The sequence below is a fragment of the Nicotiana sylvestris genome, chromosome 2 (genome assembly GCF_000393655.2).
Source record: "Nicotiana sylvestris chromosome 2, ASM39365v2, whole genome shotgun sequence".
NCBI lineage: Eukaryota > Viridiplantae > Streptophyta > Magnoliopsida > Solanales > Solanaceae > Nicotiana > Nicotiana sylvestris.
The window spans coordinates 75,894,805-75,966,893 of record NC_091058.1 but is presented as its reverse complement, the minus strand read 5'-3'; the positions used below and the strand labels follow the sequence as shown (position 1 = coordinate 75,966,893).

Here is a 72,089-nt window from a genome sequence, read left to right as displayed (position 1 = left end):
CTTGGAAAACTTATCACTCACCCTGAATGTCCCTGACATCAACCAACAAAACACAAATAACCCAACGCCTCCCCAAAGCACACCAAATCAGCATCCATAAAACCCTCCGGCACTGCATCAATATGTAACCCCACCCCAAAATCTCAATCCCTACCAATACCAACTCCGCCACAACATCACCATCAACCAATTCTGTACCCACCAACTGCCACTTATCACACTTCCCAGAACATACCACAACCCATTACTGATCCTCAAAACTCAACCAATGACCACCATTACACCTAGGCACCCAGCACTCACCAAAACAACCATATATACGTAGAAACTGTACCTCACTCTATCCAACCAACCTCCTACACACCAGAATCCGCTGAGAAGGACCTGTTCATTAAAAACATGGTTGAGGAACTCAAGAAGTTGACTAGTCGAGTTCAGGGTGTCGAAGGCGACAAAGGAATAAAAGGTTTGAACTATGAAGACTCATGCATACAACCAGATGTAGAACTGCCAGAGGGTTACAAACCTCCCAAGTTTGAGATGTTTGATGGTACAGGTGATCCCAAGGTTCATTTGAGGACTTATTGTGACAAGCTTGTTGGGTTCAGAAAGGATGAGAGGATCCGAATGAAATTCTTTATGAGAAGTCTTACGGGAGATGCTTTGTCTTGGTACATCAGCTAGGATCCTAAAAAATGGTCCAACTGGGTGAGTATGTCGTCTGATTTCATGGACCGATTCAGATTCAACACAGAAAATGCACAAGATGTTTTGTACATTCAGAACCGTAAGAAGAAGGCCACTGAAACCTTTCGTGAGTACGCTACTCGTTGGAGCTCAGAAGCAGCCAAAGTCAGGCCATCTTTGGACGAGGAACAAATGAACAAGTTCTTCGTCAGAGCACATGATCCACAATATTATGAAAGGTTGATGGTTATTAAAAATCATAAATTCTTTGATATGATCAAACTCGAAGAAAGAATGGAAGAATGAATCAAGAGCGGGATGGTGACAAACTTTGAGGTATTACAGGCCACAAACAAGGCATTACAATCAGGCGGCATATCGAAGAAAAGAGATGTTGGGGCAGTAATGGTGGCTCAAGACCCAAAATCTTCACTTACATATTAAACACCTTTACCCACATATCAAACACCTCCACCCACGTATCAAACACCTCCTCCCACAAATCAAGCACCGTCACCCACATATCAACCTTCATCTCCTAGATACTCCCAACCAGTCACTACATATCATACCTATAATTCCCAACCATCTCATTTCCAGTCACCTCCAACTCGCCAAAATTATCCAAGACCACGACCAAACTTTGACCACAAGCCACCCAGACAGTATACCGCCATTGCTGAACCCATCAACTAGTTGTATGAAAGGTTGAAAGTCGCTGGTTACGTCACCCCAATTCCCACTGTGGCATTAAAGAATCCATCCCAATAGGTTAGCCCAAACAAAACCTGTGCATACCATTCCGGTATAGAAGGGTACACCATTGACGAGTGCCGAATGTTGAAAGACAAAATCTACACACTAATTGACAACAAGATATACAGGCAAAAGAAGTTGCACCCAATGTCCGCAACAACCCCCTCCCTAATCATAGGAGTGGCGGAATATATGTGATAGAAATGGATGAAGAATGGGATCCTGAGGGGTCAATCGGGCTCATTCAAGAAGGCGGTGACTTTAAACCTGTAGGCACACTTACTCCTATTATAGTACAGACTCAGTCACCGATCGAAGTTGAGGTAGTGTCACGACCCTAAACTCGGACCCGATCGTGATGGCGCCTCTCATGAAGACAAGGCCACCCGACACATTCCCAAGTCATTTTTAAGCAATTAAACAATAAAATTGAGTCTTAATCATAATAATAAATCCCAAAATAAGGTAAATAATACAGTTTACGGAAAAAGACATAGCCCGACATCAGGGTGTCACCAATCATGAGCATCTATAATAATACTACAAGTGTAAAAGAGTCTACTCAACTATTACATAACTAAAATAGAAGGAAATAAGATAGAGGGAGAAGCACCGGGCTGCGAACACTGGCAGTTACCTAGTGACTCTCTGGAATCTCTCTCAACCCTCGCAAGCAGGACCTGATGCGCCTGAATCTACACACGCGGTGCAAAGAGTAAAGTGAGTACTCCAACTCAATGAGTAATAATAATAAATGCAGACTGAGTAATAAGAAATCACGTAAAGGCACATCAACAGGCTATAAAGAAGCAGTAAAAACCAGTAAAAACAGTGAAGCAATAAAAATATGCGAGGTCGCCTTAGTTCAGTTAAAACTTCTTAGAAATGCCTTTTTAACCATTAAGCAAGTAAATGACAGGCAACTAGAAAGGTAAACACATAAGGAACCGCCCCTCGGGCACAATACTAACAGAATCAGCCCCTCGGGCAACACATGGAACAATACCAGCCCCTCGGGCTCAATCTCATATAACAATGGGTACATGTGCTCACTGGGGTGTGCAGACTCCTGGAGGGGCTCCTTACGGCCCAAGCACAATATCAAGCCATCTCGTGGCATAATCACATAGGCTCTCGACCTCATATCAACAAGCCACCTCGTGGTGTACAAATTTCAAGCCCTCGTCCTCATAATCATAATTAGTGTTTCCTCACAACATAGGCCCTCGGCCTTACTCAATCAGAATCTCACAAGCCACTCGGGCAACAACAAAACATGATGCTCAGCCCAAAAAATCATTTAAAATATCATTTTAAGTGTTAAAGTAGAGTAAACATGGTTGAGTTATGAAAACAGTAGAATATAGCATGACTAAGTACAAGTATAAAGTCAAAACAGTGAGGACATATTAGTAAAAATCCCCTAAGGGTCCAAATAGTTGGCACGAGGCCCAAATATGGCATTCAGCCCAAATCATAATGATAATAGATAGTTCTCAATCAAATACACGGAAAAATAGTCATTCGAGATGGACTAAGTCACAATCCCCAACGGTGCACGACCTCACGCTCGTCATCTAGCGTGTGTGTCACCTTAATATAGCACAATGGTGTGCAATCCGAGGTTTCATACCCTCATGACAACATTTACAATCATTACCCATCTCAATCCGGTCTAAACTCTAGCCCGCGATGCCTTTGCCTCTCGAATCGGCCTCAACTCGCGCCAAATCTATCCAAAATCAGAATCACGATGTCAAAATATGCTAAGGGAACGAAGCCCATGCGAAAATAATCAAATTTCAACATAAATCTTGAAATTAACCAAAACCTGACCCCCGGGCCCACGTCTCAAAATTCGATAAAATGTACATAAATAGATTCCTTATCTCCCCACGAGTTCATACATATTAAAAGTCCTAAAATTTGACCAAATATGGCCCCTCAAATCCTTAAGTCTAGTCTCCAATACAAAATCCTAGTTTCCCCAATTTTTACCCTTAAATTCCATTAATTACAACTCTAATCCGTGAAATAATACCATAGGATCGATTATTAGACTCGAAAATCTTACCTCCAGACGATATCCCTTGATTCCCTCTTCAAAATCTCCCAAAAAGCTCCAAACCCGACTTGAAATGGTGAAGAACAACTCAAAAATCGTGAAGGATTTCTTTTATACCTTCTGGCCCAGGGATTCTGCACCTGCGACCAATTCCCCGCTTCTGCAGTACTGCTTTTGCAGTCACTGAACCGCTTCTACAGTTTTTCACTTAAGCCCCAGGCACCGCATCTACGATGTACTGCCCGCACCTACGCCATCGCTGGTGTGGCACCTCAGCCGCTTCTGCGGCTCCAGCCTTCCTAGCCCTTTTCTGTATTTGCGGGAGTCGCATCTGCAACCTCCCAACCGCAGATGCAGTTATGACAGCAGCTCCAACACTTCAGCTGCCATTTCCAATTTCCATTCTCTCCATCAACCTTCCGAAATCACCCTGAGGCCCCCAGGACCTCAACCAAAAGCACAAACACATCATATACAACTATTCAAACTTATACCAATCTTCAAAACACCTCGAACAACATTGAATCAACCAAAACACCTCGGATTCAAGCCTAAGTTACCAAAATCTTCTGAATTACACTTTTGATCAAAAAGTATGCCAAACCACGTCCGAATGACCTGAAATTCTGCACACATATCCCAAATGACCCAACGGAACTACTGCAACTCTCGAAATTCCTTTCCGACCCCTATATCAAAATCTCACCTATCAACCGGAAAATGTCAAAATTCCAATTTTGCCAATTCAAGCCTAAATCTACTCCAGACCTCCAAAGCACATTCCGATCATGCTCCTATGTCCAAAATCACCTCCCGAAGCTATCCAAACCATCATAACTCACATCCGAGCTCTCTAACACATAAGTCAACATCCGGTTGACTTTTTTCCAACTTAAGCTTCCTCAAAAGAGACTAAGTGTCTCAAACCTTCTCAAAACCATTGCAAACCCGAGCCAACCAACCCGATCACATATAGAACCGATAAACAAAGTAATAAGAAGTAGAAATGGGGGAAACAAAGTGGTAACTCATGAGACGACTGGCTGGGTCATCAGATCCTCCCCCTCTTAATCAAATATTCGTCCTCGAACGAGTCAAGAAACATACCTGAATCCTCGAACAGGTGAGGATATCTGCTCCGCATCTCCCGCTCGGTCTCCCAGGTATCCTCCTCCACGGGCCGAACTCTCCACTACACCTTTAATAAAGCTATAACCTTTGATCTCAACTTTCGAACCTGACGCTCCAAGATAGTTGCTGGTTCCACATCATAAGTCAAATCACCATCTAACTGCACCGTGCTAAAATTTAGAACATAAGACAAATCCCCAATATATTTCCAGAGCATAGAAACATGAAATTCCGGATGCACACTCGACAAGTTGGGTGGAAAAGCAAGCTCATAAGGCACCTCCCCAATCCCCCGAAGCACCTCAAAAGGCTCAATGAACTGAGGACTCAATTTACCCTTCTTCCCAAACCTCATAACACCCTTCATGGGTGAAACCTTGAACAAAACCTTCTCCCCTACCATGTAGGACACATCCCGAACCTTCCTGTCAGCATAACTCTTTTGTTTTGACTGCACTGTACGAAGCCTCTCCTGAATTACCTTCACCTTTTCTAAAGCATCCTACACCAAGTCTGTCCCCAATAGCCTAGCCTCACCTGGCTCAAACCAACCAACTGGAGATCTTCACCGCCTCCCATACAAAGCCTCATATAGAGCCGTCTGAATACTCGACTGGTAGCTGTTGTTATAAGAAAACTCTACAAGCGGTAAAAACTGATCCCATGACCCTCTGAAATCAATGAAACAAGCACACAACATGTCCTCTAATATCTGAATAGTGCGCTTAGACTGCCCGGTGAAAGGCTGTGCTCAACTCAGCTTGAGTACCCAACACTCGCTGCACAGACCTCCAAAACTACGAAGTAAACTGAGTGCCCCTATCTTAGATGGTGGAAACTGGGACACCATGCAAACAAACAATCTCCCGAATATAGATCTCTACCAACCGCTCTGAAGAATAGGTAGTACACACAAGAATGAAGCGCACGAACTTGGTCAGTCGATCTACAATCACCCAAATAGCATCGAACTTCTTTAAAGTCTGTGGGAGCCCAACTACAAAGTCCATGGTGATCCGCTCCCACTTCCACTCAGGAATATCCATCTGCGGAAGCAAGATACCCGGTCTCTAATGCTCATATTTCACTTGCTGGCAATTTAGATACCGAGCTACAAATCCCACAATGTCTTTCTTCATTCTCCTCCACCAGTAATGATGTCTTAGATCTTGATACATCTTCGGGGCACCCGGATGAATGGACTACTGCGATGTATGGGCCTCCTCCAGAATCAACTCCTGAAGCCCATCCACATTGGGCACACAAATCCGTCCATGCATCCTCAACACCTCATCATCAAAAATAGTCACATCTCTGGCATCATCGTGATGAACTATGTCCTTAAGGACAAGCAAATGAGGATCATCATACTGGCGCTCTCTGATGCGATCATATAAGGAAGACCGAAAAACCACACAAGCCAATACCCGACTGGGCTCCGAAATATCTAACCTCACGAACCGATTGGCCAAGGCCTGAACATCAATTGCAAGAGGTCTCTCCCCAACTGGAATATATACCAAACTCCCCATACTCACTGCCTTTCGGCTCAAAGCATCGGCCACCACATTGGCCTTCCCCGAATGGTACAAGATAGTAATACCATAATCCTTTAGCAACTCCAACCACCCCCGCTGCCTCAAATTGAGATCCTTCTGCTTGAACAAGTGTTGGAGGCTATGATGATCAGTAAACACCTCACAAGACACACCATACAAATAATGCCTCAAAATCTTTAACGCTTGAACTATGGCAGCCAACTCCAAATCATGAACATGGTAGTTCTTCTCAAGGGGCTTCAACTGATGAGAGGCATAAGCAATAACTCTACCCTCATACATCAATACACACCCAATACCAACTCTTGAAGCATCATAATACACGGTATATGAACTTGAAGCTGATGGCAAAACTAACACTGGAGTTGTGGTCAAGGCTGTCTTGAGCTTCTGAAAGCTCTCCTCACACTCATCCGACCATACAAATGAAGCACCCTTCTGAGTCAACTTGGTCAAGGGCGATGTGGATCCCTAAACAAAACGGCGATAATAACCCGCTAAACCAAGAAAGTTGCGAATCTCTATGGCTGAGGACAGTCTGGGCCAACTCTGAACCGCCTCTATCTTCTTCAGATCAACCTGAATACCCTTGCAGGACACCACGTGCCCCAAGAAAGCCATTGAACTGAGCCAAAACTCACACTTAGAGAATTTTGCATAAAGTTTCTCCTCCCTCAATCTCTGCAAACAACTCTCAAATGCTCCGCGTGCTCCTTCTAACTACGTGAATACACCATAATATCATCAATGAAGACTATGACAAACGAGTCGAGATAAGGCCGGAACACGCTGTTCATCAAATGCATGAACACTGCTGGGGCATTGGTCAACCCAAAAGACATCACCAAGAACTCATAATGACCATATTAGATCGTGAAAACTGTCTTAAGAATATCCGAGTCCCTGATCTTCAACTGGTGATAACCTAAACGGAGATCAATCTTGGAAAACATTCTCGCTCTCAGAAGCTGGTCGAATAAATCACCAATGCAAGGCAAAGGACACTTGTTCTTAATTGTTACTTTATTCAACTGCCTATAATCAATACACATCCTCATAGTGCCATCCTTCTTCTTCACAAATAGAATTGGTGCACCCCAAGGTGACACACTAGGTCGAATGAACCCCTTATCCAGGAGTTCCTGAAGCTGCTCCTTTAACTCCGCTGGTGCCATACAATACAGTAGAATAGAAATGGGCTGAGTCAATAGCAAAATCAATATCCCTGTAGGGTGGCATGCCCGGCAGGTCTACAAGAAACACATCAAGAAAATCCCTTACAACTGAAACAGAATCAATATTGGGAGTATCTGTATCGACATCCCTCACAAAGGCTAGATACGAAAGACAACCCTTCCCAACCATATGCTGGGCCTTCAAGAATGAAATTACCCTACTAGGAACATAATCAGTCAAACCTCGCCACTCAATCTGTGGCACACCCGGTATAGCCAATGTCACTATCTTAACATGACAGTCTAGAATAGCACAACACAGAGATAGCCAATCCATGCCTAAAATAATATCGAAGTCTACCATACATAATAACAATAAATCCACTCAGGTCTCTAGACCCCCAATAGTCACCACACACGACCGGTACACACGGTCTACAATAACAGTATCGCCCACCGAAATAGATACATGAACATGTGAAACAAGAGACTCACATGGCATATCCGAATAACGAGCAAAGTATGATGACACATAAAAAAAGGTGGAACCGAGATCAAATAATATAGAGGCATCTCTGTGGCAGACTGAAACAATACCTATAATAACAACATCAGAAGCAATAACATCGGGTCTAGCTGGAAGTGCATAGAAATGGGCCTGACCGCCACCTGATCGACCTCCTCCTCTAGGTCGACCCCTAGCTGACTGACCTCCACCCTTAGCTGGCTGGGTAGGTGATGATGAAGTAGTTGGCACTGAAGCCGATGACTGACTCCTCTGCTAAGATGAACCCGCAATGCGACAAGGACACTGCCTCCACATATGACCCATCTCTCCACACTCATAGCAACTCCCGGATGCTAGAGATGGGGACTGAAAGGAACCCCTAGCACCGGAATGACTAGCAGATGCTCCTGGCATAGAAGAGCCCCGAACTGATGGAGCACAAGATGAACTCTGAGCTAGAAGGGCACTAAGTGATGACTGGCCCTGATGAGAACCATGACCCGATGACGCCCCACGATAACATGGGCGAGCTGGCTGAGTGCCTGAATGGACGACCTCTGCCGTGCTGAAACTAATCTCTCTAAGGAGCACCACCGTAACTACCAGATCCTCGAGGCCTCTTGGCCTCCCTATCCTCTCGCTCCTGGTGACGAACTAACTCAATCTCACGGGCAATGTCTACAACCTCCTCAAATGTAGCACCAATCACCCTCTCTCTGGTCATAAAAATACGAAGCTGATAACTGAGACCATCAAAAAACCTTATAATCCTCTCTCTATCTGTCAGAACCAACCAAATCGCATAACAAGCTAACTCGGAGAACCTTATCTCATACTGCATCACAGTCATCTCTCCCTGACACAACCACTCAAACTACCTCCACAGCTCTTCTTTGCGAGACTGTGGCACATACTTCTCCAAAAAGAGAACAGAGAACTGCTGCTAGGTAAGGAGTGCTGCACCAACAGGCCTACGCCTCTCAAAAACCTCCCACCAAGTGAATGCAGCTCCAGAAAATTGATAAGTAGTGAAAGAGTACCCACTCGTCTCTAGAATACCTACTGTATAAAGCATCCTCTGACACTTATCCAAGAAACTCTGGGCATCCTCACCCTCTGCACCACTGAAAGTCGGAGGCTAAAGTCTACCAAACCTCTCCAACCTACGTTGCTCGTCCTCTGGCATGGCAGGAACTACATAGTCCTGAGCAACTGTAACCGGCTGGGCTGGATGCACCCCCAGTGTCTGAAGTACCTGCACGACCTGCTTAAGTGTGCGAGCGACGGGAGTCTGAGTGCCTCCCCTGGCCTGAGAAGTAGTTGCGGCTTTAATAACTGAGACCGCCTGAGCTAGGCTAGTGCATATTGATAAAATCTGAGCCAAGGCCTCTTGAAGACCCGAAATCACAATGGGCACAACTGGTTCCTGAGCTAGTGCTGTTGGAGCGTCCATAACTGGGACATGATCCTACACTGGGGTGGCTGGTAGATCTGCAGGTGCTGCCCTAACTACTATGCGGACCACATCCCTGCCCTTACTGCGACCACGACCGCGTCCTCGACCTCTAGTGGCCACAACTGGTGGTACTGGTGGTCATCCATCCTAACCGGTAGGGGTGTTCATAAAAACCTGAAAAATCGAACCAAACCAAAAACCAAACCAAACCGACCAAAAGAACCAATACTTTTTGGTTTGGTTTGGTTTTGGTTTTGAATTTTAAAAACCGATCAAATTTGGTTTGGTTTTGGTTTTAATAAAAAAATAACCGAAAAAAACACAAACCAAACCGACTATAGGAGTAGCTATTTAAAATTTATTATTACACCTATATATATGTATATTTTTATACAAAGTTTCAAAATTTTTATGGTGAATGTTAATCATTTGCACTTTTAGTGCAGTTCTTTACCTTTATATTCTAGTTTGATTGGTAGTTTTCTTCTGTTAAGTGTAAGAATCCATTTCATGTTAAAAGATATATTTTGAATTGAGTCCTTAAATTATTCATCACTATTTGATTCAATTATCATCAATATATTTTAGTAAATAATAGATTTCTCAAAGGGCAATTGATTTGATAGTGTTACGTTGGAAATGTGGTCGCCGAAATGTGTGTTTGGTAGTGTATATCTTATATTTAAGAAAAAACTGATAAATAAACGAAAAAACCAAAAAACCGAAAAACCGACCAAACCTGGCATAAACCGAATCGAGAAAAAACCAACTTAATTGGTTTGATTTGGTTCTAATATTTGAAAAACCGACTTACTTGGTTTGGTTTCTTTTTAGGAAAAAATCGATCCAAACCGAACCATGAACACCCCTACTGAACGGTAGCGCGTGTCCTCACCATTTATGAGAGAATAGAACAACAGAAATTTAGTACTCGGATCAACAGATTCGTACGACAAGAATTTCAAGAATACGAAGTTTTTCCTAAAGGTTCTGCAGCCTCTCGAGGATAAATACAAACGTCCCTGTACCGATCCGCGAGACTCTATAAACCTACTCATGACTCGTGAGACCTATGTAACCTAGGCTCTGATACAAACTTGTCACGACCCTAAACCCGAACCCGGTCATGATGGTTCCTCTCGTGAAGACAAAGCCAACCGACATATTCCCAAGTCATTTTTAATCAATTAAACAATAAAACTGAGTCTTAATTATAATAATAAATCCCATAATAAGGTAAATAATATAGTTTGCATAAAAAGACATAGCCCGACATCGGGGTGTCACCAGTCATGAGCATCTATAATAATATTACAAGTCTGAAAGAGTCTACTCAACTATTACATAACTAAAACAGAAGGAAATAAGATAGAGGGAGAAGCACTAGGCTGCGAGCGCCTGCAACTACCTAGTGAATTTCTGGAATCTGCTAGAAACTCTCTCAACCCTTGCAAGTAGGACCTGATGCACTTGAAATAAATGCAGACTGAGTAATAAGAAATCACATAAAGGCATATCAACAGGCTATAAAGAAGCAGTAAAAGCCAGTAAAAATAGTGAAGCAATGAAAATATGAGAAGTCACCTTAGTTCAGTTTAAACTTCTTAGAAATGCCTTTTTAACAATTAAGCAAGTAAATGACAGGCAACTGGAAAGGTAAACATATAAAGAACCACCCCTCAGGCAATACCAACAGAATTAGCCCTTCGGGCAACACATGGAACAATACCAGCCCCTCGGGCTCTATCTCATATCACAATGGGTACCCGCACTCACTGGGGGTGTGCAGACTCATGGAGGGGCCCCTTACGGCCCAAGCACAATATCAAGCCATCTCGTGGCATAATCACATAGGTTATCGACCTCATATCAGCAAGCCACCTCGTGGCGTACAAATCTCAGGCCCTCGGCCTCATAATTATAATCAGTATTTCCTCACAACATAGGCCCTCGACCTTACTCAGTCAGAATCTCACAAGCCACTCGGGCAACAGTAAAACATGATGCTCAGCCCAAAATAGCATTTAAAATAACATTTTAAGTGTTAAAGCAGAGTAAACATGGTTGAGTTATGAAAATAGTAGAATATAGCATGGCTGAGTACAAGTATATAGTCAAAACAGTGAGGAAATATCAGTAAAAATCCCCTAAGGGTCCAAATAGTTAGCACGAGGCCCAAATATGACATTCAGCCCAAAACACGATGATAACAAATAGTTTTCAATCAAATACATGGAAAAATAGTCATTCGGGATAGACTAAGTCACAATCCCCAATGGTGCACGACCCCACGTTCGTCATCTAGCATGTGCGTCACCTCAATATAGCACAACGATATGCAATCCGGGGTTTCATACCCTCAGGACAACATTTACAATCATTATTCACCTCAATCTGGTCCAAACTCTAGCCTACGACGCCTTTGCCTTTCGAATCGGCCTCAACTCGCATCAGATCTATCCAAAATCAGAATCACGACGTCAAAATATGCTAAGGGAATGAAGCCCATGTGAAAATAATCAAATTTCAACATAAATCCCGAAATTAACCAAAACTCGACCCCCGGGCTCATGTCTCGTAATTCGATAAAATTTATATCAATAGATTCCTTATCTCCCCACGAGTTCATACATATCAAAAGTCCCAAAATTCGACCACAAATGGCCCCTCAAATCCTCAAGTCTAGGTCTCCAATACAAAGCCCTACTTTCCAAAATTTTAACTCTTAACTTCCATTAATTACTACTCTAATCCGTGAAATAATACCATCGGATCGATTATTAGACTCGAAAATCATACCTCTAGGCGATATCCCATGATTACCTCTTCAAAATCTCCCAAAAAGCTCCAAAATCGGCTTGAAATGGTGAAGAACAACTCAAAAATCGTGAAGGATTTCTTTTATACCTTCTGGCCCAGGGATTCCGCACATGCGGCCAATTCCCTGCTTCTGCGGTACCGCTTTTGCGTTCACTAAACCGCTTCTGCAGTTTTTCACTTAGCCCCAAGCACCGCATCTACGATGCACTGCCCGGCCTGTGCCATCGCAGGTGCGACTCCTCAGCCGCTTATGCGGCTACAACCTTCCTAGCCCCTTTCCGCATCTGCGAGAGTCGCACATGGGGCCTCCCAACCGCAGATGTGGTTATGACAGCAACCCCAACACTTCAGCTGCCATTTCCAGTTTCCATTCTCTCCGTCAACCATCCGAAATTACCCCGAGGCCCCCAGTACCTCAACCAAAAGCACAAACACATAATATACTACAATTCAAATTTATACCAATCTTCAAAACACCTCGAACAACATCAAATCAACAAAAACACCTCGGATTCAAACCTAAGTTTCCAAAATCTTCCGAACTACGCTTTTGATCAAAAAGTATGCCAAACCACGTTCAAATGACCTAAAATTTTGCTGACTCATCCCAAATGACCCAACGGAACTACTGTAACTCTTGGAATTCCATTCCGACCCCTATATCAAAATCTCACATATCAACTGGAAAACGCCAAAATTCCAATTTCGCCAATTCAAGCCTAGATCTACTCCGGACCTCCAAAACATCTTCCGATAACACTCCTAATTCCCAAATCACCTTCCGAAGCTATTCGAACCATCGGAACTCACGTCCGAGCCCTCTAACACATAGGTCAACATCCAGTTGACTTTTCCAACTTAAGCTTCCTCAAAAGAGACTAAGTGTCTCAAACCTTCTCAAAACCTTTCTGAACCCGAGCCAACCAACCCGATCACATATAAAACCGATAAACAAAGCAATAAGAAGCAGAAATGGGGGAAATGGAGCGGTAACTCATGAGACGACTGGACGGGTCGTCATAGGTTGCTGCATCAATTCCATTTGAGGTAGAGGTAGCTCTACCTGCGACCACCCCTGTTCCATTTGAAGTGGAAATGGCCCCAACTTTCATGGTGACAGTATCAACCACACCTCCTTTCAACTCAAAAGCAATACCCTGTGATTATGGTGCCAAGGTTAGGCGAAAAGGAAAGTCAAAGATGGAGGATCTGATGCTGCGCAAGGAATGACTAGGACCGGGAGAATCTATACACCTGAAAACTTGGGAGAACCAAGTAAGGATGCCGCTACCAAGCAGTCTGTCATTGAAACGGGACCAAATGACCTTTGGAGGAAAGTACATGCAAGGGAATATTTTGTCATTGATCATTTGAACAAAACCCTTATTGATACCCAATTTTTCCTATATATTTTTTAATATGCAAAATACCTTACAAATAGAATATGTATGCATATATAAGTATGTCCAAGTGTTTTGTTGTTTTTATTTAATTTTTAACATTTTTTTAATCCAATTTTTTTCTCTATTTTATCCATGAAAAACCAATAATTATTTCCAAAAAATTATTATTTTGGTGATTCACTTGTTGGACTTTTATATTTTTGCTAAAATATAGCTAAAGGAATTTTTGCATATTTTTACAAATTTATTTAGTATTTTTTTAGAAGCTAAATTACATAATTGCAATATTAATCTCTTTTAGAATTTAATTACGTTTATATTCATGAAAATTAAGTCCAGTATTTTTAAATTAATAATTATATGTGATAAATTATTTTATTACTTTTAATTTATTTCCAGAAAATAATTTACTATTTTTATAATTTTAAAAGGGGAAAATGGCTATTCAAATGATAGCCCAATTTCATTTCAATTATAGCCTAATTTGGCTCCAAATGAACCAAATTCTTTCGGACCAATTCCCACCCAAACCCGATACCCTAACTCAATTTACACGACCCAACCTGAATCCCCACCTAACCCCTTTAATCCCAGTCGTTGATCATTTAGATCAACGACCACCGACTTCCCCTTACTTTTTTAACTCTAAACGACCCCTTACCCTACTTTATTATTCACCTAACGCCGCCTTTGAATCCCCCTTCTCTCTCAACTCTCTCTAAAATTCTTAACCCTAGTCGCCGCCATCAAACTACACCATAATCCACCCTAAACCTTGCCTAATCCATGGCCTCCCATGACCATGGGTGATGTGTAGTGGCCTCCTATGGCTCCTGGGTGTTTGTTCCCGTGGTTTCATGGCAAGACCTTGAGGGAATCTGGTCCAGTCCTTGTTCAATTTTAGTTCGTGGCTTTTCTCCGGTCATCCTTGACCTTTCTCCGGCCAGCCATGGCCGTTCGAGTTAGATCCTTGACTCTCCTGGTTATACCGGTAACTTTCGGGGCATTTATCACCTTTTCTGGGTTTTTGGAAACCCTAATCTTTAAGGTCTTTCAACTTTCTCTCATATCTGCTTTAGATCTGTACTTACTATGACTTTCTTAAGTGTTTCTCGAAGATTCTTTAACTTTGCTTTCAAAACGACTCTTCATTTTTCGATTAGGGTTTTCCTTTAATTTATTTCAAAAATCCCTTCTCTGATTTTAACTTGTTTGTGATTTTGCTATGTTTTGCTAATGTTCTTTTCTATCTGAGTTAGCATGTTGAAAAACCTAATTTCTTTTGGGTCTCATTCGAGTTCTGAAGCTGTTTGTTAGATAAGTACTTGTTTGGTTCAATTCTTGTTTGACTTATTTGTTTATCATCTTTTAAACGCGATTATTGTTGAAAACCCTAAGTCTTCTTGGTCTGAAACTATTTGTTTAAGAATGCAGTTGATTCGATTAAAGTTCTTTGTTTTTGACTCCCTCTTCATTATGTGACTTATCTGATTCCGAGTTTTACTATCTTTTAAACTCGACTTGAAACCCTAACTTTTTAAAAGGTTTCCTCACCTGTTACTGTGAGACCTTTACTTGTTTTACTCTCTTCTTCACTTAGGCTATATGTCTGAGCCCTGACTATCTACTGAACCTTATGCTTATTTCTACTACTATTGCATGCTACTTCTTTTGCCAATGGGCTTGGCCTCGCATGTCTGATGTCTCTGTTCACTCAGTTTATATACTGAAGTGCACAAGCATGTTTCTTCCTTGATTGATCTTAATCTTGTGACTGATTGCAAAGCTTTTCTTTTATCAACCTTAATTTCACTCGCCTGTTTAAAATTGATTGATTCTTTTCCATTTACTGTAATATTTACCTTGCTGAATCCTTTCAAGAAATAAGCATATTTTCGTACTCAGACTTGATTGTTCACTGCATGCTTTTACTACCACTGTTATGGCAATGATCAATCTACTCCCAAACTGGTTTCTTTCCTTATTTGAACCTGTTTCTACCCGTTAAATAGTGATTCCTTAATTAAAGGGAATCACTTGTATAATTGATTCTGACTGTTGATTGTTTCTATATTTGTATTAAAACTTTACTTATTACCTTACTTTTCACTCATTTTTAGAAGCTATAAATACCCTACATCCTTTTTCTTTCAAACATGAACCATCTGAGTTCAGAACACACACTTTACTCAAAACTCTCTCTCTTCTCTGTTACTACTTGTGCTTACTGCTTTGTCTAGCCGACTGAAAGACAAGGCTAGGCTGTGGAACCTTGTCAGTCACTTGATTATGTGATTTACTGTCCCAAAGCCCATATCCCCTTAGGTGTTTATATTCCCTGGCTGGTTTATAGGCATGCTAGCATCATCTATTGTTGTGCATGTCCAAACCTGACTCCTCCTAGGGTCATATGCTCCATGCAATGTATTCCCAAACCCCTGACCCCTTTGTGCAACTATTGATTCTGCTTTACTACTACTGATTTCAAATCACTCTTACCCCTTACTATTCTCAACCTAGTTTTAAATAAATCTCTATTTTTGCACTTCCACTATACTCTAAGAACTTAGGTTCTGCCCCTCTAGAGTGAGCCTTGCCTTGGGACCCATGAGCTCCCCCTGAACTTGGACACATAAGGGTTGGCCCTTCCACACTGCACTCATCTGTATCTGGTTAGGCAAACCTGGGTGTAAGCACTGCCCGGGGTCCCTTGAGAACCTTAGGGAACTTTGACACACCCAAGTCTGAGAAAGGCTTTGAAACAAGTGGTGCTTGAGGAGGTTTATTCCATAACTCATAGAGGAAGTCAAGAATCAGGCTTCCTCTGGTTGTAACTTCTTCTTTTACACTTTTCTGATGTAATTCATTATTTGGTCTGTAATAATTTGTAATAAACATCGGGATTGGCTAGTGAAAAGGGGATGAATAATTATGCATGTTTATCTATTAGAAGGATAGAAAACATGCGTATAGGACCTGTTTTAAATTCTACATATTTAACTCTGCATTTAGATAACATGCTTATAGGACCTGTTTTAAATTCTGCATGTTTAACTCTGCATTTAGATAACATGCCTATAGGATCTGTTTTAAATTCTGCATGTTTAACTCTGCATTTAGATAACTTCCCTATAGGACTTGTTTTAAATTTTGCTTGTCTTATTACCACACTTAGACACCATATTTTAGGATCTAAATGGCTATAATCAAACATCATGTCCATAAGGTTAAAATCAGTATTTTTCATAGAAATTATGCCTATAGGAATTTCAAGTAATTCCTGCCTGTTTTATTTCACGTTCAACTAGATATCTTGTCTATAGGAATTAGAAATTAGTAATAATAGATATCATGCCTATAGGATCTGAAACCAGTATAGTTTAAAATCAGTTTAACTCGTACTGTTCTAAACTAGTTTTAAACAACCTACTCTCCTTTTATTAATACGGTTTAGAAAGCATGCCTATAGGATCTCAAATTGCTCATTTTAAAATTGTTACTGCTTTGCTACATTCTAAATCAGTAATAGACATCATGCTTATAGCATATCACCAACACACTTAGGCAAGCCTTCGGTGACAACAATAAAAATCTGAATCCGCCTTTGTTAATTAGTAACTGCTACAACCAGCAGACATGTCCGATTCGGGCTTCTTATCTGAGTTATGTAATAAATTGGTCTTCCTCAACAATTAAATTTCCCCTTGACTTAGTACTTTAAATTTAGACCCTAAATGTGTTTAAGTCATGCTATTTATGTGCTTTGCTTGAGGAGGTATATATGAGCCTCTTAGTTGTTTACATGTTTCCCCCTAATGTGCATTCCTATATGTTTTTGTATGTCGCCTTAGATATTTTCACCTTTTGAAACCTAAAAGTCAGCCTAATATCCCTCCCTTTTAGGAATAGTAGCACTAAGTTCCTCCAGGACTGATAGGAATGGGACGGGTAATAGCATGCAATAGTGACCGAGACCAATCCGCGCTTTAATACTTTAACGGGGTGGGAAGGGTAGATATGGATATGATGACCGGTGTGCTAATACCACGTTTAACCCCTCTTCTGATGAGTGTCATACCGGGTATTGCATTGATGTGATCCATATTATAAATAAAACCTAAGACCCCTTTCCTTTTCATTTGCAACTTCTTTTCAAAATTCGTCTTTTAATAATTGTTCTTTCAAACTCTTATGTGTTTAAACTGAAATCCCCTACTATTTGAGCCTATACTCGTCTATTTGCCAAATTGCTCAAATTTACAAAAAACGTTTTGGCCGAGAACCACACTAGTTGATCTTGAGGGGTGCCTAACATCTTCCCCTTGGGATAATTTCAAGCCTTTACCCTATCTCTGGTTATCAAACAAACTTAGAAGTGAACCTTATGGGTGTCCTAATGCACCTTAATTCATTAGGTGGCTACTCTTCAAAATGCAAAACTCAGTTTCCAAAAGGAATGAGTTGTCCTACACCCCAAAAATGTCATAAACCCGATTTTCCGATGCAAAAAGGGGAAAAAGGGGGCGCGACAGCATGGCGACTCTGCTGGGGATCTTTAGGATTTTACCATTTTAGACTGTTCTTGTGAATTTGAATCTCCCTTATGTGCAATTACTTATTTAAATTTCATTAAGCATTTAATTTCCTTTTTAAGATGCGAAACTGACATGTCTTCTTGTTTCTTTCCTTTATTACCGTTTTAAATTATGAAACTGTTGTATTTATCGCTTTCCTAACGTGCAAATACGTGCAAACATGTTTTAATTATTGCATAATCATGCTCAACATCATACTCCACTCGTGCCAAACAAATACCATAGCAACGCTTATAATGAGTGGTTGCGCTCTTCCTATATTATTACCCCTAAATTTGGAAAGGCATATTTGCGGTAAAACCAGTCGATCAGCGGTGCAGTCGACGGTTCTGTGTCTTCCCCCTTGAGTTGTCGGCTCAAGGGTACCAGTCTAAAACCCCATAGAAAACTTACTATGTTCAAATTGTGCATGCAGCACGGTCAAACCTAGTCGGGTCAGTTATGTTGTCCACATAATGATCCTTTAAACTAGCCTTGTCCAAAGTCCATTGGTTTTCCCTGAACCTAAATGGACACCACCATGTGTTGTTCATTTATTTGGAGAACTAAATGCGTCATGCTAATTGTTGGTATTAAATAGTTGAGTCTAGTGGGGGTGAGGGCCTAACCTTTTTTGTTTTGCAGAAAATGTGGCACAAAGTCCCTAGATTCGGCATGGTCACCAACATCCACCCAAGACTGCTAAGTTGGTAGAAAGATCTTCACTGTAGTGATCAAACCCTCGTCTGAAAATATCTGGGAAATCTACCATCCCTTCTGGAGATCCAACCTAATAACAAGATCATAGAAGCTGCCACACTATTTTAGGATTGTGAAAGGGTTGTGTTCCGCTTTGGGGACATTGAAGTGACACCCTTGCTAGATGAGATAGGAGGATTGGACGGTCTAGTATGGGAAACTCTGGGTCTACTGATGCCTCATAACCACAAGGGTAGGGGCTTCCTCAAAATGATGGGTTTAAAGAAGAATTTAGAATTGACATGTCTAAAGAAATCCTATATCCCTTTTGACTATTTGTATGAAAGGTACGGTCATAATAAATCCTACCGTACTTACCCGAACGAGTTTGCCATCACATCTTTGGGGCACATCCATCGAAGGGTCTTCATCTTCATGTTTTATTTTCTGGGGCTGATCGTGTTTCCTATGAAGAAAGCAAGAATCCACACCAGGTTAGCTATGGTAATTAAGACCCTAATGGAAGGGATCGGTGGGCTGCCATTCAGCATTGTGCCCATGATCATTGCAGACATATACCGAGCCTTGGATAAGTGTCAACGAGGAGCAAAGCACTTCGAAGGCTGCAATTTATTATTTCAACTCTGGCTTATGGAACATCTCCAAAGGGGCGAATACCGACAAGAGATTCAGCGAAGGGACTGGGATGATCACATCGCTTTCCATCATCCAAAGTGAATGAATTACATCCCTGATATGTTTTCTCAGCCTGAAGAGGCCAAAGGATGGGTAGAACTATTTGATAATCTAACTAAAGAACAGGTCTAATAGATGTTCGAATGGTTTCCAACCGAGGAGTTCATTGCCCGATCTCAAGATGCACCTTTCCTGATATTGATTGGCCAGAGAGGAACCTATATTTACGTCCCTCTCTGAGTTATGAGACAAACTGGTAGGAAGCAGGTTATACCCAGGGTCGACAAGATGAGTCATTTCCGGGATGACTTCCAGAATTATGATAGTCCTTACAAGTGCCAAGCTCAGCATATGTGGCACTGCAAGATCATAATGGGGAGAGATACCATCGAGCCGGATAGGTATCATGCCGATTGCACTCTTTTATACTCCTGTTGGTTAGAAGACAATCATGATGGTCTGGGCCGGCTAGGGTTTGCTCGGGGCCACAGGATTATATATGAAAGGGCCGAGGCATAGGTCAAATACAACCAACTGTGCAAAAGGGTATGGGAGTATGAAAGCGAACACCGCGAGATACAAGAGTCTAACCAGAAGCTGATTGAGGAATGGAAGGACATGGCTATGAGTGCCAACAAGAAACTAGAATACTTGGAGAGAGGCATAGTGGAGTTAGAGAGAAAAGTTTCTCAAAAGGGTCGAAGACTGCCAAAATGCTTAAGGGACCGAAGGCGGACATTTAGCTAGGGCCGACCTATTGCTGGGACTTCGCGAGTTGGGAAAGCTGTTCGACGTAGACAAGGATGTCGAATTTGGTGAAGGTCCTTCTGGGACCAAATAGATAGGAGTTTTATCTTTTTGCTTTATGAAATGTAATAAGACCAATGGCCATCAGTGATTTTCATTTCTTGTTTATTTAGTGTCAATATGGGATTCGTCTAATTTTTATCAATAAAATGAGGCATTTAGCATCCTAAGTTCTCCAAATCAATTTGTCGCTAGGCCCACCTCAGGCATAAAGAGGTCCCCAAATTAAGACATGATCTAAATTCCCGCACTATGTGTTTAAATACTGTAATACTTTTTGTGATCCTCACTAACTTGGTTAACTTTTGTTTTAGTCTTTGTTTTTGTTTTTATTATTCTCCTCCCCAAAGGTTAGTTCGTGCACTTTGGCAACATCATCCTATTCAACAAGATCCAAGGGCCCTCCATCTACTCCTCCTCTTACTCTTGTCAAAAACAAGAACAAAAGTAAGATAGAAGATCTGAACAACGTCAAAAAGGAGAATCCAACTGAACGGCTAGAGGCCACTAACGGCCATGGTACTCAGGTTCCTAAGGAGAATGTATCCCAACTTGAACAAAAGCTATTGAAATTCCAAGAAGAGCTCGATCAAGTTCAGAATCTGGCAAGCCTGACATTTTTCCTCAGCACCCCAGATATCACCTTTCCCAATACTCAAAACCCTACACCGCCTCAAAATGTCCCAAAGCAATAGAATCATCCCGCTCCTCACACTATTCCACCAAAGACACAATGCAACACCTACCATACCCCAAACAACACTCCACTACTTATCCCAGAACTCCAAAACTCCACAAATGACCACTTTCACGCCCACCATAACACCCCTATGTACGTGAAGACCATACCACACTCCACCTAACCTATCTCAAACACACCTCAGTCTGATGAAAAGGATCTGCTTATTAGAAACCTAGCTGAGGAACTTAAGACAATGACTAGCCAGATTCAAGGCATTGAGGGAAGCAAAGGAATCGATGGGCTAAACTATGAAGATCTTTGCATACAACCCAATGTCGAACTGCCTGAGGGATACAAACTTCCGAAGTTCACACTGTTTGACGGTACAGGCGATCCAAGGGTCCATTTGAGGACGTATTGTGACAAACTGGTTGGAGTAGGGAAAGACGAGAGAATCCGCATGAAGCTATTCATGAGAAGTTTGAAAGGAGATGTGTTGTCTTGGTACATCAGCCAAGATCCAAAGAAGTGGTCAAGATGGGTAGGCATGTCATTCGACTTTATGGACAGGTTCAGGTTTAACACAGAGAATGCACCGAATGTGTTCTATATTCAGAATCTAAAGAACAAGCCTATAGAAACATTTTGCGAGTATGCTACTCACTGGAGGTTCGAAGCTGCTAAGGTCAGGCCTGCCATAAAGGAGGAACAGATGAACAAATTCTTTGTCCGGGCCCAAGACCAGCAATACTATGAACGACTAATGATCATTGAAAGCCACAAATTTTCTGACATTATCAAATTGAGTGAAAGAATTGAAGAAGGTATCAAAAGCGGTATGGTTACAAACTTCGAGGCCTTTCAAGCTACAAATAAGGCTTTACAATCCGGTGGTGTGTCCAAGAAAGGGACGTAGGATCCATGATGGTTGTACAAAGGACCAAATCTCCTATCAAATACCAAACTTACCCAACATCTCCACCACATATCAGCCTACTCTGAACTACCAAGCATCCTCACCCTCCTATCAAGCTCCACCATCCACTTATCAATCACCTACACCTCCCACATATCAGCCTACTTCGCCCAAATATTCCCAACCTGCTCATGTCTACCAAACCTATAATACTCAACCATCCCACTATCAATCACCTCCTGCACGCCAAAACTTCCCTAGACCTCGACCAAATTTTGATCGCAGACCTCCAAAACAATATACAACCATTGCTGAACCTATTGACCAGTTGTATGATAGGCTCAAAGCTACTGGTTATGTCACCCCTATCCCTGCTGAAACCCTTGAGAACCCTTCTCAGAGGGTTAATCCAAACAAATCCTGTGCATACCACTCCGGCATGAAAGGGCACACCATCGATAAATGTTGTTCCTTGAAAGACAAGATCCAGACTTTAGTTAATAACAAGATTATTGTGGCAAAGGAACCCGCTCCAAATGTCTATAACAACCCTTTACCAGACCATAAGGGTGGAGGTATTCACATGATTGAAATAGAAAATGATTGAGATCCCGAGGGATCAATCAGGTTGATCGCAGAAGGTGATGACCAAAGAAGCCAATAGTTACTCTCAATCCAATCATAGTCCAGATTCAACCGTTTGAGGATACTGAGGTGAACGTATCTGTACCACTTGAATTTGAAGCGACATCATCTGCAAAAACCAACACCAATTGAGGTCGAATTCGTGTCTCCAGCAAATGCACCCACACCATTTGAAGTTGTAGTTTTACCACCTAAGGCATATGCTCCGTTCGGAGTAAGGGTAGCCACGCTGATCCCAGTGGCGATGTTGACCATGACACCATTCCATATAAAGGTTGTACCTTGGGACTATACAGCCTAGGCAAGGAGGAAAGGAAAGGTCAAGTTCAAAGAGACTATTGCAGCACAGGGGATGATAAGAACTGGTAGAGTCTATACCCCTGAACATCTAGCTGAGTCAAGCAAACAGGCCTCCAATCGGCCACCCATCATTTAGACAGGTCCAGACGACCTTTAGAGAAAGATACAAGCCAAGAAATACTCGGTCATCGACCAGTTGAACAAAATACCAACACAAATCTCCATTCTTGCTTTGCTACAAAATTCTGAGGCACACAAGAATGCTCTGCTAAAGGTGCTGAGTGAAGCATACGTACCAAGCAACATCATTGGCGGGGAGATGGCCAATATGGTAGGACAGGTGTTGGAGAGCCATAAGATTACCTTTTATGAGGACGAGCTGCCACCTAAAGGTTTGGGGCACAACAAGGCACTACACATCACTGTGCAATGGGAGGACTATTTTATCACCAGAATCCTGATCAATAGAGGTTCCAACCTCAACATTTGTCCACTGGTAACACTCAAGAAGTTGGGTAAAGGACTGCACGAGATAAAGGATGGAGCTATCAATGTGAAAGCCTTTGATGGTTCACAGAGGTCCACCATTGGGGACATTAGTCTATGCTTGCAAAATGGGGCCAACATGGTTCGATGTCAACTTCCAGGTGATAGACGTGCCAGCATCTTAAAATCTGCTGTTGGGACGGCCGTGGATTCATGCTGCTGGGGCCTTTGCATAAACACGACATCAGGAAGTAAAATTCTAATGGAATCATCAAGAGGTGATCATTCACGGTGATGGTAGCAACCCTATATACAGTCGCCAGACCATTTCGACAATCGAAGGAAGAAGGAAGCTAGGTGGAGAGACTTACCACCACATTGAAAGGGTAAATGCTGTTGACAAGGATAAATGATGGGATAAAAAATCGAAAGTATACTGAACTGGAGTGGGTATGAGTACACCTGGGAAGAATTGCTAAGCCCATAAATCTCAAGAAACATGGAACCACTTTCAGTCTGGGATATGAGTACACCTGGGAAGAATTCAACAACTGGTCGCCACCATGGCGCAGTCCTTATTACCCACTAGAGCAGCCAATACCGCATTTGGAGCAGACTTTCCAGTAGGCCGACATTGTTTATGGGTCAGAGGAAGAAGAAGCCCTAGCCGCGGTAAAGAACTTGTTCATGGAAGACAATGGCGTGGACTGTTGTGTTGTTCTCGAGAAGGGGGGGGGAGAAAGGCCCTTCCATACAGGCTGTGAGCAGAGGGGCACACCTCAATAACTGGACTATCAAGACAACCATAGCCCGACGAACCTCGGGGTAGCAAGGCTAAAACAAGCACCATGCACTGTTTTTATTTAATAAATGATTTTCTTTTCATATTTTTAATTTCCGTAATAAGATTTTCAATGTTCAAAACAGTTATGCAATTTATCAAAGCATTTTGACTCTTCTTATGAATCAACATTTATTATTTTTCTCTCATTACTTTACTTATACAACATTATTATTACTTATATTGATGAACCAATGACTGTTACATGCAATGAGACAACGCAACAAATGGACATTGATTCAGATGAAGATGACATACTAGATGAGATTGTCAAAGAAGTTGAGAACTTTGAGAATAGAGCTAAGTCCAACATGGACGAGATAGAAATTGTTAACTTGGGAGATATAGAAAATGTAAAGGAAACACTAATCAACGTCCACTTATCGTCGTCAGAAAAGAAGGAATACATAGAATTTCTAAAGGAATATGAGGACATATTCGCCTGGTCATATGATGACATGACTGGTCTGAGTACGTCTATTGTGGCTGACAAACTGCCAACCGATCCGACATGTCCTCCGGTAAAGCAAAAGCTCAGAAAGTTCAAGCCTGATATGAGTTTGAAAATTAAGGAAGAAGTCACTAAGCAAGTCAATGCTAAGTTTCTTAGGGTAGTAGAATACCCGACATGGCTAGCCAACATCGTGCCAGTGCCAATAAAGGATGGGAAGGTCAGAGTTTGTGTCGACTACCGGGATCTCAACCGGGCCAGTCCAAAAGACGACTTCCCTTTGCCGAACATACACATCCTGATTGACAATTGCGCCAAGCACGAGCTGCAGTCATTTGTAGATTGTTTCGCGGGTTATCATCATATCTGGATGGATGAAGAAGATGCTGAGAAAATGGCTTTCATTACACTATGGGGAACGTATTGTTGCAAGATGATGTCGTTCGGCCTAAAGAATGTAGGGGCTACCTACATGAGGGACATGACTACCATTTTTCATGATATGATATATAAGGAGATTGAGGTATATGTAGATGATGTCATCATCAAGTCCAAGAAGGACATTGATCACATGGAAGATTTGAAGAAGTTCTTCAATAGATTGCGAAGGTACAACCTGAAACTGAACCCCGCAAAATGCACATTTGGGGTTCCTGCTGGGAAATTACTTGGGTTTATTGTGAGTCACCGAGGAATAGAACTAGATACATCAAAAGTCAAAGCTATTCAAGAATTGTCACCGCCAAAGAACAAGAAAGATATGATGAGCTTCTTGGGAAGGCTCAATTACATCAGCCGATTCATAACACAGTTTACGGTTATTTGTAAGCCAATCTTTAAGATGTTGAAGAAGGACGCCGCTACCAAATGGACTGATGACTACCAAAAGGCCTTCGACAAAATCAAAGAGTAAATGTCAACACCACCAGCCTTGGTCCTTCCCAAGCCAGGTAGACCCTTATTACTCTACTTTGCAGTATTGGATGGGTCTTTTGGTTGCATTCTGGTGCAGCATGATGAAACCGGGAGGAAAGAGCAGGCCAACTATTATCTCAGTAAGAAGTTCACCTCGTACGAGGCCCGGTATTCTTCGTTAGAGCACACCTGTTGTTCTTTAACTTGGGTAGCTCAGAAGCTGAGGCATTATTTTTATGCCTATGCTACGTATCTCATATCAAGGATGGATCCTTTGAAGTACATCTTCCAAAAGCCCATGCCCATTGGCAAGCTAGCTAAGTAGCAAATCCTGTTGAGCGAGTTCGACATTGTGTACATAATTCAGAAAGCGGTCAAGGTACAAGCATTAGCAGACCACCTTGCGGAGAATCCCGTGGATGGAGAATACGAACCCCTGAAAATGTATTTTCCCGATGAAGAGGTATCATTCATAGGAGAAGACATTGCAGAATCCTATGATAGTTGGAGAATGTTTTTTGATGGAGTGGAAAACTTCAAAGGAGTTGGCATAGGAGCATTCCTAGTATTAGAAACCGGTCAGCATTATCCGGTGTCCACCAAACTCAGGTTCCCATGCACCAACAATATGGCCGAGTATGAAGCCTGCATCCTAGGGTTCAAAATGGCCATTGACATGAAAATTCAAGAGCTGCTAGTAATTGGAGATTCAAACCTATTTATACATCAAGTGCGACAAGAATGGGCAACCAAGAACTCCAAGATACTTCCATATCTACATCATGTACAGGAATTGAGGAAAAAGTTCACGAAAGCTGAATTCCAACATGTTCCCAGAATCCAGAATGAGTTCGCTGACGCGTTAGCTACCTTGTCGTTTATGATACAACATCCAGACAAAAATTTCATTGATCCCATTCCAGTAAAGATCCATGATCTGCCAGCTTACTATGCCCATGTTGAAGAAGAAGCAGATGGGAAGCCTTGGTTTCATGATATCAAGGAATATTTGGCAAAATGAGAGTACCTAGAACTTGCTAATCCTACTCAGAAACGCACACTTCGGAGGTTATCCAATAATTTCTTTCAAAACTGAGGAATCTTGTATAGGAGGACTCCCAATTTAGGACTATTAAGGTATGTCGACTCAAAGGAAGCATCCAAGCTGCTAGAGGAAATTCATGCTGGGACCTGCTGCCCACATATGAACGATTTTGTCTTAGCAAAGAAGATACTTCGAGCTGGTTACTTTTGGATGACTATAGAAATGGAATGCATCCAGTATTTCTGAAATGACACCGTTGTTAGATATATGTAGACATGATAAAGGTACCTCCAAATGAGTTTAATGCAACAAGATCACCATGGCCGTTCGCCGCTTGGGGAATGGATGTTATTGGGCCAATCAAGCCTGCCGATTCCAATGGACATAGGTTTATCCTGGCAGCCATAGACTTTTTTACCAAATGGGTCAAAGCAGCATCTTACAGAGCAGTAAGTAAGAAAGTCGTGATAGACTTTGTCCGTGACTGCATTCTTTGTTGATTCGAGATTCTAGAGTCGATCATTACTGATAATGGCTCCAACCTCAATAGTGACTTGATAAAAGTTATGTGTGAATCTTTCAAGATCAAACACAAGAATTCCACAGCCTATAGGCCGCGAATGAATGGAGCTGTAGAGTCCGCCAATATCAAGAAGATATTAAGGAAAATGATAGAGAGGCATAAACAGTTGCACGAGAAGTTATCATTTACTCTATTAGGATATCACACCACAACCCACACATCAACTGGGGCAACCCCCTATATGCTGTTTTATGGTACAGAGACAGTCATTCCCGTCGAGGTAGAAATTCCTTCCCTAAGGATCATACAAAAAGCTGAGCTCGACGATGCAAAATTGGTGAAAAGTCGTTAGGAGCAACTAGCCCTTATCGACGGAAAAAGAATGAATGCAGTTTGCCATGGTCATCTCTATCAAAACAGAATGTCCAAAGCCTTCAACAAAAGAGTCAAGCCGAGACAGTTCACACTGGGGCAGTTGGTGTTAAAGAAAATTTTTCCGCATCAAGATGAAGTCAAAGGGAAATTCTCTCCCAATTGGCAGGGTCCATACATGGTTCATCGGGTTTTGATAGGAGGAGCCCTTCATACTTGTAGAAATGGACGGAGAAGTCTGGCCAAAACCAATCAATTTAGATGCAGTCAAGTGCTACTATGTGTAATCTTTATGTTTCCCTTATATGATGTAATTTGAACTACGCCTGACATGATTCCCATTTAAGAGGGGATACATAGGCAGCCCTATGGGTTCGGTCACAATTCAATAAAAATTTCATTCCCCCCCCCCCTAATTGGAAACTAGGACAGAATTTTGAGGAGGACCCTTAAAATTCCGAAGTAATTTCAGCCAATCGTCGCAAGCAACAATCAGAAGCATCAACCTATTAAACTGGGGTAGACTTTTGAGGGAGACCCTCAAAATTCCGTAGTAAGAGAGTTTGCAATGTCCTGAACCACGTCACTGTCGTCGGTTCATCTAAAGATTATAATTATGTCATATTTTTACAAAATCATGCATATTACTGAAATTGCTTTATTTAGCAATGCTACCCCAATGATACATACATTATCACTAGATCAGAGCCTAACAGGTCAAGCAAAGCCAGCAGGGATATGAACTAACCTCCCATTTACAAACTGACAATTTTTCTTTGGATGCAGTCACTTGGATTGCGAAATCATCAAACATACTATACACCCGTAGGACAAACATTATTCAGGAATACAACTCTCGGAACCATTGCCACTTACCAACATTTGCTATCCGCACTCACTAGTGATATTCCGTATGTCACAATGTCCCCGACAATCACTATGCCGCAATCTGCTATCAGCTAAGAAAGCTCTACTACCATATGCCATTTTATTTCTTGCATAAGGCTACCATTCTGCATTCCGAGACTAAGCGCTGTCTCCATCTGTATTTTGCATTGCATAAGGCTACCATTCTGCCTTACGAGACTAAACATTGTCTCCATCTGCATTTTTGCATTGCATAAGGCTACCATTCTGCCTTCTGAGACTAAACTTTGTCTCCATCTGCATTTTTGCATTGCATAAGGCTACCATTCTGCCTTCCGAGGTTAAGCTCTGCCTCCATCTACATTTTCATTGCATAAGGCTAAACACTGCCTTCATCCTTGCATAAGGCTAAACACTGCCTCACTGCATCCGCATGGCTGAAAGATCACCGCACACTACATCTCATGGGCTGAAAGATCACCACATACTGCATCTGCATAGGCTGGAAGATCACCTTATACTACATCCGCATGGCTGAAATATCGCCACATACTGCCTCTCACAGCTGAAAGATCGCCCCATACTGCATCTGCCTGGTTGAAAGATCGCCTCATTCTGCATCTCACGGCTGAAATATCACCCCATACTGCATCTACATGGATGAAAGATCGCCACATACTGCATCTCACGGCTAAAATATAGCTACATACTACATCTCATGGGCTGAATGATCGCCAAATTATCTAAAGGCGTCATCGTTCGGAGGCACCATCTTCATAGCCCGAGAACACCATGTCATGGCCTGAGGATCTTTTTTAATCTTTTGAATATCATTATTCAAAGGCACCATGGTTCAGAGGCACCATGGTTCAGAGGCACCATCCTCATAGCCTGTGAGCATCATTTCATGGCCTGCGAATCCTTTATCATACGCTTCATGGCCCAGGACGTCATGGTCTAAGGACGTCATCCTAACCGTCCGAAGACAACATTCATGGTCCGACGGGAATTTGCATCATGTTTAGATTTATGCGCAGTATACGCTTGTATTGTTTCTAATTGCAGGTACATCGGCGAGCAACGGCCATCCCGGTAGGAGCAAGCCCGCTCCAGTTCTGGCAGCCATATCGAACCTTAACCATTCTCACATGACGCCCACTCACCCTGTCCTAGATAGTGCGTCCGTTCTTGGAAAGTTTTCATCGGCATACTCCGCCGATGGATCTTGAACTACATATGGTCTGATTCCTAAGAACCGGGGATATGTAGGCAGCTCAAAAGCCAGGTGCAGCCTAACTTCTTCCAACCGTTTTGTTCGGTCAAAATTGGACATCATATCTTTACCCGACAACTCTTTCATCCTTCCCGGGTAAAGAGGGGCAGTTGTTGATACCCAATTTTTCCTATATATTTTTTAATATGCAAAATACCTTGAAAAGAGCATATGTATGCATATATAAGTATGTCTAAGTGTTTTGTTATTTTTTCTTAATTTTTAAACCAATTTATTTCTCTATTTTATCCATAAAAACCAATAATTATTTCCCAAAATTAGCATTTTGGTGATTCACTTGTTGGACTTTTATTTTTTGCTAAAATATAGCTAAGGGAAGTTTTGCATATTTTTACAAATTTATTTAATAGTTTTTTAAAAGCTAAATTGCATAATTGCAATATTAGCATTTTTTAGGATTTAATTGCGTTTATATTTATGAAAATTAATTCCAGTATTTTTAAATTGATAATTATATGTCATAAATTATTTTAGCACTTTTAATTTATTTTCAGAAATTAATTTACTATTTTTATAATTTTAAAGGGGAAAAATGGCTATTCAAATAATAGCCCAATTTCATTTCAATTATAGCCTAATTTGGCCCCAATCTGAACCCAATTCTTTCGGCCTAATTCCCACTCAAACCAGAACCCCTAACCAAATTTACATGACCCAACCCGGATCCCCACCTAATCCCTTTAATCCCAGTCGTTAATCATTTAGATCAACGGCCACCGACTTCCCTTTCCTTTTTTTAACTCCAAACGACCCCTTAACCTACTTCATTATTCAACCTAACGCCGCCTTTTAATCCCTATTCTCTCTCAACTCTCTCTGAAACTCTTATGAAACCTAGCCACCGCCATCAAACTACACCCTAATCCACCCTAAACCTTGCATAATCCATGGCCTCCCATGGCCATTGGAGACGTGTAGTGGCCTCCTATGGCTCCTGGGTGTTTGTTCCAATGGTTTCATGACTAGACCTTGAGGGAATCTGGTCCAGTCCTTGTTCGATTTCAGTTCGTGGCTTTTCTCCGGTCATCCTTGACCTTTCTCCTGCCAGCCATGGCTGTTCGAGTCAGATCCTTGACTCTCCTGGTTAGATCGGTAACTTTCGAGGCCTTTCTCACCTTTTCTGGGTTTTTGAAACCCTAATATTTAAGATCTTTCAACTTTCTCTCAGATCTACTTTAGATCTGTACTTACTATAACTTTCTTAAGTGTTTCTCGAAGGTTCTTTAACTTTGCTTTCAAAAACGACTCTTCATTTTTCGATTAGGGTTTTCCTTAAAGTTATTTCAAAATGCCTTCTCTGATTTTAACGTGTTTGTGATTTTGCTATGTTTTGCTCATGTTGTTCTTCTATCTGTGTTAGCATGTTGAAAACCCTAATATCTTTTGGGTCTCATTCGAGTTCTGAAGCTGTTTGTTAGATGAGTACTCGTTTGGTTAAGTTCTTGTTTGACTTATTTGTTTATCATCTTTTAAATGCGATTATTGTTGAAACCCTAAGTCTTCTTGGTCTAAAACTGTTTGTTTGAGCATGCACTTGATTCGATTAAAGTTCTTTGTTTCTGACTCCCTATTCTTTATATGGCTTATCTGATTCCGAGTTTTACTATCTTTTAAACTCGACTTGAAACCAAAAATTTTCAAAAGGTTTCCTCACTTGTTACTGTGAGACCTTTACTTGTTTGACTCTCTTCTTCACCTTGGCTATATGTGTGAGACCTGACTATCTACTGAACCTTATGCTTATTTCTGCTACTAGTGCATGCTGCTTCTTTTGCCAATGGGCTTGGCCTCACATGTCTGATGTCTCTGTTCACTCTGTTTATATACTGAATGGCAGAAGCATGTTTCTTCCTTGATTGATCTTGATCTTGTGACTAATTCCAAAGCTTTTCTTTTATGAACCCTAATTTCACTCGCCTGTTTAAAATTGATTGATTCTTTTCCCTTTACTATAATATTTACTTTGCTGAATCCTTTCCAAAAATAAGCATATTTTCGTACTCAGACTTGATTGTTCACTGCATGCTTTTACTACCCCTATTATGGCAATGATCAATCTACTCTCAAACTGATTTCTTTCCTTATTTAAACATATTACTACCCGTTAAACAGTGATTCCTTAATTAAAGGGAATCACTTGTATAATTGATTCTGACCATTGATTGTTTTCATATTTGTATTAAAACTTTACTTATTACCTTACTTTTCACTAGTTTTCAGAAACTATAAATACCCTGCATCCTTTTTCTTTCAAACACGAACCATCTGAGTTCAGAACACCCACTTCACTCAAAACTCTCTCTCTTCTCTATTACTACTTGTGCTTACTGCTTTGTCTAGTCGGCTGAAAGCCAAGGCTAGGCTGTGGAAATTTTCTTACTTTTCCTTTCTGCATTTGCTTCTTACTGGTATGTCCTAATTAATCTTTGAGCATAAAAAACAACATGTTTCTTTAGCTATTTCCTTCACTCTTGCTTGTTTCTACTTATACTTATGCAATCAAGTTTCATTACTAAACATGCTGTAATCTGCTCCCTCCCCTTCTAAATTAATGTGTTCCCTTATGTATGTACTTTGTCAGTCACTTGATTATGTGATTTACTATCCCAAACCCATATCCCCTTATGTGTTTATATTCCCTAGCTGGTTTATGGGCATGCCATCATCATCTATTGCTATGCATGTCCAAACCTGACTCCTCCTAGGGTCATATGCTTCATGAAATGTATTCCCAAACCGGTGACCCCTTTGTGCAATTGTTGATTCTACTTTACTATTACTGTTTTCAAATCACTCTTACCCTTTACTATTCTCAACCCAGTTTTAAATAAATCTTTGTTTCTGTACTTCCACTATACTCTTAGAAATTAGGTTCTGCCCCTCTTGTTTGAGCCTTACCTTGGGACCCATGAGCTCACTCTGAACTTGGACACATAAGAGCTGGCCCTTCCACACTGCAGTCATCTCTATCTGGTTATTCAAACCTGGGTGTAAGCACTGTCCGGTGTCCCTTGAGACCCTTAAAGAACTTTGACACACCCAGGTCTGAGAAAGGCTTTGAAACAAGTGGTGTTTGAGGAGGTTTATTCCATAACTCAGAGAAGAAGTCCAGAATCAGGCTTCCTCTGGTTGTAACTTCTTCTTTTACACTTTTCTGATGTAATTCATTAATTGTTCTGTAATAATTTATAATAAACATCGGGGTTGGCTAGTGAAAAGGGGATGGGTAATTATGCATGTTTAGCTATTAGAAGGGTAGAAAATATGCCTATATGACCTGTTTTAAATTCTGTATGTTTAACTCTGCAGTTAGATAGCATGCCTGTAGAACCTGTTTTAAATTCTACATGTTTAACTCTGCATTTAGATAACATGCCAATAGGACTTGTTTTTAATTCTGCATGTCTTATTACCACACTTAGACACCATGTTTTAGGATCTAAACGGCTATAATCAAACATCATGTCCATAAGGTTTAAATCAGTATTTTTCATAGAAATCATGCCTATGGGAATTTCAAGTAATTCCTGCCTGTTTCACTTCATTTTCAACTAGATATCATGTCTATAGGAATTAGAAATTAGCAATAATAGATATCATGCCTATAGGATCTAAAACCAGCCTAGTTTAAAATCAGTTTAACTCGTACTATTTTGAACTAGTTTTAAACAACCTACTCTCCTTTTATTAATACGGTTTAGAAAGCATGCCTATAGGATCTCAAATCACTCATTTTAAAATTGTTATTGCTTTGCTACATTCTGAATCAGTAATAGACATCATGCTTATAGGATATCACCAACACACTTAGGAAAGCCTTAGGTGACAACAATAAAAAATTGAATCCGCCTTTGTTAATTAGTAACTGCTACAACTAGCAGGCAGGCCTGATTCGGACTTTTTATCTGAGTTATGTAATAAACTGGTCTGCCTCAACAATTAAAATTCCCCTTGCCTTAGTACTTTAAATTCAGACCCTAAATATGTTTAAGTCATGCTATTTATGTGCTTTGCTTGAGGAGGTATACATGAGCCTCTTAGTTGTTTACATGTTTCCCCCTAATGTGCATTCCTATATGTTTTTGTATGTCGCCTTAGCTTTTTTTACCTTTTGAAACCTAAAAGTCAGCCTAATACCCCCCATTTAGGAATAGTAGTCCTAAGTTCCTCCGAGACTAATATGAATGGGATGGGTAATAACATGCAATAGTGGTCGAGACCAATCCGCGCTTTAATACCTTAACGGGGTGGGAAGGATAGATATGGATATGATGATCGGTGCGCTAATACCACGTGTATCCCCTCTTCTAAGGAGTGTCTTACCGGGTATCGCATTGATGTGATCCATATTATAATAAAACCTATGACCCCTTTCCTTTTCATTTGCAACTTCTTTTCAAAATTCGTCTTTTAATAATTGTTCTTTCAAACTCTTATGTGTTTAAACTAAAATCCCCTACTATTTGAGCCTATACTCGTCTATTTGCTAAATTGCTCAAATTTACAAAAAACTGTCTGGCCGGGAACCACACTAGTGGATCCTGAGGGGTGTCTAACACTTTCCCCTTGGGATAATTTCAAGCCCTTAACCTATCTCTGGTTATCAAACAAACTTGAAGTGAACCATATGGGTGTCATAATGCACCTTAACTCATTAGATGGTTACTCTTCAAAATGCAAAACCCAATTCCCAAAAGGAATGAGTTTTCATACACCCCAAAAATGTCATAAACCCGATTTTTCGATGCAAAGAGGGAAAAGGGGGCGCGACAACCCCAGCTTTGATATCCATACTGTACCTGTTGCAAAATTCAGAGGCACACAAGAATGCCCTGATGAAAGTTTTAAGTGAAGCTTACGTTCCCAACAATATCACCTGCGGAGAGATGGTCAATATGGTAGGACAGGCACTGGAAAGTCATAAGATAATCTTCCACGAAGACGAGCTACCGCCTAAAGGGTTGAATCACAACCGAGCATTGTATATCACAGTGCAATTTGAGGACAAATTCATTTCCAGGGTCTTGATTTATAGAGGTTCAAGCCTCAATATTTGTCCGTTGGATACTCTGAAAAGATTGGGCATAGGTTTCTATGAAATACGGGCAGGTGTTGTACCCAATATTTTCCTATATATTTTAAATAAGCATAAATACCTTCTAAATAGCATACATATGAATATATAAGCATGCACAAGGCTTTATTATTTTCCCCATACTTTTTAAGGGTTTAAATTGGTTTATTTTCTCCCTTTTTACCCATAAAATCCCCAAAAAATTATTTTCAAAATTATTGTTTCGATAATTCATCTATTTAATTTCTATGTTTATGCCAAAATATGGCTAATGTAATTTTTGTGTATTTTTATGATTAAATTTGGTATTTTTAAAGCTAAATTGCATATAATTGCAATGTTAGCATATTTTAAGATTTAATTATGTTTTATATGCATAAAATTGGATTTTGTATTTTTAGATTGTTAATTATGTATTTTTAAATCATTTTTGCACCTTAAATAATTTTCCAATTATCTATTACTCTTATAAAATAAAATAGGGAAAAACTGGCTATTTAAATTATAGCCAAATTAGCTTTCAGTTATAGCCAAATCAGACCCCAATTCCCAGCCTAATTTTACAATTAAAACCTGACTCATACCCTATTAACCCTTACCCAAACCCGGAACCCACCTACCCGTTCTAAACCTGACCGTTGATCTCCCAAATCAACGGTCTAAATAATTCCTTTCCTTTTTAATTTCCAAACGACCACAAACCTTAATTCATTTCTCCAAAGGCGCCGCCTTCAGATGCTCTCTTATCTCCACTCTTCTCTCAAACCTAACCCTAGACTCTTCCACTCCCCTCCGTCTCCGGTCATCTCTAGCGACTATCCTTTTCAACCCAAGCCTCCAATGAGTCTCTCATCAATCTGCTAATCATCTCTAAGGCTTTCAAGGATCATAGGCCTTGTTGATTTGGATCTAGGGTATCTGTTTCTGTTACTTATGGGTTCTTCGGTGTGATTTTGGGCAAAATCACACCTTATATGTCACGATCGATGAAGTTTCAACGGGTTCTTTTTTATTTTACTTGGGTTTCTTTTTGAAACCCTAACTCTCTTCTGAATCTCACAGATCTGTGTTATTTTTATGCTTTAAGCCTATTTCCTTCTGTGATTTGCTTATTCTCGAGTTTTTTTTCTTTCTGAAAGACCTTCTACTTTAAACCATTTTTACTCCTTTTGAAAACTAAGGTTTTCGGAGTTCTTTTTATACCTGTTTCGACTGATTTATTTATTATTAAACTTTTTCCTTGTTTATCTTGACCGATTCTAAGTTCTTATTGCTTTTTAACTCAACTCTGTTAAAAACCCCTAATTTCTTAAAGATTTTCTTTACTTGTTTCTGTGAGTTAGCATGATTTTCTTTACTTGTTTCTGTGTGTTAGCCTGATTTTCTTTACTTGTCTATGTGTGTTAGCTTGAGTTTCTTTACTCTGCTTCTGTGTGTTAGCATGATGTTCTCCACTTTGGTTTTGTGTGTTAGCATGACTCTCCTTTACTTCGTTTTTGTGTGTTAGCCTGTTTACCTGGTTCTTGTTAATCTCTTGTGATCACCATGCTTCGAATACGTTCTGCAGAATCTCTAGCCTACTTACATCACCTCTACATGACTGTGTTTGCTCATCTTTTGTTTCTTTCTGCCTATATAATCGACTTTGTTTGTTTGCTACTTCTGTTCAATCATCTCTATTTATATGTTGAGGTATGCAGAATCATGACTTCCCATGATTGATTATGATTCTCCTTAACTTTTGGTAATTGAAAGATTTTCCTTCAAAGTACTGGAATTCTACTCGTCTATTTGAATTAACTGATTGCATTACTTTATTTACTATGGTACTTTGTTTTACTTAGTCTTTCCTTAATTAGGTCCTTTTGAATTTGGTCCTAATTGACTACTTTATGCCTACTGAATCTTGACACTTTCCTTATTTAATCATGCACTGATTTCCCTTCCTCCCTTATATGGTACTGAATCTTCCCGTTTCGCCCTGACTCCCTTAACTCAAGGAAGTACTTCCTTGATTCTCTGAAGTGATTGATTCTGAGTTCTTAAATTAGTATAATACTATGATTTTCACCTTATTCCACTACCTACTTTCAACTATAAATACTCTAAATCTTTCACAAAGGACACACACTTGGCTTTCAAAAACCCCCTCTCTTACTTAAAATCTCTGTGTTATTCTACTACTATTAGCCAGCTGCAAGCCAAGGCTAATCATCTATACTCGCTGGGTCTTTCATTCTGCTTACTTTTATCCTCACTGGTATGTCCTAGTTAATTTAAAGTCTCAACAACAACATGTTTCTCTTCTTGTTTCAATTTATATTATTTCTAGCCTGCTTTTACTTATGGTTTTTGTTGTGAAGTTTGTAGTTAAGCATGATAATATGACCCTCTTCCCTCTTTTGAATTCATGTACCCCCTGTGTAATTCGAGCATGCCTAGACAATTGTATTCTTTCACCTACTGTGCACCTACCACTTTGTGAATCCCAAACCCTTATTTCCTCTATGTGTTCATGACTGGATTGTGATTATGCCAGTATGAAAATATCTCTGAGCATGTCCATACCAGTCCTAATACTCCTACTGGGGTCATGTGTCTGCAGTCAATGTCTATGTATCCCCAAACCCCCTTAACCCCTTATTCACTAGTTGTGTTTATCCTGAAGTGTCTGAACTTTGTTTACCAGTCCAACTTCTTTTCAACAATCTCTGTTACTAATTGCTTTCAAAATAGATCTTTTGAGTTCAGTCTTTAATAAACTTCTTTCAAACATGAGTCTTGCACTTTCACTCCACTTCTAGTTAATAAGTTCTGCCCCTTCTAGTATGTGTACTGCCTTGGGATCCTCTTGAGAACCTTTGGAACTCTCGCATTCTAAGGCTGGCTTTCCACACTGCACTGGTTCAATGCTTGGCTATTAAGTCTACGTGTAAGCATTGCCCGGGGTCCTTGAGACCCTTAGGGAACTTTGATGCACCTAGACTCTGATTTGTCTATGGAAATGAGGCTTGAAAGACCATTGGAGGCTTTGGGTAACTATGGCCTGATAGCAGGCTCTCTATAGAATAGCTTTTTAATTTTCCATTTCACTTATGTAATTCATTTGTTGGCCTGTAATAATTTTTAAACAGATATTTGGGGTATTTAGTGAAAGGGTGGGTAGATGTATACCTTGTGGGGTAACTTGGGTAGAAATGCTGCCTTAGGACTTATTTGCAAATCTGCATGCCTCACTCGATAAAAACATACCTATATAGTTTTTATTCCTGTTGGATCTGATTACTTTTTCATAATTGAAAACATGCCTATAGGGTTTTTATTTCTATCGAATCAGATTTCATAATTGAAATCATGCTTATAAGGACTTCACTTTTAAAGTCACTTGCATTAGATACAAACCATGTTCATAAATCCTGTATTTGTCATGTTAGAGATCGTGTTTCCAGGTTCCAAGTCAACATGTTTTTAATCAACTCAAATATAGATATCATGCCTATAGGACATAATTCCGATTCAGTATATTTTTCACATGTTACTACAAATTGCCTAAAACCAATAATATGCCTAGATATCATATCTATAAGGATCTAATTCACAATTATGTCTGGTAATTCTAATTAGCCTAATAGATCACTTGTATCTCGCCTAGTTTATTTCTCAAAACTGGCTTTGCTAAGCAGCGACATTTCCTAAAACTAGTTCTTTCAACATTGCTCTAATCTTATTAGATATCCTGCCTATAGGATTAAAAGGGACTATTTCAAAACTTGTCTGTTTCTACATTAACATAAATATCAGTTCTGCATATAGGAAAGCCTTAGGTCATTTTCAAAACTTGCATGTCTCTGAAGCTGTTTCTATCACTCAACATTTGAATTCTAATGAGCCTTTTTTAAGAGATCCTAGGCAACTAATAGGTTGTGACTTATGTATCTGAAAGTGGTTTATTCCTGCATAGTCATTTAGAAATCCTGCCTTAGGATTTTAATTACTAAAGACCTTACTTGTGGTTGACACGTGCTGCATGTATGCTCGTTTGCGGAGGAAACTATGAGCCTTTAATTGCCCCATTTATGTGAAAGTCCTAAATGCTTCTCTTTGATTGCCACCTAAGATTTTTTGCCTTTAAAACCTTAGGGGTATGTCTAGAACTGCCTATAGGTAGAGGTCCTAACTCCCTCCGGGTCTATTAAGATGGGACGGGTAGCAGCACACAATAGGAATCAGTGACCAACACTCACTTTGCATGACCAATAAGGGAATGGGAAGGGTAGGACATTGCGTGGGGTGATCCTATAGGATAAACAACCTAGGACCCCTCTTTACCCCAAACATTCTCCTTGTTTAAAGCTATCTTTATAATTTGTTCAACCTTTATTTCACTACTTGACTTGTTTAAACGTGTTGTACTTATTTGATTCAACTATGGACTAATTTGTAAATATGAGTTCGGTCGGGACCCACAGTTGTGGACCAAGAGGGGTGCCTAACACCTTTCCCTCGAGGTTATCTCGAGCCCTTACCCTAATCTCTGGTAATGCAGACCAACCTAAAATTTAATCAATCTAGGTGCCCTAACACACAATAATCCATTAGGTGGCGACTCTTCAAATACCTAATTCGCAAAAGGAAATGAGTCATTGCACCCTATGGAATGTCGAAACCCGGACCTCTCTCCGAGAGGAGGGGAAAAAGGGGGCGCAATAGTAGGGAGCATGAACACGAAAGCCTTTGATGGGTCACAAAGGGCCACGATTGGGGAGATTAATCTTTGTCTACAGATGGGGCCAACTTGGTTCGACGTTGAATTCCAGGTGCTCGAAATATCAGCCTCCTACAATCTTCTATTGGGCCAACCATCGATGCATTCCACTGGGGTTATGGCTTCCACACTACATCAAGCCATAAAATTCGAATAGAACCATCAGGAGGTGATCATTCACGAAAATGGGAGTAACCCCATTTACACCAGTCAAACCATCCCGGTTATTAGAAATAGAAGAAGGTTATGAGAGGAAACCTATCATCACATCGAACGTGTCAATGACACCAAGAAAGACAAATGGTGGAGTAGCAAAATAGAAAGCATACTGGTATGGTCTGGGTAGGAACCCGAGGGCTTGGGAAAAATCTCCAGGGTATTACTAAACCAATACAACTGAAGCGTCATGGTACTACCTTTGGGCTCGGATACCAGTATACATAGCAGGAGTATGATGATTGGTCGCCTCCATGGCATAGACCGTATTACCCTCTCGAGCAACCAGTGCCACATCTGGATCAAGCTTTTTACCAAGCTGATACAATATAGGGAACTGCAGAAAAAGAAGCATTAGCTGGGCTGAGGAATCTGTTCTTGGAGGATGAAGACATGGACTGCAGTGCAATAATTGAGGAGAATGAGGAGGAAGAATGCCTCACTATTTAGATCGTGGAGAAGGGAGTTGTGCTCAGAAACTGGACCGCCACACCATCTCGGGACCGCAGAGTCCCTGGGTAGCTTGGCAGATTTTATTTTCTATAGTCATTCTAGGCATTTAAGATTTTCAGCAATTTTGTTTTAAAGACTTACTCATTTCAAAAATAAATGCTCGATTCATCGAGCCGTACTCGTTTGGATGATTTAAGTCTTAATCAAATGCATTGCTTTTTATTATTTATTATTATCTTCCATATTTTTCTTTCTACAGTGCTATTGTTACTTTTCTTGATGAACTAGTGACTGTGACATGTAATGAGGCAATGCAACACGAGGATAATGACTCGGATGAAGAAGATGAGACACCTGAGGAAATTGTCAGGGAAGTTGAAAACTTTGCAAATAAGCCTAAGTCCAACTTGGACGAAACCGAAGCAATAAATTTGGGGGACGCCGAGACCGTCAAGGAGACTCGCATCAGCATTCAATTATCGTCAACAGATAAAGAGGAGTACATTCGTTTCTTAAAGGAGTATAAGGACATTTTCACATAGTCGTATGATGACATGATCGGTTTGAGCACGTCTATAGTGGCTCACAAGTTGCCTACTAATCCCATGTGTCCACCAGTGAAGCAAAAACCCAGAAACTTCAAACTAGATATAAGCCTGAAAATCAAGGAGAAAGTTACTAAGCAGATCAAAGACAAAGTTCTTAGGGTTGTTGAGTACCCAACCTGGTTAGCCAATATTGTACAGATCCGAAGAAAGATGGGAAAGTCAGAGTATGTGTTGACTATCGGGATTTAAACAGAGCAAGTCCCAAGGATGACTTTCCACTGCCAAACATACACATCCTGATCGATAATTGCGTTAAACATGAACTCCAATCCTTTGTGGATTGCTTCGCAGGTTATCACCAAATCTGGATGGATGAAGAAGATGTAGAGAAAATCGCTTTTATTACACCATGGGGGTATACTGTTACAAAATGATGCCATTTGGTCTAAAGAATGCTGGGGCTACTTACATGAGGGACATGACAACCATCTTCTATGAAATGATACACAAAGAAATGGAGGTGTATGTGGATGAACATCATCATCAAATCTAAGAGGGCCGCAGATCACATAGTGGACTTGAGAAAGTTCTTTGACAGGATAAGGAGGTACAACTTGAAACTGAACCCCGCAAAGTGTGCATTCGGGGTTCCCACAGGAAAGTTACTAGGATTCATTGTCAGTTGTCGAGGGATCGAGCTGGATCCGTCTAAAGTCAAGGCTATTCAGGAATTACCACCACCTAGGAGCAAAAAGGACATGATGAGCTTTCTACGATGTCTCAACTATATCAGTCGCTTCATAGCATAGTCCACAGTCATATGTGAACCCATTTTCAAGATGCTGAGGAAAGATGCCGAAACAAGCTCGACCAAGAATTGTCAAAAAGCTTTCGACAAAATCAAGGTGTACCTGTCCATACCACCAGTTCTTGTCCTTCCAGAACCAAGACGACCTTTGCTACTCTATCTATCTGTATTGGATGAATCCTTCAGGTATGTACTGGGACAACATGACGAGACAGGGAGAAAGGATCAAGCCATATATTACAAGTTCACACCCTACGAGGCATGGTACTCTCTACTGGAATGCACTTGTTGTGCTTTGACCTGGACGGCGTAGAAGTTGAGGCATTACTTCTGTGCCAATACCACATACCTCATATCCAGGATGGATCCTTTAAAGTACATATTTCAGAAACCCATACCAACTAGGAAGCTAGCCAAGTGGCAGATACTATTGAGTGAGTTTGATACCATTGACATAGCTCAAAAGGCGGTTAAAGGACAAGCATTGGCAGATTATCTTGCTGAAAATTCGGTGGGAGGAGAATACGAACCCTTGAAAACATATTTTCCTAACGAAGAGGTGTCATTTGTAGGAGAGGACATTACCAAAGCATATGACGGTTGGAGGATGTTCTTTGACAGAGCTGCAAAATTTCAAAGGAGTGGGCATTGGAGCAGTTTTGGTATCAAAAATGGGTCAACATTATTCGGTATCTGCTAAACTCAGATTTCCCTGCACCAACAACATGGCAAAGTATGAAGCCTACATACTAGGACTCAACATGGCAATCAACATGAACATTCAGGAGTTGCTGGTAATCTATGATTCAGATTTGCTTGTGCACCAGGTACAAGGAGAGTGGGCCACCAAGAATTCCAAGATATTGCCATATCTACACTATGTACAAGAATTGAGAAGGGCGTTCACGAAGATAGAGTTTCGGCATGTTCCCAGAATTCAGAATGAGTTTGCCGATACATTGGCCACTTTGTCATCCATGATACAACATCCAGATAAGAATTTCCTTGATCCTATCCCAGTGAGAATTCATAATCACCCGGCATATTGTGCCCATGTTGAAGAAGAAACAGATGGAAAACCTTGGTTCCATGACATCAAGGAGTATTTGGAAAAAGGAGAATATTGGGAGCATGCAAACCACACTCTGAAATGTACGCTCCGAAGATTTTCCAATCACTTCTTACACAGCGAAGGAAACTTGTACAAGAGAACTCCTGATTTGGGATTGCTAAGATGTGTCGATGCAAAAGAAGCTTCTAAACTACTTGAGGATATATATGTTGGGACCTGTAGCCCGCATATGAATGGTTTTGTCTTGGCCAAGAAGATACTTAGGGCCAATTACTTTTGGATGACCATAGAGACAGATTGCGTCCAGTATGTCCACAAATGCTACCAATGCCAAGTGCATGCCTATATGATAAAAGTGCCGCCAAATGAGCTCAGTACAATAAGCCCACCTTGGCCATTCGCCGCATGGGGAATGGATGTCATTGGTTCGATTGAGCCCACTGCTTTAAATGGGCACATGTTTATTCTAGTGGCCATCGATTACTTCACAAAATGGGTAGAGGCTGCACCTTACAAAGTTATAACCAAGAAAGTCGTTGCAGACTTTGTCAAAGATTGTATTGTTTACCGATTCGGAGTTCCCGAGTCTATTATCACTGATAATGCAGCCAATCTCAACAGTGATCTGATGAAAGCGATGTGTGAAACTTTTAAAATCAATCACAAGAATTCCACAGCCTATAGACCTTAGATAAATGGAGCCGTAGAAGTCGCCAACAAAAACATCAAAAAGATACTAAGGAAAATGGTAGAGAACCACAAACAATGGCACGAGAAGCTATCCTCCGCTTTGTTGGGATACCATACTACATTTCGCACATCAATCGGGGCAACTCCTTACATGTTGGTTTACGGTACCGAAGCTATCATCCTAGCCAAGGTAGAGATTCCTTCTTAATCATACAGAAAGCTGAACTCAGCGATAAAGAATGGATAAGGAGTTGCTATAAACAATTGGCCCTTATAGATGGAAAAAGAATGAACGCAGTATGTCACGGTCAGCTTTACCAGAACATAATTTCTAGAGCTTTCAACAAAAGGGTCAAACCAAGACAATTTGGACCAGGACAGCTGGTACTGAAAAAGATCTTCCCACACCAAGATGACGCCAAAGGGAAATTCTCTCCCAACTGGCAAGGTCCTTACATGGTTCATAGGGTGCTAACAGGAGGTGCACTCGTACTTACAGAAATGGACGGAGAAATCTGGCCAAAACCAATCAATTCAGACACAGTCAAGAGATATTATGCTTAGACTATTTACATTTCCTTATCTGATATAATTGAACTACGCTTGACCTGATTCCCGTTTAAGAGGGGATACGAAGGAAGCCCTATGGGTTCGGTCATATCATAATAAAATTTCCATTTCTCCCAAGATCAGAAACTAAGCAAAATTTTGAGGAGGACCCTCAAAATTCTGGAGCAAGTCCAGCCGACGCCAACATATGTCATACGGTCAGAAATCGGTTAAGAAACTAAGGATTCTCAAAATTCCAAAGAAGATTCAACAAGTCTTGCTACTCGCAAATGATTGAGAATCACCTACCAAACTGGGGCAGAATTGAGGAGGACCCTCAAAATTCTAGCATGAGAAAGCTGCAATGTCTCTGAAATATGTTACAATCACTAGTTCATCCAAAACTACTTGATATTTCAATATGTTTCTATAATAACTCTATTTTATCAATAATTGAATATTTCCAAAAAAAACTCTATTTTTCGTAACAGTAAGGTGTTACCTAGGGAAACTAAAATGAGGCCTCCAGAACGGAGCAAAGCAAGGCTAGCGAACAAAGGCATGAACCAACCTCCCCCTTTTACAATTTTTCTTTGAGCGCAGGCACATCTAGCGTAGCGATAGCATTCACAAACATGTAATACACATAACAAGATCACTATCAATCAGTCCATCAGACACCGAATATATCTCCAGCTAAGAAATATGCTACTCTTATTTGCTACTCGTTCTTTGCATGGAACTAAGCCCTATCCCGCAAATTTGCACGAGGCTAATCCCTGTCTCCATATTCGCATGAGGCTAATCCCCACCTCCATATTTGCATAAGGCTAATCCCTACCTCCATATCTGCATGAGGCTAATCCCTGCCCCCATATCTGCATGAGTCTAATCCCTGCCTCCATATATACATAAGACTAATCCCTGCATCCCTACTTTCACAAGGCTAATCTCTGCCTCCATATCTGCACGAGGCTAATCCATGCCTCTATATTTGCCCGAGGTTAATCCCTGCCTCCATATTTGCACGAGGCTAATCCCTGCCTCCATACTTGCATGGGGCTAATCCCTGCATCCATATTTGCATGAGGCTAATCCCTGCCTCCATATTTGCATGAGGCTAATTCTTGCCTCCATATCTGCATGAGGCTAATCCCTGCCTCCATATCTGCATGAGGCTAATCCTTGCCTCCCTATCTGCACGAGGCTAATCCCTACCTCCATATTTGTATGAGGTTAATCCATGCCTCCATATTTGCATAAGGCTAATCCCTGCCTCCACATTCGCATGGGACTAAGCATTGTCCCCCTTTCATAAATATCGTTCTATTCTGGTACTATCTATTTGCTTTTCAATCGAGCTAAGCTTTACTCTTCATTTCACAAAACTAAGCCTTGTCTTGTTAACATCATATTATTGTATCTCATGGGCTGAAATTTTACCAATCTATCCAAAGGTGTCATAGTCTAAAAGGCATCATCCTTAGAGACGGAAGACATCATCCCATGGACTGTGGATCTCTCAAATTTGCATATCATTATTCAAAGGCGTCATGGTTCGGAGGCACCATATTCATCGCCCGAGAGCATCATTGCATGTCCTACGAATCCCTCACTAAACAATTCATGGCCCAAGACATCATGGTCTGAGGACGTCATCCTTAACCGTCCGAAGACAACTTTCATGGTCCAAAAGGAATCTGCATCATGTTTAAATTTTCGCACAAGTGCATGTTTGTAGCATCTCTTTATCTGAAAGTGAATAATAAGCAACCGCTATCCTAGCAATAGCGACCTCGCTCCAGTACTTTCAACTATCTCAAACTTGATTGTTCACCATAACCACTCCTGCGTCCATTCCAAAATCTCGTGTCCGTTCTTGTAATGACTTCATCGGTATGTTCAACCAATGAATCCAAAACTACACATGGCCTGATTCCTGTAAAATCAGGGATGTGTAGGGAGCTCAAAGACCAGAGTCCGGCCTCTATCTTTCAAAACGTCACGTCCGGTCAAAATTGGCCATCATTTCTTTACTCGAGAACTCTTTCATCCTTCCCGGGTAAAGAGGGGCAGTTGTTGATACCCAATTGTTTCCATAATATTTTTTAAACTATACCTAGGCATCAATTAGTATTTTTTAATATAATTTCTGCATTTTAAAATATTTAAATTAATTTATCCTAGCATTTATTCTATAAAACAATCACTAATTGCATCACAAATAGTTTTATAATAATTTTTGTGGCTTAATTTTATCTTTTACATTTGTACTAAGTTTCAATTATTGCATAAATAGCCATATTTTTATTTTTAGGAGGTAATTGCAATTACTTTACAATTATAGCCTATGCATGCATTATTGCAATATTTTACCATGAAATAGCCTTTTACATTTTTAAAATATTAAGTAATTATTATAAAATACTTTCAAGCATGAAAATCATTTTTACAACACATTCGTTATTTTTAAAAATTATTTTATCAATTAAATAAGTATTTAACAAATGACCCTCTTATTTTCGGATTTAGCCTAATTACCTAGTCCAATTTCAATCCCAATTCAATTAAACTAGGCCCAAAATCTACCCAGCCTAAACCCCTTATCTACCCGACCCAGCTCTTGTTAGATCCTGGTTTCAGGCTATTTAGCTTGATCTTAAGTAAGATCTTTCTCATTTTTCGTCTTGGATCCGTGGTTTCCTAAGTCTGTGCATGTCTTTGTTGCTTTTCCAAAAAATCCTAATTTTTATCCTTTGATCTTCTCATATTTGTCCATATCTGAGATGAATCGAGTTTATTTCACATGTTTTCATGAAAGTCTTATGGTTTTTAATCGATTCTCCATTTTTCCTGTAGACTATGGTTTACTGAACTCACTCTTTTAAAAACTTTCCAATTTTTGAGTGTTTAGTTGTGATTCTTAAGTGTTTCTGACTGATTCGTGTTAATATTGTTTGGACCCTAGTCGATTTATGCTAAAGCCCTAATTTCTTTTATTTTTGCTTCAATTCTGAATCTTTCCGTGTTACTGGCTACATTGTTTAGTCTGTGTTTTGACTCTCATGATTTTCCTTAGTTTAGTTCAGTATCTGGTGACTTCTACCCTAGTTCATCTCTACTAGGGTTACTTAGTCAAACTCTTGGCTAATTTATGTGTATTTATGAAGTTTTGTTCAACCTACTCATCTATTTATGGAAAACTGATATTTTTCCCTCTCTTTAAACCAGTATTATTTTGAATTTCGATTTACTGATTTGCTTGGTTGAAAATTATGTGCTGATTCTTGATTTATTCCTTTGTTTACAACTTTAATTATTCTTATTACCTTATTGTCTGTAATGTTATTGATTCTTCACGATTATTTTCTTAATTAAACTTCTGTTTATTCACCTCTTTACTTAGGTCTGATTTTTGATTTTCTTTCCTTAAGTGACTCATATCCTTTAACCATTGGGTACTTGTCCTTAATTGAAGGAAGACTATGCTAATTCCGTGTGTGATTGATTTTGTAATTTCCCTGATTGCTGAATTATGATTTCTTTACCTTATTCTGCTCCACTCCTAAACTACTATATATATATATATTCTCCTTTACTCCTCACTTATGGACAAGAACATTAGTTTATCAACACTCGCACACTCTCAAAAGCTCTCTATTCTCTCCTGTTACTTGCAATTCTCACTAACCTAGCCGACTGTAAGCCAAGTCTAGCTATTTGCACCATCTCTGATCTATACTCTGTATTCTCTTCTTAACTAGTATGTCCTAATTCAATTCAAATTCCAAAACTATGTGTTTCTTTGTTGTTTCAGTTCATTAGTTGTGACTTCAATTCCTGTTTATTATTTTACTATCATGTTGCTCAATGTGTAACCATCATGCCGAGATCATACTGTCTAATTACTGTCTTACTTATCATGTTGGAGTTTGTTCTGTTAGAAGCTATGACTAGGTTATTTACCCACAAGGATCTGTTTACTGTTTAGCATTCCCAATCCTGCCTTGTGATAATTGCATGCATCTTGTTTGCTCATTAGCATGTCCAAGCTACATTGCTCGTTTACTGTCTCACCCAGCATGTCTAAATTCTGCTTAGTATTTCTAAACTATGAATGTTTTATGAAGTACTTGCCTAGTTTGTTCATCTAAGTCTTGCCTACTCTACTTTACTAATGAGATCTTGCTAAGTCATCTAGCCCTTCAAAGTACTCTAGTTGTGTGTCCAAGGTTTATGTGTTCTCAACATGTCTTTGGTGTAATCTTTGTAACTAACTTGTCAATTCTACAACTGCTTGAGAAGTTTGTGCATCTGTTTGCTTATACACTAGGGTGTATTCTATGTGTCCCCAACCCCTCTCTCCATGTGTGGAAATTGTTTGCCCCAAAATGTTTCTGAAGCTGTTTGTTTTGTGACTTGCATTCTGATTTAAAAAAAAATGTTTTTCATGCTTTTCTCAAACTGTTTTACCACCCAAATTAATACTGGTTTCAGAAAATCTCTTCACCTTTAAGTGCATTCTCTATATTGTTCATTAAAACTTTTCTTTCCAAAATTATGCACTCTCACTTACTCTTAGATTATTAAGTCCTGCCCCTCTATTATGTGTACTGCTTAGAGACCCTTGAAATCTCTCTGGACTCTGGCATATCAGGGCTTGCTCTTCCACTGCACATAAATCAGTCCTTATTTGAGAAAGGTTTGGGTGTGAGCACTACCCGGGATCCTTGAGGTCCTTAGGGAACTCTAACGCACTTAGACACGAAATTGGCTATGAAACTTTGGGCATTTGAGACTACTGAAGGCCTGGTACACCAGGATTTGCTTTGGGCCTACTTCAGGCTCCCTATAGCTTAATTTATATTTATGTAATTTATTCAATCATAGGTATGTAATAATTAATTGTAAAAAGATATTGGGGTGACTAGTAAAAAGGGAGGGTAGTTGTATACTGTGGGTAAAGTTGGGTAGATATCATGCCTATAGGATTTATTTTGGTATACATGTGTTGTGTTAGATATTATGTCTATAGGGTTTGTTTTGGTTTACATGTGTTGTGTTAGACAACCTGCCTATAGGGTTTGCATTGGTTGAAATAAGTTCTGCCTACTTTACTTTACATGACTAAATACCATGCCTACAGGGAATAAAATAACTAAGGTTCAATTTTCATTACGACATATATTCAAATTTGTCTCTTTAGAAATCATGCCTATAGGATTCAAAATCAGCTTTATTTATAGAAATCATGCCTATAGGATCTAAAATCAGTTTTAATTAGAAATCATGCCTATTATAACGACCAGACCGGTCGTTTTGAGGTTTAGCGCCTTCTTCGACGGTTTTAGGCCATGAGCAGCTTCACTTCGGGCATTATGACTTGTATGCATGGTCAGAACTGAATTTCGGGAAGTTCGTAATTGATTTGGAAAGAAAATTCTCAATTCGAAAGCTTTAAGGTGAAAGAATGAAATAAGATTGGATTTTTGAGTAAACGACCTTGAAATCGGAATTCGAAGGTTCTAATAGGTTCGTATGATGATTTCAGACTTGGGCATATGTACGGATCGGGTTTTGGAAGACCCGGGAATGTTTCGGCACCTATTGTGGAAGTTGGCATTTTTGAAAAAAATTCATAAGTTTGGGTTGAAGTGCATTTCAGTGTTATCGATGTCTGTTTGGAATTTCGAGTCTGGGAATAGCTCGTATGGTGATTCTGGTATTGGGAGCGCAATTGGAAGTGAATTCGGAGATCCGTGGGTTTTTTTGGAGTCATTTGGCTAAAGATAGGAATTTGAAAGTTTTTGAGGAGTTTGACCGGAAGTGAACTTTTTGATATCGGGGTCGGATTCTGATTTTGGAAGTTGGAGTAGGTCCGTAATGTCGAATGTGACTTGTGTGCAAAATTTGAGGTCAATCGGACATGATTTGATATGTTTCAGCATCGAATATAGACGTTTGAAATTTTAAAGTTCATTAAGCTTGGATTGGAGTGTGATTAATGGTTTTAGCGTTGTTTTATGTGATTTGAAGCCTTGACTAAGTCTGTGATACGTTTTGAGACTTGTTGATATGCTCGAACGGGGTCCCGAGGGGCTCGGGTGAGTTTCGGGGTGGTTTTGGACAATTTCTAGACTATTTTTAGCTGCTGGTTTTTTGCTACAGCAGTGTGCTATGCGATCGCGGGGAATTGGCTGCGATCGCAATGAGTAAAATGGGAGAAAATGGCCAGTGATTCGCGATCGCGGAAGGGCTTTCGCGATCGCGTAGAGTAAAGTTTCTGCTGCGCTGACCCGACTTTGGAAGCTTGTATCTCGCAATATATAAGGAATTTGGAGATGATCCAAAATCAAAAGTTGTAGACCTTTGTGTCTAGCTTTCAAAAAATCAAACCATTTGGCATTTGGAGTTGTTTAAGAAAAGTTATGAGAGGTACACTACAGCCCATCCGGGAAGAGTTTGGAAATCGCGAAGAAGCAATTTGTGTTGCACAAGGCTAAATTTGGAAGCTTATATCTTGTAATCTATAAGGAATTGGTAGATGAGAAAAGCATAAAAGTTGTAGTACTTGGAGTCTTGTTGTTAAAAAAGTTAAACCATTTACAATTTGGAATTTTGTACAAAAAGTTATGGCCATTATACTCGAGACTATCTGGAAGAGCTGGGCATTGGTTCTTCGCGATCGCGAAGAATTTTCCGCGATCGCGAAAGGCAAATTTGGGATGATAAATGTTGTGATTCGTGATTGCAAAGCATTTTCTACGATCGCAAAGAGTAAATACCTGGGCAGAAGCTATATTCATGATTCTATTGTTATATTCATCTTTTATTTCAGATTTAAATGGAAGAAATCAAGATTTTTGTAAAACTTTTCAAGAACGAAAATTCAAGATTTGGAGGTCAAGTTGTTATCGGAATTTGATAAAATTGGTATAGTTGAACTCGTATCTAAATGGGTTGTCGGATTTTGTGAGTCTCCTTTCTAACCTTATAAGAGGGAATTGTCCTCATAGGTGAATTAATTGAATATGTGCTCCTAATTGTGGGGGCTACGTACGCACGAGGTGACGAGAGTCCGTGCGTAGCTACTATTATGCTTATGTCCGGGTAGTTTAGGACCCAAAAAGCATGCTTTACTTGTAATAATGATAACCTTATTGACAGTTTAAATTGCTTTAATTGCATCGAAGTGGTAAATGATTTTCTAAATGAGTTAAACTTCATTTTCTCGGCTTGTAAAAATGAAATTGACAATTCCTTGAATAATTGTCTCCCTGATGAATTTTTGATTAACTGTTTGAATGTGTGTTTCTATGTGTACCTGCATCGCATGTATGATTCGCGAGCAGGGTGATTGTTTATTTATATTTGATCGCGTCGCATGTATGATTCACGAGCAAGGTAATAGATGTATCTATGGTTTGCGCCGTTCAACCCTCGGCAGTGCACATTTTACATTTATGTTGGATCGGGCCGTACGACCTCGGCATGATATGCACATGCTTATATTGCTTGCCGGAGAATTATAAATGTTGATACTTGCCTTTCCTGGCCAGAGACAAAAAGATAAAGATAATGAAAAGTAAATCTTTGGAAATCCTTTATTATTTAAGAAGTTGTTTACCTGCTTTACAGCATTATGACTTTATTCTTGCTTTATGAAATCCATGATTTTTTCACATTTTTACTATATTATCATTTGACCACTAGTAAGTGTCGAAGTCGACCTCTCGTCTCTACTTCTTCGAGATTAGACGGGATACTCACTAGGTACATGTTGTTTTCGTACTCATACTACACTTGTTGTGCATTTTTGTTGCACAAGTTCACGTGTGGCTAGTGGCTTAGTGGCATAGCGGCATGGTTGATACGGAGACTTAGGTGAGCTGCATTATTCGAGACGACCCGCATCCAGCAGAGTCTCCTTCAGAGTATTGTACTGTATTTTTATTTTTGTCCACTTTGTATTCCAGACAGTTACTATGTTTTATTTCATTCCCTAGTAAATGCTCATGCACTCGTGATAACGGGTTCTGGGATGACTATGGGGTATCTTGTCTTTACTTCTTCAAACTATATTTAATTTTAAATGACTACCTTTTAATAGTAAAATTGAACGAAAAATCATAGTTTTCAAATTATTAAAATGAGAATTTAATTAAGTATTTATGGTTGGCTTCCCTGACAGTGGTGTTCGGCGCCATCACGATCCTTAGTGGATTTCGGGTCGCGACAATATGGTATCAGAGCACTAGGTTCACTTAGGTCTCACGAGTCATGAGCGAGTCTAGTAGAGTCTTGCGAATTGGTACGGAGACATCTATACTTATCTTCGAGAGGCTACAGGGTTGTTAGGAGCATTTCCCTTCTTGATTCCTCATCGTGCGATTTGATTCCCTTGAGTCTTATGCCTTCATTTCCTTTTCATTCAATCTTATGTGACATGAAGCGATGGTTCTAAATCAAAAATTAAGGAATTATAATGGTACTATAGATGTGGTGCGTGATGTTTCCTCCTTCGTATTTGACTGAGCAGCGAAGGATGAGGAAGGGCATGTGGGAAGTGTCTTGTGGTGATTAAACTCCTAGAAGGCTAAGTGTGAGAAATATAAGTCGACTAGTTTCTTAAAGGAGTGAGTTTGACCAAAGTGGGAGAGTGGCAGAGTAGCATATGGGTTAAGTGGCAGGATAACTACACACCTTGAGGGAAAGTTTAGAGTGAATTGGGATTCACGATGGTCAATGACTGGGCCTACGAGCTCGATTTGAAATATTGGCTATCATACAACGGGAAATAGGGTGCATCAAAAAGGAGTTGCTTGATATGAAGAAGGATACAACATGACTTTGGATTGGAATGTCTTATTGCACCTCTAGTTAATGTCCATAAGGAGTGAATGGACTTGTGCAGCTAGTGAGTGAGCATGGGCTCAGGATGGGTTACTGATTTCGTAGTAGTTGGGCAGTGCAGCTTCATTGGGAGATGTCGGCATGTAATTTCTACAGGAGGGTTATCTCCTGTGAGCAGGTCAGCGGTCACGTGGTTGGCAAAGTTCTACGAAAGATTTTACTGGCTATCCACTAAGAGGTCGAATATGTGGATGTTGCTAGAGATTCAGAGTGTTCATGAAATGCTAACGGAAGAATTTCGAGGAATCGGGTGGTTTGATTGCGCAAGGTCATCTCAATAAGAGATAAAGAATCTTGGTGAGTTCTAGAGTTGTGTAATAGTGTCTTCAAGCAAAGTGGGAGAGTCCCACCACCTACGGTTGGATTGCATGGTCGTCTATTGGTGAGATTTCTTGATTTTAGCATATTGGTAGGCTGTTTCAGCTAAGGGAATAGAGTATAAGTGGTAATTTGAGCAAAGAAATTTTTAACGGTGTGCTATGGTTGGCCTTATTGACCCATGTTCAGACTTGGGGGAAGGTTCAGATTAATGTTTTGTACAGATACGGGTTTCAAGGAAAGTGATTCGGTCGGGTGCTTCATCGAGAGGGTGTTCATGTGCTAGAAGATTCATGGAGTTGATTATATTCGGAACCAAGTCAGAGTGAGTGGCTCTCAACAATGGTCCTAGGGAATTCAAAGGATTTAAAAAAATGTGGTGCCTAAGGATTCAAGACCGCAGTATGGTTAAGAATCGAGCTTTTGTAACAGCTTATGATAAGAGGCTCAGAATGTTCTATGATGTTTTTGACTTGCAGTGTTGCATTGGGAGGAGTTATCATAAGACTTTGGATTTGTAAAGGAGTTATCAGAATGGGTGGATCAGCAGAAAATGCGAATGTACGTGCAAGGGGTGTATGAAACGATTCATAGGTTTGGAGACAGGGTGTTCTCGTGGAATGGAGTCACTTAATGTGAGTGCAGATTTAGGTTGGCGATGTAAGGTATGGATCTATTATTATCTCTAAGGAAAGTTAAGGATGAACTAGAAGAATATAGATTGGTTAGCCATAGTTGAATCGGCATAGTGATGGCGATGCATGTGGGGATCGACAGCCGCCGTAATTGATTATATTTGGAAGTATTCAAGTATTATGGCTTGTATGTGTAGGCGGATCCCGTAAGGGCTATGGTGGCTTAGACCACTACTTAGAGATTTGCATATTCTACGATTATGAGAATTCACTTGTGTGTTGCTATGGTTCTCCTGAAGTGAGTTAAGTGAAAAAATTTTATATGATGAAATATTAATCTATTAGTGGGTTCGGGGTTATGATGAAAATCGTTTTCTATCGTATATGGGCATGTTGGGTGCAATGAGTGGTATAGAATTTGAAGTGAGGGTCAAGGTTATGATTCGGTGTTGACAAGGATGTCACGAGCTCGGATGAGCAGGAAAGGAGTTTGGATGTTTAAAGTAAGTTGGTATTGTCCTCAACGTAACCTGAGAAATGTGTTTTGTGAAAAAGGCTTTGCATCCTAGTTAAGGATTCTTGATCACTTTTCAGCATTAGTACGACCGGTGGTTTGGATGTACAGACTTGTTATCTGTTACGAAAGGTCATAGGAGCGTGCCCCACGAGAAAGTTGTATAAGTGTGGCATGTAGTCACTTGATTGATTGAAGAATTAAACCAAGTATGAAGATTGTGGTGATATCGTTAATTTGAGAATTTATGCTTGGTGGGAACTCAGCTTATTTGGTTGTGGACTGTGGAGGATTACTCCGGTTATGATGGTTGTTCTTGTGTGCTATGAAAAAAAAGGGTCATTATGGACCTTTAAAAGGTTATTAGCCTAGTTCAAGGTGATCGGAATCAGCTTGAGGTATGTGGATGCATTTAAATGTGAATATGGGCTCTATATCATGCCAGATATGTTCAATTTAACAATGCGCTCCTTATGGAAGAGTAGTCGAGGTGTTATTTCGTCGTCAGCTATTTCATGTAATGATATATTGTGCCATGTGAATTGTGAGACAGTTTGGTAAATATCTTATGTGTTGAGGTTCTGCATAGAGATGATGTTATATGAGCAGGATATCTCTTGAGATTCAGATTGTATATCGCACCCCAGTTGTGCTTGAGTTTTGTAGCTTATGGCGTTATATGTCTCCCCAGGGATGGTATTATGCACTTAGTGTTCTTGTGACCGATATTCGGTATTTTGTTGTAATGAGCAATTTAGCTCGATGTATATCTCCTTATGTGAATTCAATGTGTGGATCGGGTGGCACGCCGACATGGGTATGTTATTTGGATCGGGTTGCACGCCGCAAGAGTGTGATGTTGAGTACAGTTTTCTATATGCTATATTTGTGTACCTTGTTTCCTATTTTATAAGGAAAGTCCATATTAGTGCGTGAGTTGAGTAGTCCCTTCCAGAGTTCATTTTCCTTTTTTCACGCTCGAGTTCATAGCCTATTGGCACATTGTAGCATCATATGAGACTTTTGATCATGTTCGGGGTGGCTTATTGTCTAAGCAGTTCATACTGGGTGAGACGAGATCATTGGATTTAGGATCAGTGCAATCTGATTATATGAAGTATATTAAGAAGAAAGGACCATTACTTGGTTTAGAATGAGGTGACGGTTCTTGTCAGGAGTATAGACTCAATGTTTTGTTGACTCAGCAGTTGGTTATAAGTTTCTACACACCTCTTCCATCGTGGCAGTGTTGCAAGAGTTGGAACAAGACTTATATGTGTCATGAGGTGTGTTGTGAGCGTCAGATTAGTAGAATTTCGGCGGTTATTATCAGAGGATATTATTATGGTCATGTGGGTTATGCAATGCATAGTGTGGATTCAACAAAGGTATTCAATCATGTATGGGTGCCTCGTGTGGTGATTGATACGGTGTTCGTATGTTGGAAGCATGCCTGGTAGAGAATTCCGGATGTTGAAATTTGGCTCTAAGGCTTATTTGCCTAAATGAAAGAGAATATCTTCATATTTGATCGAGCTAATGTGCTCAACTGAGTTGTGGTAGCACGGGTAGGTACACGAGGTGTTAAACAGTGATTTCGAACAACTCCTACACAGTTCTTAGCACGTTCGAGGACGAACGTATGTTTAAGTGGGAGAGAATGTAACGACCCGAACGGTCGTTTTGAGCTTTAGCGCGTTCTACGGCGGTTTGAGGCCATAAGCAGCTTCACTTCAGGCATTATGACTTGTACGCATGGTCGGAATTGAATTTCGGGAAGTTCGTAGTTGATTTTGAAAGACAATTCTCAATTCGGAAGCTTTAAGGTGAAAGAATGGACTAAGATTGTATTTTTGAGTAAACAACCTCAGAATTGGGATTCGGAGGTTCCAACAGGTTAGTATAATGATTTCACACTTGGGCGTATGTCCGGATCGGGTTTTAGAACACCCGGGAATGTTTCGGCACCTATTGTGGAAGTTGGAATTTTTGAAAGAATTTCATAAGTTTGGGTTGAAGTGCATTTCAGTGTTATCGATGTCCATTTGGATTTCTGAGTCTGGGAATAGCTCCGTATGGTGATTCTTGTATTGGTAGCATGATCGGAAGTGAAATCGGAGGTCCGTGTGTCATTTTAGAGTCATTTGGCTAAAGATAGAAATTTGAAGGTTTTTGAAGAGTTTGACCGAAAGTCAACTTTTTGATATCGGGGTTGGATTCCGATTTTGGAAGTTGGAGTAGGTCCGTAATGTCGAATATGACTTGTGTGCAAAATTTGAGGTCAATCGGATGTGATTTGATAGGTTTCGGCATCAAATATAGAAGTTTGAAATTCTAAAGTTCATTAAGCTTGGATTGGAGTGTGATTCATGGCTTTAGCGTTGTTTGATGTGATTTGAGGCCTCGACTAAGTCCGTGATACATTTTGAGACTTGTTGGTATGTTCGGACAGGGTCCCGAGGGGATCGGGTGAGTTTTGGGGTAGTTTCAGGCCATTTCTAGACCATTTTAGCTGCTGGGTTTTGGCTACAGCAGTGTGCTACACGATCGCGGGGAATTGACCGCGATCACGATGAGTAAAATGGGAGAAAATGGCCAGTGATTCGCGATCACGGAAGGGCTTTCGCGATTGCGTAGAGGAAAGTTTCTGTTGCACTGACCCGACTTTGTAAGCTTCTATCTCGCAATCTATAAGGAATTTGGAGATGAACCAAAAACAAAAGTTGTAGCCATTTTGGTCTAGTTTTTAGAAACGCAAACCATTTGGTGTTTGGAGTTGTATAAGAAAGGTTATAAGAGGTACACTACAGCCTATCTGGGAAGAGTTTGGAAATCGCGAAGAAGAAATTTGTGTTGCACAGGGCTAACTTTAGAAGCTTATATCTTGTAATCTATAAGGAACTGGTAGATGGGAAAAGCATGAAAGTTTTAGTCCTTGGAGTCGAATTTTCAAAAAGTTAAACCATTTGGAATTTGGAATTTTGTACAAAACGTTATGGCCATTATACTAGAGACTGTCTGGAAGAGCTGGGCATTTATTCTTCGCGATCGCAGAAGGCAAATTTTGGGCTGAGAAATGTTGTGCTTCATGATTGCAAAGCATTTTCTGCGATCGCAAAGAGTAAATACCTGGGCAGAAGCTATATTTCGAGGTTTCAGCCATTTTTATCATATTTGGAGCTATGGAGCTCGGATTTATGCGATTTTTGATGCGATTTTCACCATATTGATTGGGGTAAGTGTTCTATATCCGAATGTAATTATACTTCATGATTATATGGTTATATTCATCTTTTATTTCAGATTTAAATGGAAGAAATCAATATTTTTGTAAAACTTTTCAAAAACAAAAATTCAAGATTTGGAGGTCAAGTCGTTATCGGAATTTGATAAAATTGGTATGGTTGAACTCGTATCGAAATGGGTTGTCGGATTTTGTGATTCTCCTTTCTAACCTTGTAAAAGGGATTTGTCCCCATAGGTGAATTAATTTAACATATGCTCCTAATTGTGGGGGCTACATACGCACGAGGTGACGAGAGTCCGTGCGTAGCTACTATTATGCTTATGTCCGGGTAGTTTAGGACCCAAAAAGCATGATTTACTTGTAATAATGATAACCTTATTGACAATTTAAATTGCTTTAATTCCATTAAAGTGATAAATGATTTTCTAAAAGAGTTAAACTTCGTTTTCTCGGCTTGTAAAAGAGAAATTGACACTTCCTTGAATAATTGTCTCCCTGATGAAGTTTTGATTGACTGTTTGAATGTGTGTTTCTATGTGTACCTACTGTAGACATATAAAATTTATTGAGTCTAGTCCATACAAAATTTGGATTAATTCAATTGGGTTGAATAATTAATTTGGGCTTTACAAATTAAATAAGTCTATTTTATTATTTTCAGGCCCAAAGTGCATTTCATCTTAAGGCCCAGACTCATTCCATATGACATGTCATATCCAGTCAAACTCTAGGCCAATAGGGTGACGTCATTTGTTAAATAATATGGCAATCCAAGTCAAAAAGCAAGAACCAACCACAAGTCGCCAAGTGGCTAAAATGACATGGGCCAATCAGAATCAAGCAAGAGTGTTCTTATGTAGCTTGACTGTCCATCCTCTACAACTATAAATAGAGGGGTCACATAACTCTCAGGGGGACATTCAGAGTTGGAGAAGAACACTCCGCAATTGGTGAAGGCATCCACAAACATAGAGATCAATCAACAAGTTCTAAGTTCTTCGACAAAGGCGTGATCAACGGAGTTCTTCCCGGAGATCAACTGGTAACAACAAAGTGTTGCTCGATGTTCTTGGCGATTATATACATCACAAGGAGGTCCGCATCACCCTACATTCAAGAAAGATTCTTCTCAAGCCCTCGAATCACGGAGAATTTTAGAGAGGAGAATCAAGGGATATATAGAATTGTACTCACAAACATTTATCAATAAAATCTCTTTTTCTTTATATTATTTTTTGTTGCAGTTTATTTTTAGTCTTATGAAAATTTGTTGCGAACAAATTTTGGCACGCCCGGTGGGACCAATTCTGCCCTTCACTCCTTCTTGCAAGTTGAAAACTACAAGCTTCATATCTACTACTACAATGGCCTTCTGCAAGTGTGATGGTTCATGCAAAGATGCTACTGTTGCCTCATCCGCTGAGCTCGGTCATGTTGACCCAATCACTCGAAGCAAGTTCAAGACTAGTGGCTTGGATGGATCCGAATACTTCGCCTCCTTGGAGATGGAAAAGAAAAGTAGATCTCATATGACGTTTGCAACCGCAATCTCTGGGGACAACACCCCATTCTTGATGTTTGACCAACTTTCTCAAACAGCCTCAAACCTTGGTGGATTTGAGGATTTGGTGGATTCGCTAGTTTCAACAAAAGTCAATGCCTTGATGACTGACGCAACTAATGTGGACGTAGAGTTTTCCATGATGGAACAGACTATAGAGGTCTTGAAGAAATCTGTTGAAGACAAAGACCTTCAAATCGCTCAACTCATGAACAAATGGAGGCCTACACACCTGGAGAGTCGAACCAAGTCCCTCCTCGTTCACCTGTCTTCACCTCCCAGAAAACAGTTGTTGAGGAATCATTTGCAAAGTTAAACATTCAAAAGGAAAAGCAATCTACTTCAGTTGCGGCGTCATCTGTCCAACACTTGCAAGACATGATAACAAACATCATCAGAGCTTAATATGGCAGACCATCGCAAAGTTCGTTGTACTACTCTAAGCCTTATACTAAGAGGATTGATTGTTTAACCATGCCAACCAATTATCAGCCACCAAAGCAGCATCAATTTGATGGCAAAGGGAACCTAAGGCAATATATTGCCCACTTTGTCGAGACTTGTAGCAATGCGAGAACGCATGGTGACCTTTTGGTAAAACAATTTGTTCGTTCTCTAAAAGGAAACGCATTTGACTGGTATATTGACTTGGAGCCTGATTCTATTGATAGTTGGGAGCAACTTGAGAAGGAATTCCTCAACCGTTTTTACAGTACCCGAAGAACTGTAAGCATGATAGAGTTGACAGGCACCAAGCAAAGGAAGGACGAGCCCGTGGTGGATTACATTAATCGTTGGAAGGTGTTAAGTTTGGACTTCAAAGATCGCCTTTCAGAAATATCTTCTACGGAGATATGCATTCAAGGAATGCACTGGGGCCTTTTGTACATCCTACAAGGGATCAAACTGCGAACTTTTGAAGAACTTGCAATACGAGCGCACGACATGGAGTTAAGCATCGCAAGTCATGGAAAGGCATATCCATTTTCTGATCAAAAGGAGTTCAAGAAAAATGTTGCATCAATGAACCAAACCAAAGAATCAATGGTGGTGAAAGCAACTTCTGTGAAGGTCACTACTAAGCAAAAAGTGAAGGAGGATAAGACCCCGAGTCAATATCCCAAAGAGGAGAAGCGTCGTCCCACCTTGAAGGAATTAGAGGCGAAGGTTTATCCATTTCTAGATTCAGACGTACCCACAATCCTTGATGAACTCCTGGACAAGAAAGTCATTGATCTCCCTGAATCAAAAAGGCCAGAGAAAATTGGCAAAGTTGGCGATCCAAAATACTGCAAGTTTCATCGCATCATTAGCCACCCTACAGAGAAATGCTTCGTCTTAAAGGAGAAAATTATAGCTCTTGTAAGTGAAGGAAAAATCATCACAGACATGGATGAAACAGCAGAAGCAAATCATGCAAGTATCGCGATCAAGGAAAAGAAGTGTTAAAAATTGCATAACGTGTCAAGCACCGCCTTCCTACAAGTTGAAAGTTTTGAGCCCGTTGAAGTTGATCTTCCAAGAAAAACTCTTGAAGGTTCACTAGAGCCAGACAATCACTCCAAAGACAAAGACGATGAGGGTTGGATTCTAGTCACTCACAAGAAGCGAAAACATTAGGCAGTTTTGAGACTACGAATTCCTAATTCAAGAGCAATGATGAGCAATGCAGATAGGATACAATCACCATGAAATATCAAATCTTATACTAGCAAGAAGATTAACAGTGCCTTATCACTGAAGTTCAAAAAGCCCATCATATTGCATGAATTCTTTCCGGGAAAATTCCTTCATGGAGGTCACGTTAGTGCAACTCATGTAGTTTCTAGTACTGACGAACAAAGGAAAGCAACGATGAGCTTGCTCCAATGAAAACACATGAACATCATGATGACGGAAAAGTTGTCACATTTTGTGCAACAATTTCATTCACAGATGATGACTTGCTACTGGGGTCTAAGCCACATAACAGACCTTTTTTTGTTGTAGGGTCTATTCGGGAACAACATCTCAATCACATACTTATTGATGATGGTTCGGATGTCAACATCATGCCAAAGATGGTGCTAAAAAAGCTTGGGATCCCTATCGATGAGCTATCCAAAAGTAACCTAACAATCCAAGGTTTCAACCAAGGAGGACAACGAGCCATAGGTATAATCTGTGTAGGATTATCCATTGGTGAGATGAATTCAAACACCCTGATTCACGTCATAGATGCTAAAACATCATACAACTTGTTGCTTGGACGTCCTTCGATTCATGAGAATGGGGTGGTATCATCTACTTTGCATCAATGTCTGAAGTACAGAAGAGATGGTGAGATGGTCAAAATTGATGCAGACATCAAGCCTTTCACTGAGACGGGGTCATACTTTGCAGACACAAAATTCTACCTATATTCTTGTGAACTGAAAGTGGAGAAACCATCATCAGATGACAAAGCTGGTGTTAAGTCAGAAGAGGAAAATGAGGCTCAATGGACTACCACCAAGCTGCCTAAGAAGGGAACATAAGAAGTCTCCATTAAGATATCATCATCTGGTGAAATACAGACAAAGACTGAGGAGTATCTGGTTTTTTGCTATGTTCCAAGTGGGCGTCGAAAGAAAGGGCAACTTTTACTACAGGAATGTACCCCAAAGAAGAAAATGAGTCACAAAGATATCCAATATTTGAAGGAGCATATGACTATCCCAATTGCACAAATCCCATCCGTGACGGGTGAGTCTGTTAAAGGCAATCTTCAAGCTAATAAAATAAAAGGGCACTATGATCCTAAGGCCTTCATACTGCTTGAAAAGTATGGTTATGATTCCTCCAATCCATCACAACTAGGAGAACTCAAAGACGAAGTCACTGGTGAAAAGATGAATGGGCTCAACGAGTCCCAAATGAAGTTGAGAAAGCAAGGGCACTACGTCGCCACTCCAAAGTTTGGGTTGGGGTTCAGTTTGGCAGAGCCTCTTCGAATTTCATCTTAGAGAAGCAAAAAGATAGATTCATCACAATACTCCTTGGTAGAGGAGATGAAGGAAGTTAAGGGCAAGAAAATAAAACAACGGGCTTCAGTATTTGATCGCATTGGAGGCTCAACCCCTTCGGTCTCGGTGTTTGAAAGGCAAAGCCACGAAGGTGAACGTGTATCTTCCAAACATGTAAAAGAAGTTTCCACTACCTCAAAGACCTCTGTCTTTTATCACCTAGGGACCACAAGGAAGTCTCCATCTAGAAAGATATTGTCAAAATACAAGGAGTAAGTCCATGAGGAGCGGGATCATTTTGAAGTTGTTGCTGACAAAGAAATCTATAGTGTTTTCCCATCACGTATGAAGAGGAAGTCTATTTTGTCGATATCCACAGATAGTCCACTGAAGGTGCAAAAAAGAACCATTGTTTACACTTGCCAGCCTCATAAAGAAGCAAAGAAAGAGAAAGAAGCCATGCTGACCATCCAAGGAAGTTAAAGAGAAAAGTTAGACATTGTGGAAACATCCTATCACATAACTGTGGAAGATATCCCATGCCTTAACGTCGATGATGAAGTACATGAGGCTCCCCCTCAACTAGAAGATGGCGGGCAATCAACTGTGGATGAGCTTAAGGAACTCAATTTAGGTACTCCGAAAGATCCACGCCTCACCTTCATTAGTGCACTACTTACGCCTCAAGATGAGGAGGAATACTCCAAGTTGTTGACTGAGTACAAGGATGTCTTCGCTTGGTCGTATAGAGAAATGTTTGGTCTTAGTCCTAAGGTAGTTGTTCATCATTTAGGGATCAAAAGTGGAGCACGCCCTGTGAAGCAGTCACAACGCATGTTTTGACCCGAGCTTGTATCCCAAATTGAAGTCGAAGTCAACAAGCTCATCGAGGCAGGATTTATTTGAGAGGTGAAGTATCCATCATGGATATCGAATATTGTACCTGTCAAGAAGAAGAATGGTCAAATACGCATTTGTGTTGACTTTCGAAACCTAAACAAGGCATGCCCAAAAGATGACTTCCCGTTACCAATTATTGAACTCATGGTTGATGCTACAATAGGGCATGAAGCTATGTCATTCATGCATGGGTCCTTTGGATACAATCAAATCAGAATGTCTCCAAAAGATGAAGAGTGTACTGCTTTCCGGACTCTAAAAGGGATATATTGCTACAAAGTGATGCCCTTCGGTTTGAAGAATGCTAGTACAACCTACCAACACGTGATGCAAAACATCTTTGATGACATGCTTCATAAGAGGGTTGAATGCTACGTCGATGACTTAGTGGTGAAGACGAAGAGTAGGAGTTACCACCTTGAAGACCTTCGAATTGTTTTTGAAAGGTTAAGACAATTCGACCTGAAGATGAATCCACTCAAGTGTGCATTTGGAGTTACCTCAGGAAAGTTTCTTGGCTTCATTGTGCATCATCATGGAATTGAAGTTGATCCTGCAAAGATTGACGCCATTCAGAAAATTCCCAAGCCAAAGAACATGAGGGAGCTTCAAAGTCTCCAAGGAAACTTAGCATTCATTCGAAGGTTCATCTCTAATCTAGCCGGACGGTGTCAACCCTTCAATCATCTATTGAGGAATGATATCCCTTTTCATTGGGATCAGTCATGTCAAAATGCTTTTTAAAGCATCAAAACATACTTGCTGAATCCACTTGTGTTAGGGGCTCCAATGCTTGGGAAGCCATTGATACTCTTCATTGCGGCACAGGAACGTTCATGTGGAGCACTGCTTGCTCAAGAGAATAAGGAAGGAAAGGAATAAGCCTTGTACTACCTTAGTCGAACTCTGATAGGAGCTGAGTTGAACTATACGCCTGTTGAGAAAATATGCTTAGCGTTACTTTATGCAATAAAGAAGCTAAGGCATTATTTTGAAGCATACACCATCAAACTCATCTCTCGAGCAGATCCCGTGAAGTTTGTGATGACTCGACTTGTTCTTTCTGGACGCCTATCAAGATGGTCCATATTGTTTAACCAATATGAGATCACATACATACCTCAAAAAGTTGTGAAAGGACAAGCACTAGCCAATTTTCTGGCTGATCACCCTCTTCCAGTAGAATAAGAGCTTTCGGATGAGTTTCCAGATGAAGATGTTTTGTTCATCGAAGAATCGCCACCATGGACAATGTTCTTTGATGGATCTGCACGTCGTAATGGTGCGGGGGTAGATGTTGTGTTGATCTCTCCAGAAAGAGTCTTGCCATTCTCTTTTGTTTTAGGTGAAACATGCTCCAACAATGCTGCAGAGTACCAAGCTTTGATCATCGGTCTCGAAATGGCATTAGAAATGAAGATTCTACAGTTGGGGAGTTACGAGGTAAAGAAGGGAGATATATTGTCATACCATGAATACGCTTCCGGTTTACTTGAAAAAATTGACCTAGTGTTCTTAAACCACATCCCAAGAGAAGAAAATCGCAAGGCTGATACTTTGGCTAACTTGGCCACGACGATGGCACTTGGAGAGAATGAATCAACAAAGGTATATGTGTGTCATCGATAGGTTATTCCTAGACTTCTCGATCTTCAAGTCAATGAAAGCCATCATACGTCTGTTCGAGTGATTGAAGAAGAAGATTGGAGGCAACCACTGATAGAGTACCTTGAACATGGAAATATACTTGAAGATCCGCGACAAAGAACGGACATCAAATGAAGAGCACCACGATTCATCTTCTATAAGGGGACATTGTTTCGCTGCTCTTTTGAAGGACTATTCTTGCGATGTCTTGACAAAGAAGAAGCCCGCCAAGCGATGGAGGAAGCACATTCTGGCTCATGTGGAGCATACCAATCTGGTCCCAAGCTCCATTTTCGCATCAAGAGGATGGGCTACTACTGGGCGACAATGGTAAAGGATTGCATGCAACATGCCAAAAGATTTCAAGCGTGTCCATTTCATGCCAACTACATCCACCAATCTCCAGAGCCTCTTCACCCAACTGTAGCTTCATGACCACTTCCAAAGTCATCAAAGGGACAGGTGTACATATTGGCCGCTACGGACTACTTCTCTAAATGGGCAGAAGCTGTTCCACTCAAGGATGTGAAAAAGGAAACCATTGTCGATTTTATCAAGTCATATACAATTTTTAGGTACGGAATACCAAGATACATAATCACTGGTAGTGGAATGTCATTTGACAACAAGCTCGTGAAGAGTCTATGCGAGAAGTTCAGTTTCAAACAACATAAGACTTCAATGTATAATGTACCTGCCAGCGGCCTTGCTGAAGCTTTTAACAAGACGCTTGGTAACATTTTGAAGAAAGTTGTTGCAAAGAACAAGAGAGACTGGCATAGAGAATTGGTGAAGCTTTGTGGGCATACCGGACAACCTTCAGAACTGCTACACAAGCAACTCCTTACTCATTGGTGTATGGCGTAGAAGCAGTCCTTCCGTTTGAGCAACAAATTCTATCATTGCGGATAGCAATCCAAGAAGGACTCACGTCCGAAGAGAATTCTCAACTTCATCTAGCAGAGTTAGAGGCACTGGATGAGAAAAGATTGGAAGCGCAACAAAAATTGGAATGCTATCAAGCTCAACTAGCTAGAGCCTTCAACAAGAAAGTGCGCCACAATCATTCCAAGTGGGAGACTTAGTCCTAGCTATTCGACGACCCATAATTCTCAACAACGCATAGGCGACAAGTTTACCTCAAAATGGGATGGGCCATATGTTGTGAAAGAAATCTATTCAAGTGGCACATACAAAATTGTCGATAAGGATGGTCTTAGAGTTGGTCCGATCAATGGAAAATTTCTAAAGTAGTACTTCCCATGAAAGTCACCTACACTCCTCGACATACGAGCCTAAACTGCAAGTCGTGACGCTCCCTGATGCATGAGCCTGAATTGCACGTTGCTATACTCCTGGCACGCATGAGTCTAAACTGTGTACGACAAAAAAAAGGTGTTTGCTAGGTTGAAAACCTCAAAAGAGGCGGCTTAGGCAAAAGTCAAGACAAAAAAAACTCATCCCTCTGAACTACGTTATGACTTGATCCTCTTCACCGAGGTACGTAGGCAGCTTAGAGTTTTATTCTAAGTTCAGTCGCATGATTTTTAAAAAAATAAAAGTTTGGCGTCATCGGATCATAACATTAATTTTGCCAAGTGTTGAGGCACGTATCTATAAGGAAAATAAGACGATTTGCGTTGAAATATAAAAGATGTTTTATTGCTTCAATAGTATAAAAGTGGATACATTCAAAAATGTAGAGACAAAAGGAACTAGACATTTTTCTATACAAAAGCTTAAATCATGAAGATGATCATAAACTAGGCTTTGTTGTTGACGCGTCTTAAATGCCTTTCCGTATAACGTCTCCACATTTGATGTCATTCCCGATGTATGTCTCTCGCGCTCAGTAATTGTGATGATCACTTGACCACATATATTATGGTTAGGCCTTGAGCATGATAGTTTTCTTCTCTTGTGCAATTGGGTTGAAGGTCCCACATATGAGAAGTCGTCTCTCTTGAAAAACCTTTAATCAGCATGGGAGCCGCCATTGATGAACTTTAAGACTATCAACAAATCAAGTGCAACATTTGTTAAAGGGTTGACTTTGCATCTTGTATGACACCTCAGTCTAACATCTGAACTCTTCAAGCTCCTTCGTGAGTCTGCAAAAGGAATAAACAAGAGATAAAATTTGTGAAGCATGGTACTTGAAGTTACTATATGCAAGAATGTAGAGTCAATCTCAAAATAGGACAACTCAGAGAGAATGAAGCCTTGATCTTCGGTATGGTTATATTTCTTCACATCTAAATGTCATATAATCAAGCCATTTGTGGTCTAGACACTCGTAGCCCAAGCTAGGAATTTTTCCACAGGTATGCGCAAAGTAGGAAATCGAGCTCAACGGACGTCTCGATCAAATTCGAAAAGCCACTGCAGTCCATCTAAATTTTTTTCTACCTCTAACTTTTCAGATATTGTAGCTGCATGTACCTAGTGTCAAACAACACAAACCGTTTGTGATTTGGAGGCTTCTAGTTCAAAATATGATTTTATTTCCGCCGGAACTACACGAATCAGAAAATTTACTGCTGCTAGGTGGAATTTGAGAATTTTCTATTTCCAGATAAAAATGAGTTATTCCATGAAATTAATATGTGTTGTAGTTCTCTGAGTTTACTTTCTAAAGGTGCAAACGGATTGCAATTCGGAGATTCGTAGCTTGAGATATGAAGTTTTCTACAAAAGTACGCAAACCTGGATCACAAGTCCGACAGACGTTAGGAGCAATTTCAAACTATTGTTGCAGGAAATCCAAAAGGAGTTCATACATGATATCTTCAAATGTTACATAAATTGTAGTGTTCTTTCCTATGGCACAGATGGCTTGCAATTCTGACACTTGTAGATCGAGATATGAATTTTTCCACGAGTGCGTACAAAGCTGAATAGCAAGTTTGGTAGACAGGTGGGTCAATTTGAAAATATTGCTGTGGCTAATCTGCTAGGAATACTTACATAATATCTTGAATATTTCATTATCTCTGAGTCTTCTTTCTAATGGTGTAGACGTCTTGCAATTTGGACATTCCTAGCTTGAGATATGTGCATTCCAATGATAGCATGCAGTGTTGTGAAGCTGTAATAACAGACTTGTGCATCGCCTTCAAAAGTTCATTCCGACTTGTCCCGATGGAATTTGGCCCTAAATTTTGGGTATGTCGATGTGGTGCAAGTTTTGATTCTGCAGAACTAAGCAGATTGTAATTTTGACACACCTAGGTTGAGGTACGATTTTTTTTCAATGCGAGCATGAAATGCTATGAAGTCAAAGCATAAGAGATGCGCAAAGTGCTTGTTTGCCGATGTTGGAAAGGCCTACTCCATATGTCTCTCTCGCCAAGCCACAACAAATAGGTGAGTTGTTCGCTAGCAATATTGTATCTCCTTAGGGATATTAAAGACCGCCAGTACTCTCGCAAAAACCTACAAAATAAAACTATTGTCGAAATTCTCGATGACACAACAAGAAGTTTATGTAGATATGGTACCAGTAGCACAATGCTTCAATAGCATGATGCTTTAGTTCGACTGGTGGATACGATGTTAGTGATACAAAGCTGTTAATCCCATATGATTGATTGGTGCCAATGACACAAAGCTTTGATTCAACAACAAGTACCAGTGTCAATGACGCGACGCTTCAATGCGGATGGTGAGCATTGTGAGGTGCACTTCTCCGTCAAATCTCGATGGATCATACGCTTCATGAACTTACAAAAAAGGAGTGGTGATAATCCCCATCTTCTCATGATGCATATTGGATAACTCACCATGTATATCATCTCCGAGCCTACAACAAAAAAAAGGGAGAAAAGAAGTATGTTACCCGAACAATCCTCTTGATTTCGGCGCTTGATTGATCAAAGATTTGTTACGTCTGGATCAAAAGGGATGGAGATTTGACTTTTATATATGTTGTGTATCACAGAGTCTTCTTACCAAAGGTGTAAACAACTTTTAGTTTGGATGCTCCTATCTTGAGATATGCATTTTTTTTAGCAAGAGCATGCAAAGCTAAAATGTCGAGCGCGACAGAACTTGGACCAAGTTTTGGAAGCTCACTTGGAATAGTACAATGCGAATTTAAATCCAAATTTTCGGTATGTTCTAGTTCGAGCATAGTTTCTATAGCCACAAACCTCTCATGATTGAGGTTCCTACACCAAGATATGATTTTTTTGGTTAAGTCGCGCAAAACTGATATATATTGAACGTGACAGAACTTGAGCCAAGTTTAGGAAGCTCACCTGGGATGGTACAATACGAACTCAAATCCAAATTTTTGATATGTTGTAGTACTCCGAGTCTAGTTTCTGCAGCCACAAATCGCTCGTGATTTTGGCATTCCTATACCAATATATGATTTTTTTTGTTAAGACGCCCAAAGCTGAAATTCCTGGCAGCAGTTGCGAAACAAAATGTTAGGAGAATCGAGCGACGGGATTGTGTTGCCAACTATTGAAGAGTACCTTTAAAACCAACCAAAAAGTAGTAATGTCGCTTTCATCAAATAGCGGAGGACTACTGCTATGGTAACGATACAAGGAGAAAGTGGCTAATTTATAGGAACCAGCAAGGAAGAAATTAAGGAAATTCTTGGTGTTCAAGCTACTGACATGTGCAAATAAGGAAATATCATGTCCGATTTGTACATGAATAGGTTTGAAACTAGGAATTCAAAGTAGGAAAGGAAAATTATTGTCAGCCCAAGTGTTGTTACATGAAAGTGGGAAAAGCTTTACAATTTTCTATATTTGATTCCACTGGACAGTAAAATTTTCCATGTTTGTGATAGTCAAGTTATTAGTGCTGGATTAATGTTGTACGATCTTATAGAAAAAGACAGGAGGAGGGGGAAAATGCCAGCAGTTTGGTTTGATTTAAAGAGATCACTACAGTGCAAATCAGAGCTAAGAGATGTTCATGATCTAAGAACTGAAGGCAAAAAAAATTTAAGCAAAATATCGACGAAAAAGATAGTAAGTAGATCAGGTTGTTCAAGGTCAATTGCAAATCTGAAAGATGTTATACATGGAAGTAAAAGACATATGGAGAAGCCACCATTACTAAGCCCAAGATCTATTGGAAGCAAGTAAGCAGAAGGGAAGGCTAAAGAAGCTCTAAAGAGTAGCATCAAGGTCTCCATCCATATCTGCAATCATCGTCTGTGGTCAAATTTCAAAGGCAAACTCAAATCATAGGCGGGCGACTTGAAATCTTCTGTTCACAATAACCCAACACCAAATCCTGGTTCGTGACAACCTTCAAATAGTTCATGACGTACTACAAATCTGAAATCCGTCCAGTTCAAGATCAAGCTCTCAAGCTCTTGAACCATCGTCCGTGAGGAGAAGAATAAGAGGACTACATCTCTTTAGATTTAGAGATATTTTAGAGATTGTAACCCTATCACTTGAAATCGAATGTAATATTTGTCGCTATATTTCTTGTCTTGATTATTATTTTTCAGGAGCGAAATTTAGTTGCTACAAATTTAGTTCTACAACCAAAGTATTGGAAGGTTAATTTTACTTGGAGTTTGTATTTAGCATTTCACATAAATGTGCAACTCGATAAAAGTTTAGATTTGACCGGTAGAAGTCACCACAAGTGTTGAAACAAAAATATCAACGTTCAGGGGTACTTCAAGTCTCATCGTTCGTTTCAGCAAGCCTACCTCGCGACAAGCCTTGAAGTAGGGGGCATCTGTAGACATATAAAATTTATTGGGTCTAGTCCATACAAAATTTGGATTAATTCAATTGGGTTGAATAATTAATTTGGGCTTTACAAATTAAATAAGTCCATTTTATTATTTTCAGGCCCAAAGTCCATTTCATCTTAAGGCCCAGACTCATGCCATGTGACATGGCATATCCAGTCAAACTCCAGGCTAATAGGGTGACGCCATGTGTTAAATGATGTGGCAATCCAAGTCAAAAAGCAAGAACCAACCACAAGTCGTCAAGTGGCTAAAATGACATGAGCCAATCAGAATCAAGCAAGAGAGTTCTTATGTAGCTTGATTGTCCATCCTCAACAACTATAACTAGAGGGGTCACATAACTCTCAAGGGGACATTCAGAGTTGGAGAAGAACACTCCGTAATTGGTGAAGGCATCCACAAACAGAGAGATCAATCATCAAGTGCTTAGTTCTTCGACAAATGAGTGATCAATGGAGTTCTTCCCGGAGATCAATCGGTAATAACAAAGTGCTGCTCGACGTTCTTGGCGATTAAATATATCACAAGGAGGTCTGCATCATCCAATATTCGAGAAATATTCTTAATATTTATAGAATTGTACTCAATCCCTCGAATCACGTAGAATTTTAGAGAGGAGAATCAAGGGATATATAGAATTGTACTCACAAATATTTATCAATAAAATCTCTCTTTCTATATATTATTTTTGTTACAGTTTATTTTTCGTCTTACGAAAATTTGTTGCGAACACCTGCGTCGCATGTATGATTCGCGAGCGGGGTGATTGTTTATTTATATTTGACCGCGTCGCATGTATGATTCGCAAGCGGGGTAATAGATGCATCTATGGTTCGCGCCGCTCGACCCTTGGTAGTGCACATTTTATATTTATGTTGGATCGGGCCGTACGACCTCAACATGATTTGAACATGCTTATATTGCTTGCCTGAGAATTATAAATGTTGATACTTACCTTTCCTAGCCAGAGACAAAAAGATAAATATAATGAAAAGTAAATCTTTGGAAATCCTTTATTATTTGAGAAGTTGTTTACCTGCTTTCTGGCTTTATGAGTTTATTCTTGCTTTATGAAATCCATGATTTTCTCACATTTTTACTATATTATCTTTGGACCACTAGTAAGTGTCGAAGTCGACCTCTCGTTTCTACATCTTCGAGATTAGACGGGATACTCACTGGGTACACGTTGTTTTCGTACTCATACTACACTTGCTGTGCATTTTTGTTGCACAGGTTCACGTGTGGCTAGTGGTTTAGTGGCATAGTGGCATGGTTGATACGGAGACTTAGGTGAGCTGCATTATTCAAGACGACCCGCAGCCAACAGAGTCTCCTTCAGAGTATTGTACTGTATTTTCATTTCTGTCCACTGTATATTCCGGAGAGTTACTGTGTTTTATTTCATTCCCTAGTAAATGCTCATGCACTCATGATGCCGGGTTCTGGGATGATTATGGGGTATCTTGTATTTACTTCTTAACATTATATTTAATTTGAAATGACTACCTTTTACTAGTAAAATTGAACGAAAAATCATAGTTTTCAAATTATTAAAATGAAATTTATTTAAGTATTTATGGTTGGCTTGCCTGACAGCAGTGTCCGGCGCCATCACGACCCTTAGTGGATTTCGGGTCGTGACACCTATAGGATATAAAATCAATTTAATTTTAACTCACACCTGTAAGCCTTGAATCAGTCTTATTAATTATCCTACTCGTTTCTTTAATAGCCTTTAACGCTGTGTTAATTAATATCACTAGAAAGCATGTCTATATGATA

General features: G+C 40.2%; 3 protein-coding genes across 3 annotated transcripts; all 3 read left to right on the top strand.

Moving 5' to 3' along the window:
* Nucleotides 1-21,271: 21,271 nt before the first annotated feature.
* LOC138885092 (uncharacterized) lies at nucleotides 21,272-21,934 on the top strand. Its single transcript, XM_070165991.1, has one exon. The coding sequence runs from the start codon at nucleotides 21,272-21,274 to the stop codon at nucleotides 21,932-21,934; it is 663 nt and encodes a 220-aa protein (XP_070022092.1).
* A 4,302-nt stretch (nucleotides 21,935-26,236) lies between these two features.
* LOC138885091 (uncharacterized) lies at nucleotides 26,237-26,593 on the top strand. The gene has a single exon (XM_070165990.1). The coding sequence runs from the start codon at nucleotides 26,237-26,239 to the stop codon at nucleotides 26,591-26,593; it is 357 nt and encodes a 118-aa protein (XP_070022091.1).
* Nucleotides 26,594-59,510: 32,917 nt separating this feature from the next.
* LOC104220915 (uncharacterized) lies at nucleotides 59,511-60,485 on the top strand. Its single transcript, XM_009771879.2, has one exon. The coding sequence runs from the start codon at nucleotides 59,511-59,513 to the stop codon at nucleotides 60,483-60,485; it is 975 nt and encodes a 324-aa protein (XP_009770181.2).
* Nucleotides 60,486-72,089: the final 11,604 nt, after the last annotated feature.

Coding starts and splice junctions, on each gene's coding strand:
- LOC138885092 (XM_070165991.1), top strand. CDS start 21,272: ATGACTAGCCAGATTCAAGGCATTGAGGGAAGCAAAGGAATCGATGGG.
- LOC138885091 (XM_070165990.1), top strand. CDS start 26,237: ATGGCCATTGACATGAAAATTCAAGAGCTGCTAGTAATTGGAGATTCA.
- LOC104220915 (XM_009771879.2), top strand. CDS start 59,511: ATGCCAACCAATTATCAGCCACCAAAGCAGCATCAATTTGATGGCAAA.